Here is a 60,783-nt window from a genome sequence, read left to right on the forward strand (position 1 = left end):
ACAACACCATGAAATTTCAGATTTAAATAGCTGAAATCATGAAATTTACTATTTTAAAAATCCTATGACCGGGAAATTTGGTAAGGCCCTACGCATGACTGGTCAGTCCCTGAAGGGTTAACTGACCCCAAAATATGAATGAAATCCTATGTGCACTGAGCTCAGCTGTTAGCGCTATGAATCTGCTGGTCCTGACCCTTAATGTGTCACCCCAGCAGGGATCCCCTGAACATGTGTGCTAACCCCACCTAGCAGTGCCCTTGGTGTGTTAATCCTCTATCACAGCCAGGCCAGGGTTATATGAGGATTTCTGGGAGCTAAGACCATGCTGGCCAGGGAGACCCTGTACATCCTGCTTCACAACACCTTGGAGATCATAGCGTTAACACTAGAGAGACCCAGATCATCAGCTCTATCCAGTCAGCTCTGCTGTAAGTTCCCAGCACTGAAAATTCAGGATTCTTTCCCTGCTGCATTCCCCACGCATGCTGGGACATCTCCATTCTGACGGTGTCCTATTCCCTTTTGGAGATCCTGTAGTGTACACGGGAGATGGTAGGGGCTATGTGGGGAAAGGAAACTCTGCAGGGAATTCAGGGTCACCTGTTCGCCACTTGTTTCCTTTCCATCCCCTGTTCCCAGACAATGTACCTATCAAGGGCCCAGCAAGAGCTGGCTAGTGACTTCAGCCCCTGCAAGTCACTAGTGGAGATGGATGGTGTGACATGTCATTCCATATTCTTTATGAAAATATGCTTATGATATGAATCTGACATAACCGAGATATACTTTATGCGGGATGACTCATGTGAGATATCACTGGAAAGATTATGATTTACTGAATGTGATTTCCAATTTGTATGCCTGTATCATTTCTGTATCTGAAGTTAGGAATTTTGACGATGTATCTGTATTTCAACTATGCTACTTTGGGTGATGCCCACTGCTAACACTTCAGGTACAACAATGGAAAAGCCAGACATGGTGGATGGCCCATCAGCAAGGACAATGAGCTGTGAAAAGCTTGGCCTTCCTGTGGACCCTCCACAGGGCCACTGACTCAGGGACGCTATGATACTACAGCGTCAGGTGGTCTTGTCACCTGATACTAAAACATTACCTGGAACTTCTTGTAATTTTCCACTGTAAGGGAAGGGGGGTCAAGTTTGGGAAACAAAGGATTCCCACCTTATGTAAATCCTATTTAAGGGTGGGGAAGAAGGCAAACAGGACTCCTCCTCTCCATGGCCTGTCTGCCCAAGAAGAAAGACTGCAAAAGGGAAGGCAAGGGGAGAGTCCAGACAGAGATAGGGGTATCATCTGAAAAGGAATATAACTGGAAATCTGAAGCACAGAAACTTTGCAAACTGCCTGCAACAATATCTAGGGTGAGAAATACTATTTGTAACCAGTTTCTTTAATGAAACTAGCTTGGTTTGCGTGTTTGATTTCATTTGCTTAGTAATCTGCTTTGTTCTGTTTGTTACCCCTTCTACCACTTAAAATCTGCCCTTTATAGTTAATAGCATTTGTTTTTTTTATTATTAAACCCAGTTTCTGTAATTTCTAATGGGGGTGGGGGGCAAGAAGTGTGCACACCTCTCTCCACATTGAGGGAGGGGGTGAATTTCATAATATATCTTTGGGTCTGCAATCCAAGGGAGGTGGACATCTGAGGGCTGGAGCAAGTCCCTTAAACTGAGTCTTCCTACAGCTAATCTGCAGCTGGGTGTGGCCCTGCCTGCCTGTGTGTTAAAGGAGGTTTTAAGAGCCTGGCTCAGCAAGATAGGTTAAAGGGAGCCCATGCTGGCAGAACAGGTAGACTAAATGGTATCTCAGCACATCAGGTGGCTTCCCAAGGGGTCCAACCTGTCATAGATGGAGCCAACCCCTCACACAGTGTCTGTATCAGCCCTTAGAAAGTACTGAATTCCCATTAGGATCCTCCTTATCTGGGGGGGCTCAGGGATACTGAAAGGTTTTGGAAAACTGAGAGTTTGGATCATAGGGGCCTTTGAGCTTGGCAGAGTTATGAGTGGGCAGAGTTGCCCCCCGGCTATTCAGAAAGCCAGAAGGCTTCCCCAGAGGGGCCAGCTCAGCAGTGTGAAGATGAAGCAGAGTGGTGTCTGAAGCAGTTTGGGCTGGGGAGCAGAGCATTGCTGGCTGCTCTTAGTCATCAGAAAAGGGAAGCCAATTCCTGTTGGGGCCCAAGGATCTCACCTAGCCTATCCCTTTGTCTTTAGATAACCCTGCTGTGATGCTGGGAGCACATTCCCCTGCACAGAGAGCAGGTAGTATATTCCGCCTTTTCTACCCAGCATTGCCATCCAGTCCCTGGAGAGGGTGCTGTACCTGGAGGGAGTCACTGAGTTGTGGAGCTGATGGATGACTGGAGAGCATGGCAACTGGTGGAGGAGACCCTGTCCGAGGGATCTGCTGTCCTTACCAGGTGAGGACAGAGACTGTCAGATTCAGGCTTCCATTCTGGAGACCTGTAGGATCACACCAGGGGAGGATGTTAAGGGACCGAACAGAATCGACTGAGTGCAGATTTGTTGAGCATACTTCAATCTGAGCTATTATTCTATGGCTGTAGTGAAGTACCCACACCTTCTCCCTGAACAGCCAAGACTCCACCTTCCCAGCCTCCATGCCAGGGAGAGTGCTGTCCATTTCCATAAATCTGCCTCTGTACAGCTAATGTACCAACATGCCTAACTTCCTGTTGGACAGGGAGAGTTGCTGTCATTTAAAAGAACCTATGCGCAGGCTCCAAACCTTCCCTGAAACCTCCCACCCTGCCCAAGTCACCTTCCTACCAGTAGCCATCTCTGTGCTTGACTGTTGCTAAATGGGGCAAGAATTTGCTTTACGTTGACGAAAGGAGATTGTTTCCATTTGCTGAGTCTCAAAAATGACTGACCCTTTTTGGGTCAAATGTCACAGAAAAACTTCCCCTTGACAAAAACCTGGCCCAAGACACTCAGCCTGGAGGGGAGCACATTCAAAAGGTCTGATCCCCTGTGATTACTACTAGTCAGTTCAGGGTATTCCATCAGACAGTGTTACAGTCCAATCCAGTCTCCCTGTTTCTTGTACTTCCTCCTTCCCCCTCTCATGGCACTGAACACTGCTCTCCTTGCAGGGGGAAAATGTTGCTGTGTCTGGACCATGCTCACAAAACTGAAGAGGCCAGAGAGACAGTCCAGGGTAAATTGTGCTCTTTGTCTTGAACATTAATGGCTGGGTTTGGCACATTGGCTAGCCACAGGACAACACAGAAAATATTATTAATGGGGAACAGATACACACTCCCCTCACCATCCATCCCCCACAGCGGAGGGCTCCAGCTTCCCCACCCCTTAGTGTTGATTGGTGCCACTTCACAGAATGTGCTTATTATAACCATGAGGCTTCTGTACCTGCACACCGCCCCCCCCACCCCACCAACTAATTCACTCAATTACACAACACCCCCAATCAGGGTAGGGCCTTGTCAAGGTTCCTTCCCCACTCTGAACTCTAGGGTACAGATGTGGGGACCTGCATGAAAACCTCCTAAGCTTACTTTTACCAGCTTAGGTTAAAACTTCCCCAAGGTACAAATTAATTTTACCCTTTGCCCTTGGAATTTCCACTGCCACCACCAAACTTTAACTGGGTTTACTGGGAAATGTAGTTTGGACACGTCTTCCCCCCCAAAATCCTCCCAACCCTTGCACCCCACTTCCTGGGGAAGGTTTGGTAAAAATCCTCACCAATTTGCATAGGTGACCACAGACCCAGACCCTTGGATCTTAGAACAATGAAAAAGCATTCAGTTTTTTTACAAGAAGACTTTTAATAGAAGTAAAGGAATCACTTCTGTAAAATCAGGATGGTAGATACCTTACAGGGTAATTAGATTCAAAACATAGAGAATCCCTCTAGGCAAAACCTTAAGTTACAAAAAAGACACACAGACAGGGATAGTCATTCTATTCAGCACAGTTCTTTTCTCAGCCATTTAAAGAAATCCTAATCTAACACATACCTAGCTAGATTGCTTACTAAAAGTTCTAAGACTCCATTCCTGTTCTGTCCCTGGCAAAAGCAGCATACAGATAGATCCAGACCCTTTGTTTTTCTCCCTCCCCCCAGCTTTTGAAAGTATCTTGTCTCCTCACTGGTCATTTTGATCAGGTGCCAGCGAGGTTACCTTTAGCTTCTTAACACTTTACAGGTGAGAGGATTTTTCCTCTGGCCAGGAGGGATTTTAAAAGGGTTTACCCTTCCCTTTATATTTATGACAGGCCTGACATACACAATCTGGATCAAGACTGGGAACCCGCCCCCCAGAGAGGCCATGATACTAACATGGGACCATTGGGAAATCCAGGTGACAATATCACTTTGGATTCCAAAGTCAACCCACCATGTTGGGCATGAATGGATATTGCAGAGTCAACAGGTGCCAGGCCAGATCTTACTCCCCAATATCCACTGGGACACTCTGTCTCTCTCTCTCTTTCCTGTGAGGGTGGGTGGAGGAGGAGGTCTAGCATGTTTCCAGTGTTAGGAATGGGAGAACAGTCACTTATAGGTTAAGGCCAACATTTTCAAAAAGTTCAGTATCCACAACAGGGACCAGCGCGCTATTCCTATCTCAGCACTTCAAAAAGCACCTAGTGTGATGAGATCTCTTGAAAAATAGAGACACAGGTATCACAGTGGGAGCTGGTGGGAGCTGAATGTGTTTGAAAATCGGGCCTCACTTGTGGGTGTGGCAAATCAGGCTCTGAGCTCTTTTAAAAATCTTGGCCAAGGTCACACAGGAAGTTTGTGGCAGAGCTGGGAGTTTAGCCCAGATTTCTTAAGTGCCTTAACAACAAGATCGTCCTTCTGCTTTGAAGTCTTTTATTATGGACAAAAAAGACAGAAGTAGGAGTGACATATGTAAGAATGTATGATTATACATCTTGTACCTAGAATCATAGAAGGTTAGGGTTGGAAGGGACCTCAGGAGGTCATCTAGTCCAACCCCCTGCTCAAAGCAGGACCAATCCCCAGTTTTTGCCCCAGACCCCTAAATGGTCCCCTCAAGGATTGAACTCACAACCCTGGGTTTAGCAGGCCAATGCTCAAACCACTGAGCTATCCCTCCCCCGATTCTCCTTTCCCTTTACACTGGTGAAAGTCTGTTCCAGGGAGTTACTCCTAATCTCCATCAGTATAAGTAGGAGATTCAGATCTGCTGTCTTCATGTTCTTCTTAGTGATATATTACTTTCTGAAATAAAATTATAATTGTAACCCTTCTGCCAGGCCAAGTTGATAGCAGCAAGGGCTGGGTTCAGTACACAGGGGTTCCCTCTCATTAAAGCAAATGCAAAACTGGCTCGAGCCCCCACCCAGTGACCTGGGAAAATCTTACACACCCCCTGGGCGCCTCAAGGAGGCAATACTTCCCCTCTCGCAAGCACAGAGTCTTGGTGTAGTAGAGAATCTTTAATAACATGAGGCAAACAACATCAGCATTAAATTGGGGAAACACCACAACTAGTGTTCATTAACCAAACCATGAACACCGACCCACCCCAGAAAAATTGGGCCACATCCTTTCCCTCAGGCTCTTGAGTCCCAGAACCCAAACGTCTCTTGAGTCCAGCAATCCACAAATCACCCAAAGTCCAAAAAAAGTCCAGCCCCGGAGTTCAAAAGTTCACCTGCAGAGTGTTACTCCCCAATCTGGCTAAAATGTGCCTGGGTGTGGGGGAAAGAGGTAAGGGGCACCTTACGTGTCCTGAAGCTGACTGCCCCACAGGGCTCTGCTCCGCTCCACCACGACCGGCTCCGCTCTGCACAGCTCGCCATCTCACAAATAGTTCCGCTGCACACTAGATCTTCCGGCTCCCCACTACTTGACACAGTGCTCAGTGATTTTAGCTCTCAGTGATTTCAGCTCATAGTAGTGGGAGCCTTAGTGCTGGTGCACCACAAGGCTGAAGTGAATTCAGCACAGTACCTGTAACAAAACTCTTAATAGACCCAAAATTAGCTCTGACATTCCACAGTGGAGAGAGACAGAGGTGCAATTGGTGCTTCAGGCCCTCACAAAGGGGCCTACACCACCAGGCACTAATACCTGTCTCAAGTCTCTCTCAATTCACAGAGTTTTGGAACCCATGTCCCTTGCCTAGTGAGTGCTACTCAGTTGATGGTGAGTCCTCCATCATAACAAAAAGGCCAAGTACAGTTCCAAGCACAGTTCCCCTAATCAGGGTACTAACAATTTATTCTTCCCGCCCCAATAACAGAGACACTGGGGATCCCACAGCAGCCAAAGTGACCATTTGGGCAGTTATGGCCTCATTCTAGGCGGGGTGGGTGTGCCTATGCAAATGAGATCAGCCCCTGAAGTTCTTTTCTACAACTTGCCACACCTCACCACCAGATGTCAGGGTGGAGCCCACCCTGTCTCTGCTTACATCCTCCCCCCAGCCGAGAATTTGGCGTCCCGACAAATCATACTCCCTTTATACCAACTCATTGGTTTCCTCCAAAGGGCCTCAGAAAGCCCACTTTGGCTTCCACAATCCTGTGTGCTAAATGTATTGGCTCCTCACTAGTCACCCCAGGTGCATCATAAGTTAACTGTTTTACTGGTCTTATCACCCTGTCTCGTCTATTGAGAATCTCTGTTGCCGAGGTAAGGGGAACGTCCTCTTGATTGACGGATGGAGAGGCGTCCTTTGAGGGTCTCTTGGCTACTGGCGTAGGCCCCTGCACTCCTAGTTCTAACGCGGGAGGGTCCAAGGTGCCCAGGACATCCTCTACCTGTGTGTCTCCACTGGCCAATAACCTGTGTGTGTCATCACACGGGGGTCTCATCAGTGGCACAGGGGTGTCAGAAAGGGGCCTAAATAATTCCGCCATAGGGTTTAGGGTGGAAAAGGGAGAACTCTCATTTGGTTCAGCTGGTCGAGACTGAAATCTTGTCTCCATCCCAGGATACACCAGGGTTGTGTCTTCCTCCTCAGACTCACTCTCAGATGTGCAGAATAGGGGTAAGTTAGCTGCAGGGGGCTCACTGTCTGTGTTGGATGGCAGCTTTGGTCTAGCACTTCTGTTCTGCCCGGCTGCCCTGTCATGGCCAATCTCATAAGGGGTGCTTACCAATTCCCCCACAGGGAGCAAAAGGTTTCTATGCACCGTCTTTATTTGCCCTGGACTGTCTTCAGGTTTGATCTTGTAGACCGGCAGATCTCCCAGCTTTTCCATCACCAGGTAAGGTATTGCCTTCCATCTGTCAGCTATCTTGTGTTTGCCAGCAATACCCAAATTTCACAGCAGGACTCTGTCCCCCGGCTGGAGCTCCTGCGATCGCACTCTAGCATCATATCGATGTTTGTTGCGGTCTGCGTTCTTCCGAGCCGCAGCGGTAGCTAAGCGATAAGCATCCCGCAGCCTTTCTCTTAGTCGGGATACGTATTGCTGATGAGTTTCATAGCTATCTCCATCCTCTGATACACCAAAGCACAAGTCTATGGGTAATCTTGGTTCTCGCCCAAACATCAAGAGATATGGGGTGACTCCCGTAGCATCGTTCTTTGTGGCATTGTAGGCATGCACCAGAAATGCGACATGCTGGCTCCAGGTTGCCTTCTGCTCTGGTCGCAAAGTTCCCAACATATCTAATAGGGTTCGGTTGAACCTCTCTGGCTGGGGATCACCTTGGGGGTGATAAGGCGTTGTCCTAGACTTTTTAATTCCTGCTATCTTCAGCACCTCCTTCAGAAGGTGACTCTCAAAATCCCGCCCCTGATCAGAGTGAATCCGAGCCGGGAATCCATAGACTGAGAAATATTTGTCCCACAATACTCGAGCGACGGTGGTGGCCCTCTGATCACGTGTGGGATATGCCTGTGCATACCGTGTAAAATGGTCAGTCACTACTAGAATGTTCCCAACATTCCTCTTGTCTACCTCTACAGACAAGAAATCAATGCATACCAATTCCAAAGGTTTGTTGCTGGTGATGTTCTTGAGATATGCAGCCCTCGTGGGCAGAGTTTTCCTTTGAACACATCGAGCACAAGTCTCACATTTCCTGCGAACATCTTCAGCCATTCGGGGCCAATAGAACCTACTACGAATAAGTTCCAGGGTCCTCTCCATCCCTAAATGCCCAACGTCATCATGCAGGGCCCTCATGGCCAGGGCTCTGTACTTTTTTGGCAGTACTAGTTGTGCTCGTTGCTTTTGTAAAGAGTCGGTGGTCATTCGGTGTAGCACTCCCTGAATCAGTTTTAATTTGGTCCATTCTCTCAATAGTAGTTTACCCTCCGGGTTAGGTGGGACAACCGCAGCTGGGCTTCGCCCCTCCCTTTTGGCAAGTAGTGTATCACGAATGTCAATATCTTGCCACTGGGCTTCTTGCCAGGCAGCCGCATTGAGCATGGGCAAAGGAGATTGGTCCAATGCAATATAGTTCACTGAGGCAGAAGGCATGCATTCAGGGGGCAGGCCCAAAGCTTCTGCAATACATCCCTGAAGGCTCTCACAGGCCTCTGGCTCTCGACGACTCACACTGCAAATAGCTCTCACTCCATCTGTGGGTATCACAGCAACTTCTGGAGCCTGCGGACGCCTGGACAATGCATCTGCATCTACATTGCTTCTCCCTGATCGGTACTGAATGCTAAACTCATAGCTAGCCAAGGCGGCCACCCATCTCTGCCCTGTAGCATCCAGCTTAGCACTTGTTAACACATAAGTCAGTGGATTGTTGTCTGTCCACACCTGGAACTGAGCACCATACAAGTAGTCTCGAAATTTCTCAGTGATGGCCCATTTCAAGGCCAAGAATTCCAGCTTGTGGGTGGGATAACGAGTTTCACTATCAGACAATCCTCGGCTGGCAAAGGCTACAGGTTTATGTTTGCCTTCCACTTCCTGGTACAGGACTGCTCCCAGACCCTCCAAACTGGCATCAGTATGCAGGATAAATGGTTTGCTTGGGTCAGCAAAAACTAGGACTGGAGCATGAGTTAGGCAAGTAATGATTTCTCGAAAAGCCCTTTCACATCTCTCATCCCACCGTGGCCCAAATGGTGCAAAGGGGCCATAGTTTCTCTGCACAGGAGGCTTTGGGAACCTCCCCTTATTCCTGGTCTTAGATTTGTTCTTGCTGGACTGATGTCCCCTGGTAAGATCATTCAGAGGCTTTACAATCGTAGCATAGTTTTTCACAAACCTGTGGTAGTAGCCACTAAATCCAAGAAAGGTCTTGAGTTCTCTATAGTTACTTGGACGTGGCCATGTAGTGAGTGCTTCTATTTTATCAGGATCAGTACTCACACCCTCTTGGGATACGATGTGACCCACATACTTCACTGAGGTTCTGCAGAACTGGCATTTGTCAATTGAAAGCTTCAGACCATAATCCTCCAACCTATCAAGCACTTTAAGAAGTCTTTCTTCATGCTCCTCTAAGGTTCTTCCAAACACAATCAGGTCATCCAAATAAACTAACACTTGCAGTAAATTCATGTCTCCCACAACTCTCTCCATGAGACGTTGAAAGGTGGCAGGTGCTCCAGAAATCCCTTGGGGCATGCGTTCGAACTGATAAAACCCTAATGGGCAGATGAAGGCGGTCTTCTCCTTATCTTCTTCTCCCAGAGGGATCTGGTAGTACCCACTTCGAAGATCCAACACAGAGAACCACTGGCTTCCCAGCAAACAGTCTAAGGCATCTTGCACTCGAGGCATAGTGTACTGGTCGACCACAGTACGGCTGTTTAGGGTGCGGTAGTCAATACACATCCGGATTTTCCCATTCTTTTTACGGACTACCACAATGGGTGAGGCGTATGGGCTGCGGGACTCTGTAATGATGCCATTCGCAGCCAGCTCCTGAAGATGATGTCGCACGTCTTCCATCTCAGAGAGAGCAATCTTCTAGATCTCTCCCTAAAAGGTCGAGAGTCATGTAGTCTAATATTGTGTTCTACTCCTTTTGCACATCCCACATCCCACTCATGCAGTGAGAACACCTGGGATCTTTCACAAAGTTTCTTCCTCAGGCGATCTTTCCACTCCTCGGACACTGGTGAATCTCCAAAGTCAATCTTTGCTGGGTCTATCGTCGGAACTTGTGTTTCACACTCGGGGGTTACAATTGACTCGGGCTCAAAGAGGTCTGCTATCTTTTGTCCTCGCCTCACAAAAATATCACGACTTGTTCCATTAGCAATCAGTATAGTCACCTCTTCCTGGGCTTCAGCAGGTAGGGTTATGACTCCACTAAGAAACAGCACTCCTTCAGGGAGCCCTCCCTCAGTCGGCTGCTCTACCACTGCTAATGTTCTCTTATTGCCTTTCAGGCAGGTACTCATGACAATCACCTCCTTTTCTGTCATTGCAGGCACCACTAAGGGGACCGGGCCTGCGTACCTCAGTGCTCCCACCGGCAAATCAGGCATCACTCTTTTTGCGTCCTCAATTTTTCTGTAGGCTGCGGCACAATGTGTGTGTATCACTAAGGTATTCAGGTATTGGTCCCCTGCTCGCTGTCTGCAGTAATCTGCAAGTACCTTAAAGAGGCTGGAGTTGGTCCCTATCAGCACGGACACATCAGAGACACCTTTAGGGTCAGGGCATATTAAAGCTGCAGTGTCCACCTCCTGTCTTACCCCAGCGATCTCTTCTGGGAATTCCAGGTGTACAATGACATACCCCTGATACGGGTATTCATCCATGCTGAGACCACACAGGCCAAGCCCTGTCAAGGGCTGTATAGGCAGATGCATAAGCATCTGCTGGTAGAAAGACTGAAATATGATAGTCACTTGGGATCCCGTGTCAAGCACTGCTCTACATTCTGTCCCTTCAACCTTTACAGTGACCTCAGCTCGAGGTCCTATCAATCCTGGTGGGATTCGGGTGGCATGGTTCTTCGCAGGGGAGCCTCCAAACCCTGCAGGCCTAGGCGGCTCCCTTCCCAGGCCCTGGGGCCGTTTCCCGACTTTCCCCAGGTGGTCCTCAGCTTTTGGTATACTAGCGGGGGATTCTCTGCATTCTGACACCTGGCAGCAATGTGCCCATCCTGGCCACACCGGTAGCAGAAGAAGGATTGCCCTTTCCCGTGTTGCCGGGGTGGGGCAGAGGTTCTAAATGTAGTCTTCTGGACCGTGGTAACAGGGGGTTCCTTGTACGCTGAAGTCTTTGCTGAATCGATAGTATTCTCTAGTTCAGCCACTTTCTGTGTCAGGACCTGCACTCGTTGGGTAAGTTCCTCTTGAGGATTCACCATCAGCGCCTTGGGCGCTCGTATGGATGTTGTGGCAGTTGCCTGGGGTGGCTGAACCTCCCAAACCTCACCAGCTGCCTGCCTCTCTTCCTCCTCTCGGACCTCTTTTATCAGTCGAGAGTAACCCGGTGGATTGTCTTGGTGCTCCCTTAATCGAAGGTGGAGAAGGATTGGGTTCTGATATTGAATTCCCCTCACAATCTGAGCCAATCTTGTCTGGTCCATTTGCTCAACCGCTACTGCTCCCCTCATGATGGCTCTCTGTAATAATTTCTCCAACCTCTGTATGTAGGCAGAAACTTTCTCTCCCTTTTGTTGCCTGGCATTGAGGAACTTGCAATAAACATCCTCTGAGCCCTCGGTTCTCCCAAAGGCATGATCAAGGGCCTCTAGGCAGTCCTTTACCTTGACCCCAGGGTTACTGAGCTTCAGGGTGCGAATCACATCTAGGGCTGGCCCCCTGAGGCACTCTACTAGTCGCCTTCTCTTTTCAGCATCAGGTACTGCCCACTCCTGCAGCATTTCAGTGGTGTGTTCCAGCCAGGGTTCAAATGCTTCCTCCCCGGGTATTGGGGTGGGACCCCCAGAAAACAGCCTCAGTTTACGATAGGGGCTTGACTCAGGGTGGGGTGGCACAACCTTCTCTAATGCTTGCCCCAAAGCCTTCACCCACTCATCAGGTGATGGAGCAGCCTCCCGGGTTGGGACTCCTGGGTCAAGGCCCAACAGACCCGGCATATCAGCCAAGGTCTTCCCCTCTTTCCCCAAAAAGGCTGACATTTTCTTTAAAAACTCCACTTCAGATGCAGGAGCCAGTGAGGGCTGGCTCCCAGTAGTTATTACCTTCCACTCACCATCTTCCACTGCTATCGTGCCTGGAACCTGTAGAGGGTCCACAGCCGACGGCAGCTCACACAGTACAGCAAAATCTCCGTCCTCCCTCACAAATATGCGCCCACGCATTTTACACTTACTCAGGTACCCAGTGGATGCCCTTAAGGTAGGCTCTATTGAGCCTTCATCGAATGCCTCCAGCCTCCCAGCCTCCGGCAGGGACTGAGTGAGTCTCAAAAAAAAAAAAAGCCTTAGGGTTAGGCATGGGCGGAAGTTCTGGGCTATCAGCAGCAGCACAGCCAGCCCCTGCTCACCTAGGGTCGCCCCACACTTCTTGGGCTGATGGCCATGGCATCCACCTGTATGGTTGCTCTCTGGTCACCAGGACACAGTTCCTAGGGTTAATATTCATCCCCTTGCACCAATCCTCTAGCAAATGTAGGGCCATTATACAAACTGTAATTTCTTTCCCAAATATAACAGATCAAAACAACAACAACCAGATTCTGGGTTTTCCCAATTTAATGACTCACCTAAGATGTGCTTGCGAGGGGTACTGACCCAGTCTCGATCCCGGACGAGCCCCCAAAAATGTAACCCTTCTGCCAGGCCAAGTTGATAGCAGCAAGGGCCGGGTTCAGTACACAGGGGTTCCCTCTCATTAAAGCAAATGCAAAACTGGCTCGAGCCCCCACCCAGTGACCTGGGAAAATCTTACACACCCCCTGGGCGCCTCAAGGAGGCAATACTTCCCCTCTCGCAAGCACAGAGTCTTGGTGTAGTAGAGAATCTTTAATAACATGAGACAAACAACATCAGCATTAAATTGGGGAAACACCACAACTAGTGTTCATTAACCAAACCATGAACACCGACCCACCCCAGAAAAATTGGGCCACATTCTTTCCCTCAGGCTCTTGAGTCCCAGAACCCAAACGTCTCTTGAGTCCAGCAATCCACAAATCACCCAAAGTCCAAAAAAAGTCCAGCCCCGGAGTTCAAAAGTTCACCTGCAGAGTGTTACTCCCCAATCTGGCTAAAATGTGCCTGGGTGTGGGGGAAAGAGGTAAGGGGCACCTTACGTGTCCTGAAGCTGACTGCCCCACAGGGCTCTGCTTCGCTTCACCACGACCGGCTCCGCTCTGCATAATGAAAGAATAAAGAACAGAATTCTGTGTGCTCAGTGGAGCCAAAGACTCCCCTTACTCTACTACAGTCCTGAATAGATTATCACAGCACAAAAACTAAGCCTTGGAGCTCTGGAATTCCTCAAGCAGCTCCCAACTAAGCCCTCATGATGAAAAACTATCAGAAGAATTATTCAGATCTTCAATTCCCCCTCCACTCACTCCCTTGACTCCCTGCATCTCCCTCTTCAAAGCCAAACTCCACGCAAACTTACTGATTCTAGCACCCACAGCAGCATCTCCAACAAGATGTCAAGCCCCGGAAAGGATTCCAATAGCTCCTTTTTTTCTTATTTACCATCCTAGAACAAACCTCTTCAGTATTTGGGGCTAAGTCACCACTCATCCTGTGAACAGGCTGAGGGCTAGTCTACACTAGAAGTGCTACAGTTGGGCAGCCGCACTAATGCAGCTGCGCTAGTGTGTCTGGTGAAGACTGCCGATTGGAGAGAATTCTCCCGTCCGGATAAAAATATCACCTCTGCAAGAGGCGGTAGCTAAATTGGCGGGAGAAGCTTTCCTGTGGACACAGCGCTGTCCACACCAGTGCTTAGGTTGGTGTAATTTATGTAGCTCAGGGGGATGGATTATTCACATGCCTGAGCAACATATATTATGCCGACATAAGTGGTAATGTGTAAAAGCCCTGAGAGCAGCTGAAGCCAGGCTCTGGGTAAGCACTGTACCGGGTTTATGGCGCCGGGCCCAGAATCAGAAGGGGTCCCGGCCAGCCCGACTGTTTTGCGGGTGCCTCGGCAGATGAGCTGTTTCATATGGGTAGCCTGCGCGCAGCTGCGATTAGCTGTTTGGCGGGCAGGCCCAGATCAACTGTTTTGTGCCTCCCTGCTCCGGCAGGGACTGAGTGAGTCTCAAAAAAAAAAAAAGCCTTAGGGTTAGGCATGGGCGGAAGTTCTGGGCTATCAGCAGCAGCACAGCCAGCCCCTGCTCACCTAGGGTCGCCTCACACTTCTTGGGCTGATGGCCATGGCATCCACCTGTATGGTTGCTCTCTGCCAGCCAGGCTCAACTCTGGCCACAGCAGGCATCACGTGACCCAAAGGAGCCCAGCTAGGCTAGGGCTGGGTGCAGTCATGGATTAGGGGGAGGAGAAGCCGTGGACCCTGGCAGGAGCCATGCTGGGGGTGGGATGGGGGGAAGGCGAAGCCCCAGACCCTGGCAGGAGTCACACTGGTGGTGGGAGGGAGGCGGATGGTGGAGAAGCCCTGGACCCTGGCAGAAGATGTGGGGCTGAAGTCCCAGGCTCAGGATCCCCAGCCACCCTAGTGGCAGAAGCTGCAGGGCTGAAGCCCCAAGCCCACTCTGTGCGGAGCTGGTCTGAGCCCCACTTTCCCCCGTCCCCTCTGCAGAGCTGGCTCTCACTCTCGGGCTGTGGAGAAATTCAGCCCAAATCTACCCACATTGGTATCTCCATTTCCCCCATCATCACACAACCATGAATGGATTTAGCCTGGGAGGCAGGGTCAGCATTAGCCCCAGTTGGCAGGTGGGATCTAGGGCACACAGAGGTGAAGTGACTTTCCCCAGGCTAAGCAGGGAGTCTGTGGCAGAGCAGAGAATCAAATCAAGAACACCTGAGCCCGAGGCCTGTACCTTAACCACTAGGCAACCTTCCCACCCAAGGAGGGGGAACCTCCTCTGCCACTCTGAGTGTGTGGGTGGGAGCAGGCACTAGACAGATCAAGAAGGGAGAAACATTAGAAAGGGGAGCAAGGACTTAGAGAAGAAATAAGAGAAAGGGAAAGGGGCAGGGAGAGCGAAAGGAAGAGAGAGGGGAAAGACTCTCCACTGCTTGTCCCTCCCATCCACCTTCTTCCCACAGCCATCAGTGGCCCTCCCTCAGCTCCCAAACAGGCCCTAAGCAGGTGTGAAGCCCAGAGCGAACATAATGTCTTTAAACTGGGATGTTAGTGAAGACAGCTTGTAGTTGAGTGTACTGATTTTAATATACTGTAATTCATGCTAATATAATGATATAGTTCATTACTATTTTAATAATGATTACATTGTTAAGATGCCAATGATAGACACACATTCAATAACAGAATATGAAAGAAGTGTATAAATATGCTGAAAATTGCCAGTTTTGTGGGGAGACTAAGTCCCCCCAAACACACACACCTTGCCTTCACAGCAGGAGGGGGCAGAAAGGAGTGAGCAGTGGGCAGGAGATGCTCAGGGGAGAGGACCTAAGGGGAGGGGGCAGAGCGGGGGCAGGAAGAGGTGGAGTGGGACAGAGTGAGTGTGGGGCCTTGGGGAAGGGGGCGGAGCCGGGATGGGGCACCCACCAGCAAAACCAGAAGTCAGCACCTATGCCTGCATCTGTACCACCCTGATGAGCTGCCCCAGACACCCTCCCCGCTGAGCCCCAACCACCTACACCTGGACCCCCACCCAAATGAACCCCACCTCCCCTGCACCAGACACCCCTCTTCCCGCTGAGCTCCAACCACTTTCACTTGGTCCCCCCTACAGCCTCCCATTGCCCCTGTACCTGGAACCTCCCTGTGCATCCAGATCCCGCACTGAGCTGCCTGTACCCAGACTGCCCCCCACACAACCCTCTTACCCCCATCTGGATCCCCCCACACTAAGTCCCTCTGCACTTGGATCCTGCTGCCAGGCTGAGCCTCCCTGCCCACATCTGGTGTGCCTGGCGCAAAAGGGGCAGGGCCCCAGGGTATTTCTATGGCAGGCATGGCCCTTGTGCTGTGTCAGAGTCAGGTTCAGCCTCACTGCCAAGTCCCTGTCCCAGGGAGGCTGCAAGGTATTCTCCCACCTCAGTGGCCTGTGCTCCCCACTGCCTTGGTGGAGTTTCCACATTTATTTATTGTAAAAAAAAATGCAGAATTTTAAAATATTATGCACAGAATTTGCTGCAGAATTCCCTCAGGAATATGGGGTGCTGTACAGCTATGATGGTGGGACTGTGAAGGGAGTACTGGACAGTAGGGGATCTGTGGGTAGGGGAGCTGGTCAAGGGGTATGGTGTGCAGGGTGCTGTGCGGTTGTGATGGGATGTCAGCAGGGGGGGTCTTTGGGAAGTTAACCCATTCCCTTCTCCTTTCCTCCCTCTACGGCCTCCCGTAACCTGCAAAGGAACCTTTCACTCCGCACTCACACCTGCAACCTTTCCCACAATACATTTTACCACATATACAAGCGCTAGCAACATGCAATGCTAAATTGCTTACCCAGGGGTCCCCATGGGGGGGGCAGTTATATTGTGACATTCCCCCCCTTGATCCTGAATCAACCTTTTGTTGTGAGGGGTCACCACTTAGGTTGTTTTTTTTTTATTTTGTTTTTTTGACACGGTGGCTCGTGTTACCGTTGGCCTCTTACACAAACAGCAATATAGCACAAAAAATGGTTAGGGCGGCAACAATTGCATGCACCAGCCAGTACTGGGTTTTGGCTTCATTAGTAACATAGCATAGCACATTTCTTTGTTGGCATAGATGCCCCATACGGATGGCTGTCGCAAAGGCAGCCTTTTTTAGATTAAATGTGTGCTGCACCACAGTAAAGGAGGAGGCATTTTTGTGGAACACGGTTAGTTGGTTGTGGGTGTGCGTTAATGGAAGAAACACAATGGGCGTAATTTATGAAAAATTAAACACAATATAGTTAGAAATATTAACCATACTTTGCATAACTGCGGGTTAATGCACCGAAAAGTTTTGCGCCTGAGAGTGCAACAGCAACTTAAGGGGCACCCTAGGATAGGTGGTTTTTTAAACACACGCGGAGCTGTTGGTGAACATGTGTGCTTTAGTGGGGGCGTATTTTGATGCCTCCCCTTTCCAGCAGATGTGTTGACCCACCTTATAAAAGCGGCCTGGCATTGCCTTTTTTTTTTTTTACACATTATTTGGGGGGGCTTTCTCAGCACAGTTGCCAGGTGTTGCCCTTTGCAATTTATATCTGCTGATAGTTAGAGGATGTAGTCAGCACATACCACTTAGCCGTGTCATTGGGGGAGCCACCTTTTATACGTTGCGATGGACCACCCAGTTCCAGAGGCAGCCTTTTTAAAGGCCTGGCTGGATTTTTATAGCTGGGGCCCACACTTTTTTTATGGGGCCAAATGCTGTAAAGGAGCAGGCAGTGCTTGTGCAAGTTTAGTTTGTGTGCCTTCAGGAGTAGTGAAAAGGCCATTGCTTTTGGGGCATTTTTGAGTGGAAATAAATTTTTTTAGGCCAGGCTTTATAGAGCACATTTTTTTGGATGCTGTGGACTTGCTGGGTTAAATATTGTTGGAGCTGGGAGCACACTGAATTCCACACTAGTTGGTCCCCGGCTTCAGTTATGGTTCTAATTAGTTCCCGCAAGGTGTTCCATGTGTGGAGGGCCAATTTGGCAGTGTGTTTGAGGGCAGAGGTGGCCAATGTAAGGTGCATGAGATTTGCACTTGTGACCAGCCCATGGCCTTTTTTAACTGTTTTAACTGTTTGTCTTTTATGGCCCCTTGCTGAATGTTTTAAATATTAGCTGCCGTATTGGCCCCATTTTACAAGGAGCTTACTAAGGTTTGCCTTTTTTGAGGGGGACAAGGACAATGTTTGTCTAAGGAGGGCAAGTTGGAGGGCGGCCCCCTTTGTACAATTGGGAAGGAAGGCGGGGACCTGAAAGCGTGTTAGGGGCAGGTAAATATTTAAAGCTTTTAAGGTGGCATTAAGGAGGATTTAGCGTTGAGTGGCCGCTTCCCATTTGGTGGCTGGTAACATTTGCCACCACCGTTGGTGGGGGGAGATATGGAGGTGCATTTTTAGAATTACTTTTTGAAGACTAGGGACTATGCGGAGGAGGCTGCAATTTATAAGGGATGCTGGAAATTGTTTGGGGCATGTAATATTTACCTATCCACACTGGCGAGACGTGTGTGTGGATGAGTGGGTGATATACGTGATATACCAACATTTGGAACTGTGGGGGTTAGGTTGAACCCAACACCATCTGGGGACTAATATGGTGACCACCTTTTTATGCCAGATGTTAATGTGGAGTGTTGACTTGGACAGCATATTAAACTTTTTTGTGATATTGAAAACCTTTTTATGTACCTTTTTATTGGTGGTTTACTTGAGCGATTGCTTTAAAAAAAATTTTTTTAAGTGGAACCATGAGTGCTGGCAGTATGGATAGAGATTTTTTTTTTCAAGGGAGGGGCCATTGTTTCCAGGTGGAAATAAACTTTTTGGGAGGGGGGTTTAGGTGTCGATGGGATGTAACGTTGTCCCCTGTGGTGCTACTTGGTGGGGTACGCGGGTTTTTTGGTTTAATTTTGTTTGGGATTTAATTGGGGAGGGATATGCAGGGCCGGGGACCTGGCGATTTTGGCAGGGGGCCGCCCTTGGAAAAATACCCAGATAATATGTGATGCCACATTTTTAGGATGCTAAGCCACAATTGCCCCCCTGCCAATGGATAATTGACTTTTTTTTTTTACCACAGCCAATTTTGAACAGTGGTAAAATTAACAAAGGATGACAAAAGTGTTGGACACCTGAGGATTTTTACAGGAATGGACCACCATAGATACATTGTGTTACACTGGCGAATTTTGCAGGCCTGAAGCAGCAAGAGTGGTTTATCACTTTTGTTTAGGGTGTTTTGGGGCTTTTGCTATTACTGCCCTGTTTTGTTAACAGAGCAAAAGGGAAAAGAAAAAGAACAATGTAAATGCATTTATCTGAGAAACTGAGGTAGGTTTAAAAATTTTTAAGGCATTAGTTGTTTTGTTACAGCCTTTTTTGGCTTTTGTTATGGATGCTGTTTGCCTGGTTTAGGAGGTTACAACAACATTTTGTTTAGGGATTAGGGACTGCTATTGTTTGCCAAAGGGCTTTTTGTTTTGCTTTAGGCCACCACATGAGGTACAGGGTTTGTTTTTTGGGGATTTATGGAAGGTCCAGGGCCACCCACCAGGTATTTTGCTGTGGCCCTATGGTGTTTATTTGAACTATGCATTGCCCCCAAGGCTTCTCCCCTTCAGCCTTGCGCCACCCTGTGGCTCGGGCCCCATTGTTAGCTTGAACCATGGAGAGTTTTTGGAGGTATTTTTCCTCCTTATAATTATAATTATTTAAATAATTTTATGGACAGATGGAGACCCGGATGGTCTAGGCAGGTGGCTGGTCCACAACTGAGGCCCACAACGCCATGACTAGAAACATATGTTTTGAGCTGATTGGCATGCACCCATTTTAGTTTACTGGGTAGCTGACGTTGGTACACTACCGGGGAGATGTGATTTACAATGGAGTACAGACCCACCCACTTGGCGTTTAGAGTGTGGGTCACTTTTTTTAGCTTTTGCAACATTACCTTGTTTTTAATTTGCCATTTTGGGATGTTTTTAATGACGATTTTTTTACGCTTGGCCTTTTTTTTATTTAAAGCGGCCTTTACGGCTTTGCGGGTATTTACATAGCTTTTTTTTTTCCCCTGGGCAAAGCTGAGACTTTTTTGGTTGTGGCAAACAGTAAATGTGATTATTGCTAAACACAGTACTTACATTACATTTACATTTGTTTATTAGAAGGTTGCTAACATTTTAATTTTTTTAAACACTTTTTTTTTAGGAATTAACACATACACATTGCCCATTATACAGTACTTTGGTTTTATTATTTAATTTATTTTACATACAGGATTTTAGTGAAATGTTTTTACTACAGGGCTTTGGAGTAACAAGCAAGGACAAGCACACCCACTTTTGGGGAGTCCACTCGGTACAACCTGTGGTGTTTAATAGCTTTTTTTCCTCCCAGCCCACTGGCTCAAGGTTTGGGGTAGCCGGAAGGATTTTATGTGCCATATGCGGAGTGGGCTAACTTTTTATATTTTTGCTTTTAGAGCTTGTTGGTGTGCATTTTTAACAACAATTTTTTTAATTAAAAGGCCTGGCCTTACTATGCTAGAAACACACTGCATTTATTTGTATTGATAAGTATTAAACAGTGTTTTTTTTTGCTTTGCTTTAGCAAGTGTATTAAAACCTTAGTGTTTTTTGATATTACCCAAAACATTTTTTTTTTAAGGTGGACAAAGCAAGTATTTGCATTTTAATACATCCCATAGCTATAGCAGTATGGTTTTTTATTTTTATTTGTTTTTGTATTAGGCTGTTTTGTAGCTGGAACAAAGAGCTTAAGTTATTTTTAATTACCCTTAGGTTTACCGTATTTATAATTTTTGCTTTAAAACCAATTTTTTTAAATATGGTGCCTACTACCTGAGGATGTTTTTTTTGCAGTATTTTTTTTAATACACAACAGTGCTAGCAACAAGACAAACAACACACGAGAAAACATAGAACACAGAACACAATTTTTATTGTGACAGTAGATTTATGGAATTTTGGGTTGCTTTTTAGCTGGTGTCAGCTTTTTTTGATTTTTTTGAAAGACAAAAATAACATGTTTTCCCCCTTTGGGGGTGGCAGATTATTGCTTAAAAGAAAAAAAAATATATATATATATATATTTACAAATACCCTTGCTGATTGCAGGCAAAACAGAGGAATTACCCCCATATTTTTTTGTGTTTGTTTTATAGGCAGGCCAGGTTTTAATGGCTTTTCCTTTTATTAGTTAGATAATTTGCATTAACACAGACGCTTTTTGGTTTGCCTTTGAATTTAAAGCCATTAGCAGCTTAGAGACTTTGTTTTAAAAGAGACACAATTAACTTTTACAGAGTTTTGATTATTTTTTATTTTTAACTTTTGCTTTAAAACATACAAAAATTTGAAAAAGAAGACACAACCTATTGCGGCTTTTTTTGGAGCCCTAATAGGATTTTAATTAAGTAGTATGGTATGTTTCCATTTTTTTTACCCCTTTTACAATATACACTGCACATTTTTTTACACTGCTTTGTTTTTACATAGCTGTATATAGATTACATTTTTTTTAACATTTGGGGCAGTTAGATTTTAATAGAACCCCCTTATATATTTTTTTAGCAAATTTGAGTAAATTGTACATAGTTAAATTATTTTAATTAGATAATTTTTTTGCCTGGACTATTTACAGACATTTTTTTGGAAAAGGGCCCATATTTTTTTTTTACAATGGTTGCAAAGAAACCAAGAATTTTTTTTATAACACTTTTTTTTTTAACAGTGTTATGATGTTTACCCGCTTAATTCCCTCCAGCCTTTGCAGAGTTAACTTTTTACTTTTTTTTTTTTAATTACTTGCTTATTTTTTAAAATGACACGTTTATGAACTTAGATTTTACCATTTTAAGTACTATTTTAGGGATTTGATTTTTTTATGTTTGCACTTACTTTTTTTTTTTACTTTTGCCACTATGCCCTTAGGACTTTTAACCTGTTTTTTAACTTTTTATTTGTTGCCTGGCTGCTTGTTTGGGCCCAGTTTTGCTGTACCGTCCCTTTCCATGGGCACTGGCTTTGTTTTACTACCAGTTTAGCAAGGAGGGTGGGCTCCTTAATTAGCCCCCACCACTCCTGGTCCCTTTTCTGAAACATTTTTTTTTTAATTGTGAAATTACCACAATATCACTTACAAGAAATACTACACTGCCCAAACTTTTATATTCTTTAGAGTTTGGTATAACAGAGCAAGATTTGTTTAAAATGAGTAATTTTTTAAACAAAGTATTATTTTTGGATTGCTTTTTTTTAAACATTTTTTACACTGGTGCTACCACTATTTGCCCACACTTCTATATCCTTCAGAGTTGGGTCTTATATAGAAAATACTGCTTGAACATATTTTTTTCTGAATTTTTTTTACCTTTATAACTTTTTTGTTACACTTTGTTAGTACAACTTTTAAGGGTTTTTTAGTTACTTGAAATTTTACGTTGCCCACGCCTGCACCAGGGCTTACAATGTTTATTCCCCTGGGCTGGAAGGAGAGATGCTAAGCCTCCCTCTGTATTACTTGGTCCTTTACCACTGAGGGTTTATACACCAAATTTAAAACCCTTTTCATGCAGAGCGAGAAACCCTTTTTTTTTTAATGCTTAGTTATGCTACGACTGAGGGTGTATGCACCAAGGATTTTTTTTTTTTTGCACTTGGAGTGAGGGTTTTTAAGCCCTCCTCCTATTGCCTGGCACTTTTACGGCCGGCGGTAGATCCACCTACACCTTTCCCCCACCGACCAGGGTGGAGAGAGGAACGCTAAACCTTCCTTTGTTTTTTAGTTATGCTACGACTGAGGGTGGGGCATATCTTTAATCCTAAAATCCTTAACATGAAATACCAACCATGCCGGGCAGAGCAAACATGAAACGCCAAGGGCAGACCAGTTGGTGTGCTCCGCAGGGCCACCCCCCTCTGCAGTTCTCCACCAAAACTGTGACAGATTTATGTTACCAACCTGCCTGAGGCGTCAGGTGATCAGGCTGAGGCCGCAGGTTTGTTAGGGGAGGAGATGAAGGAGCACACCAACTGACTAAGTTTTAAAGTTTTATTAATAAAATAACAGCGGTTAGTGCTGGGGCTTCCCATGTTACTCAGGGGAAGAAAAAAAGCGTTAGTTTCCGTGCCCTAACCCACTTTTATACTTACACACGCACAACCCGAGGCTGGCCAAGCCTGGGTGTAACATCAGAAGTAGAGGGGGGAAGGGTGTACAAGAGTTCTGTTCTGTGCACAGGCCGTCAGAGTCCACTGTTGATCTTCGATTTACTTGAGCTCTTGGGAGGGTTTTAAGTCCTGGGGTCTTTTGGGGGCATTCTGTTCAGGGACCTCTGTCCCCCATACTCTTTGTACCAGTCCAAACCGGCCTTCCATGGCTTCCTCAGCTTTCCCAAAACACACCAGCTTCAGGGACGCAACACTGTGGTTTTCCCCCTCGCTGACCTTCACTGTCTCACTAGTTTTTGCAGCCCCTGCAGTTCTGTTCAGCTGAATCCTCCTTTCTCACAGCTGGTCGGAGTTGGAATCCAGGCCCCCGTCTTTTTTGGCAGGCAGCCAAGAGTTGGTTGTGTGTCGTGGCTTTGGGCTAGAGTTAACGTCTTATCTTCAGACCTAGCTGGAGTGTCGAGTTAACCCATTCCCTTCTGCTTTCCTCCCTCTACAGCCTCTTGTAACCTGCAAAGGAACCTTTCACTCCATACTCACACCTGCAACCCTTCCCACAATACATTTTACCACATATACAAGTGATAGCAACATGCAATGCTAACTGCTTACCCAGGGGTCCCCATGGGGGAGGGGGGCAGTCATATTGTGACAGGAGCATTGGGCATAGGGATCTGTGGGGGAGGTCTCTGGGCATAGGGATCTGTAGGGAAAGTCTCTGGGTGAAGGGATGCTGGGCACAAGGACAAGCGAGCAGTGTGGAAGGGGCACACTGGCAGTGCAGGGCTGGGCAGGCCAGTGTGTATCTAGCAGTTGTGGATTTGTAAACAGTGCCCTGTTCTGGGCTGAGTGGGGCCACTTCCGCTGCGCTGCGCCTTATTGCCCCCAAACAGCCCCTCATTCCACAGACTGCCCCCCATTACATGCCCTATTTCCCCAATGGAGGCCCACAAATATGTTTGGCACCGGGCCCACAAAAAGTTAATCCGGCCCCGAGTATGCATAAATGATGCTTGCACCCACAATGGCCTATCATTTGCACAGGCAGAGCCTGTGAAACCATTGATTTAATTCACAGTAAATGGAAAGGGAATGGGGAAAGGGTAACTTATTGAAGCTGGCACATGTGCTGGGCTTCCTATTTCTCTGTAAATGTTCCTCCTTTTCTAAGGGACATGCACTGACCACATCTTGGACTCAAGAGTTATTCAGCTAAAACTCCCATCTTCTTCAGGGAGCGCTTTGCATGATCAAGTTTGGAGGAAAAAGCAAAGAATTTGGCACTATTAGTAGCAGTCAAATAGGTGGAGCTAGCAGCCCTGACTATTATTAAAATTTCCCTTGCTTTTCATAATAAGACACTTTTCAGAGTAACAGCCGTGTTAGTCTGTATTCGCAAAAAGAAAAGGAGTACTTGTGGCACCTTAGGGACTAACCAATTTATTTGAGCATGAGCTTTCGTGAGCTACAGCTCACTTCATCGGATGCATACCGTGGAAACTGCAGCAGATATTATATACACACAGAGATCATGAAACAATACCTCCTCCCACCCCACTGTCCTGCTGGTAATAGCTTATCTAAAGTGATCATCAAGTTGGGCCATTTCCAGCACAAATCCAGGTTTTCTCACCCTCCACCCCCCTACACACAAACTCACTCTCCTGCTGGTAATAGCCCATCCAAAGTGACAACTCTCTTCACAATGTGCATGATAATCAAGGTGGGCCATTTCCTGCACAAATCCAGGTTCTCTCACCCCCTCACCCCCCTCCAAAAACCACACACACAAACTCACTCTCCTGCTGGTAATAGCTCATCCAAAGTGACCACTCTCCCTACAATGTGCATGATAATCAAGGTGGGCCATTTCCAGCACAAATCCAGGTTTTCTCATCCCCCCACCCCCATACACACACAAACTCACTCTCCTGCTGGTAATAGCTCATCCAAAATGACCACTCTCCCTACAATGTGCATGGTAATCAAGGTGGGCCATGTCCAGCACAAATCCAGGCTCACTCACCCCCCCCTTTCCCCCCCCCCGGGACACACACACACACACACACACAAACTCACTCTCCTGTTTTCAGTAGCTTATAACTTTGCCAAACTTAAACCTTTTGGACTGAAATTCTACTGGCCTCAGACTGAATATTTTTGGAAAGTTTCTGTCAAACTTTCAGCCATTTCCAAGAATGAGGCGAGGGAAAAAATACATTGTTGTGCCACATTAAAAAAAAATTCTTACAGTTTTTTTTTTTTAAAAGCTTTCACACCTTCATGCTTTTGGTGCAAGGACTTGAAACTTGGCATGGGGTGGCCGTTGTGTCCGGAATGTGCATTTTGCCATCCCCTATGAAAATCCACCCAAGTGTGAACAAATCTTTGAAAAGTGAGTTTGCTTGTGTTCAGAGACTTTGTAGACTGTAGCTAAACTCTCTGAAGATACTGTCTCTTTCAGTTCCTGCTGTTGACTAGCCTGCACATGCATACCCAGAAAGTGACTGAGCATGCTAAAGCCCAGGGATACAAGCATCAAGCAGAACTTTCCCTGCAATTGTTGCTCCCAGCTGCTGCAGACTGGTGTAGGGCAGGGCACCAGAACTGAGAGCATGGAAACTTTCCCCTTGTGCTCTCAGTGACCTGGTCACCACCCTCTGCTGACAACCAAGCAGTGTAGAAAAGGAAGGTGCCTGACAGAGGTGACAAAGAGTCTGTGGGGGAAAGGGAGTGGAGTGGGATTGATTAGGAGAGGAGACTGGGCCTGAGAGCTGGAGAGGGAAATGGGGTGTGGGGACTGGGAGCCAGTGAGGGAGGAAAGACTCATATTTATGAAAGAGCGGAGGGAGGTGAGGACACTGTGACTAACTCAGAGGGGGAAAAAAGACTGGGCCTTGGGAACCCATAGTGGGAGAATGGAGATGGTGAGGCGGAGGAGACAGATCTGATGAAAAGCCACGGTGCATGGGGAAAATTGGAACTGTTCTGAGCAAAGAGACTGGGACAAGGTAACAGGTAGAAGGTGATGGGGATGGAAGGGAGACTGAAATTGAATAACATACTATTCACTCCATCATAGGATTGGCATGAATGGTGCTGTTCAGCCCTTATAGATTCATAGATGTGAAGGCCAGAAGGACCATTATGATCATCTGGTCAGACCTCCTGCATAACACAGGCTAGACAACCTCACTCTGATGACTACAGCAGTGGTTTTCAACCTGTGGTCCACGGACCTGTGGGTGTCTGCAGACGATATCTAAGGGGTTATAAATTAATAGTTCCATTAGTTAATTATCCTTACAGTTTAAAAAGTGTGCCTTATTTCTAGTCTGAATTTGTCTAGCTTCAGCTTCCAATCACTGGATCTTGCTATGCCTTTTTTCTGTTAGTAAACACCTTTTTAATTTATCAGAACTCTTGTTCCCATGTACATATGCATTATGATACAGTGTTTTCACATACTGTTTTCCCACAGGCTGTCTCTGCTTGCTTCAGTACCCAAAAGATCACAACTGGTGAAAAGAAGAGCATTGTGCCTGCTACAAACGAAAATCATTGGTGCCTCCTTCAGAGAGTGCAATCCACCAGAAACCACGATCAGATGTTATGATCTTGCAAACCAGTATCTTACATCCAACCTTTCTTTGTAGAACAACTTGAAAACGTGGCAACTAGTTGATTCCCACAGCACTTAATCGCTGCTCTTCACATTCCCCGACTCCTGATACAGAACGTAGGGGGGTGATTTTCAGGGGGCTGCAGCAGAGTCTCACCGTCACTGCTCAGCAGCGTCCCAGGGGGTCAGTGAGGAGGTTCTGCTCCCCTCCAGCTCCTGGGTTACAGTGAATAGGAAGTTTGGGGAATTAAACTAGTTCCTGTTTGATGTGTGTGCGAGGTGTCTCTGCATGTCAATTGCCAGTGCAATCACAGCACACTGCAAACAGCCCTCAGCTCAGCTCTGGGGGAGGTTAGAGAGCGGGCGGGAGGCGATCGGGCCGGGGAGGGGTGGGGAGGAATTGGGCTTGGGGACTATGGGCGAGGGGGTTTCAGGGGCGGGTGGCAGGCAGCGGGTGCTGAGGCCTGTGGCGGGATTATTCCACGTATCGAGCCCGAGGGGTCGGGAGGTGGCGGGGTGTGGGGAAGGGGCGTTGGGGTGGTGCTGGGGGGGGTTGGGAGTGCAGGACCTGAGAGTGGGGGAACAATTGGAGGTGGTGGAGTCTGGAGGGAGGTTGGGGGCGGGACCCGAGACGGGGGGGGGGTGGCTGAGAGTGGTGCGAGGACGGGGCCGCGGTTGGGGGGCGGAGCCCGAGGCGGGTCGCTCCCCTCAGACATGGTCGGGCCGCGCGGGCCCTGTTGCCCGGCAGGGGGCGAGCGTGGCCGGCTCTCGAAGTGCGGCCGCGCGCGCCCCCGCGAGCAAATAGCAGGTCTCGCGGCGCTGTTGCGGAAGGTCGCGGGGCGGGGGCCGGACGAGATAGCTGCGAGCGCTGGGCTGTGCGGCTGCGAGACCCGCGATGGCTCTGGGCAGCGGGCTCCTTCTCTGCGCCCCGCTGGCGCTACTGCTGCTGGCAATGGCCCCGGACAGTGCCTCCCCGGCTGCTGCGTCGGAGGGAGGTAAGAGAGCCCGGCCCCCCACGCAGAGCCTGCCCCACACAGCTCCCGGTCTCCTGCCCCGCACCTCCCCTGACCCACACAGCCCCCGGTGTCCTGCCCCCCCAAGCCGGACCCCCCCCGTCTCCTGCCCCGCACCTCCCCCCACCCGTCACAGCCTGACCCACACAGCCCCTGGTGTCCTGCCCCCCCAAGCCGGACCCCCCCCGTCTCCTGCCCCGCACCTCCCCCCACCCATCACAGCCTGACCCACACAGCCCCCGGTGTCCTGCCCCCCCAAGCCGGACCCCCCCCGTCTCCTGCCCCGCACCTCCCCCCACCCGTCACAGCCTGACCCACACAGCCCCCGGTGTCCTGCCCCCCCAAGCCGGACCCCCCCGGTCTCCTGCCCCGCACCTCCCCCCACACGCCACAGCCTGCCCCACACAGCCCCCAGTGTCATGCCCCCCCAAGCCCGACCCGCCGGTCTCCTGCCCCGCACCTCCCACCCCCACACGCCATAGCCTGCCCCACACAGTCCCCGGTGTCCTGTCCTGCCCCCCCCCCCGATCTCCTGCCCCGCACCTGCCCCCCCACACGCCACAGCCTACCCCACACAGCCCCCGGTCCCCTGCCCCGCACCTCCCTCCACACGCCACAGCCTGCCCTACACAGCCCGTGGTGTCCTGGCCCCATCTCTTCTGTCCCTGGCGCCTTGCCAACCCCCCCCCGTACCGGACCCCCTGCCTCGCACTTCCTCCCCGATCCCCCCAGGTGTCTTGCCCCGCACTTCCTGCCTCTGGTGTCTCTTCTTCCTCCCCCCATATCCGACACATCCCCCAAGTGTCCAGTCCCCTACAATCATCTGAGACTCTAATTCCCCTCCACCCCTGCCCTGCGACTGCTGCTGTTGACAACTCGCGTTAGCTTCTAGCGGAGAGAAGGCCATTGGTAGTTTCCCCTGGAGCTGGTGGAGTTGCGATCCTGGGTTTTACCGCTACTTGCTTGTTTGAACATAGCAACTTCACTAGTGTCTGGTCTTCGTTAGGATTTTCCCCACTGCCAGCTAACAGAGGAAGAACGCACCCCTTTCTCACTGTGAAGACAAGACCTTGCAATAGTTGGTCTCAGTATTTAGCCTTCTAAGCACAGTGGGCTATTTGTTACAGCCTTGCCTTATCAAAGAGTGGAGTGTGCTAATCAGGGAAGTCATTAAAATGTGGTTAGACAGCATGTAAGCTTAAAACTAGAACTGTGCTAACTGTGTCGGATGACATCTGTTTTGGAAGTCTGTCCCCATTGTGGTAGTGGCTTTAATGTCAGTCTCAACTTCTGGAAGATGTGCATTGAATTTGTAAGTTGCTGTGGTGAATCAAAAATAACTGAAGAAAGTTAGTAGCTATACATAGACTAAATTTCCTGATAGTACTTGCCTTGTTTGTAGCCCCTCTTGTAAGACTCTCTGAAGTGATTTAACAGATTTTCTGATGAAATAGGTTTCATTTTGTGATACTTACTTGTGACTATAAAACTAACATTGAAAACTTAGCTTTTTTGTATATTTAAAGACTTAATAATGCTACAACAAAACATCTGTGCTGTCGTCTTATTGCAATAGAAGGCTTTTGAGTCTGTCAGCTTAAAATTTTAAGCTTCATTAGTTGTCTTGGCTCTTGTCTTTTTTCCTGTTCTGCAAACTCTTGTTAGCAATAAGAAAAGGAGTGCTTGTGGCACCTTAGAGACTAACCAATTTATTGGTTAGTCTCTAAGGTGCCACAAGCACTCCTTTTCTTTTTGCAAATACAGACTAACACAGCTGCTACTCTGAAACCTATCTTGTTAGCAGAACACCAATTTATAATCACACCTTTGTGTGAAAACTTGTTCACCTGTTAGTGTTACAAGTAACGCCTAACATGACTAAGGAGAGAGATTAGTGAAGACAGCATTGTGAAACCAACCATACACACTATTCCCTCTGTGCCTTGCATAATGACAGGTTTCAGAGTAGCAGCTGTGTTAGTCTGTATTCGCAAAAAGAAAAGGAGTACTTGTGGCACCTTAGAGACTAACCAATTTATTTGAGCATAAGCTTTCGTGAGCTACAGCTCCCTTCATTGGAAGTTCATATTGAAGTTCTCTTATAGTTGTTACGAATTTTCAGTGCAGGGATGTCAGTTACTGAATTATGTGAATTGGTGGGTAAGCGAACAAACAAAGCAAGGACAGTATTGCTATGTATTTTATTAGTTTTGATAACTAAGTTTTTAACTTTTTCACTGTATTGATAAGATTGTATCTCTGAAACACTATGAAGTAATAGCTTACTGCTTAGTAATAGCTGACTGCTATAAAGGGGGCTTCTGTTTCAGGCTTTGAGAGGTGCCCTTCCACACATGAACAAGCTCCAGTTCTATTTTAACCTCCTGAAGGTCCAGAGAAGTCTGAGCAGGCTACCTGATTTCTCTGCCAGAGTGTGGTATTACAAATGTATGGAATGCATCTCACATGATGGATGGTGAGAAATACTTTGAGTTGAAAGCATTATTTTTCACTTGATGTAACTGCCTTCATCCCAGTGCACTGTTTCCACCGTCTTCCTGCTAGTTAACAAATTTCAAAATCTTAGGGTGGAGGTTTTGGGTCTTGTGATCAGATTTTCACAAACTCTAAAACGTTTCCAAAATGCTATGTATTCCTTGTACATACTTTACAGTTACAGACCAACAAGGTGGCTTCCCCAAACCAGACAAGAGGAGAAGCTTGCGAGAAGATTGGTTTTGAAGTGTGCCCTGATGTCATGTGACTTTTGACTAAAGTTAGGAATGAATTTAAAGATTACAGCCCATCACAGAAAACACCCTGACACTGCCCAACAGCTCCCTCTTTTCTTGAGGGGACTCCAACTTGAGTGCTTTGACTGACTGACTGCAGCTGCATTAACATGGCACCAGGGGAAAGGCATCTCAAATACGAAGGTTGCAAGCCATTTAAGATTCTTGGTCAAAACCATCCCCTTCCATTCACTCAAGCCAGCGTGCAGGCAGTGCAGGTCATGAAGCACTGGTGTCATGTGTTGACTGTGAGAAACTTCTCCAATAAGCAAGCTGCCACCTTTGCTGCAGGTTTCCGTTTGTGAGTTGATTTAAAGTGCATCCCTCTCACGCATTTCAGAAGTCTAATCCTCAGGTTATAAAGGCATAGGCTGTGGCAGAAAGATTGAATTGAAAAGAAAAAGTTTCAACTTCTTGGCTAGTGCCTGGCTAACCACCTCCACCCCTGTTTGCACCTGTTCAGGTGACTGCTGCTATATGATCATCAAAGAGTAAGTGGGGATCTAGCAATACTACCAGATGCCTAGATTCTAAGGCCAGAAGGGACCACTGTGATCCACCAATCTGACCTCCTGCATAGCACAGGCCATAGGACTTCCCTGAACTAAAGCATGTCTTTTAAAAAAAAAAATCGAGTCTTGATTTAAAAATCTCCATTGATGGAGAATCCACCACATCCTTTGGTAAATTTTCCAATGTTTATTTACCTTCACTGTTAGTTTTTTTTTTTTTTATGCCTCATGTCCGGTCTGACTGTCCGTTTTCAACTTCTAGCCATTGGATCTTGTTATACCTTTGTCTGCTAGACTGAAGAGCCTATTAGATATGTTCCCTGTGTAGGTACTTACAAACTGTGATCAAGTCGCCCCTTAACCATCTCTTTTTTTAAACTAAATAGACTCAAGAGCTCAATCTGTCACTAGAAGTCAGGTTTGCCAATACTTTAATTTCTTGTGCCTCTTCTCTGAACCTTCTCCAATATATCAGCATCCTTCTTTAATTGTTGGCACCAGAACTGGACACAATATTCCAGCAGCAATCGCACCAGTGCCAAATACAGAGGTAAAATAACCTCTTTTCACACAAAATTCACGTTTGTTACATCCAAGGATCTCATTAGCTGTTTTGGTCAGTGTCGCACTGGGTGCTCATGTTCAGTTGATTATTTACTAGGACCCCCAAAGTCCTTTTCAGAGTAACTGCTTCCCAGAGTTTCTTCTGAAGGCGAAGAGAGCAGGGTGGCAGCAAGCATCCTAAAAGCAAACTACCCTACTTTGTCACACTGGCTTTTCTTCATTCTTCAACAAGTGAAATAACAACCTGGCCCTACACCCTGCATTTTAACAGCTGCACAAGTTGGAAGAACAGAAGCAGAAGATGGGTGGGGGACAGTATGAGGAGGTAGCACCAGAAGTAAACATTCTAGGCCTGTCTCAAGGTTTCAGTGAATGCTCGGCCAAGGATTGAGGTGGCTCTTCCCGATTAGCTTGTGAAGAATGTCACTTTCACAGGCCCTCTACTTAGCACTCATAAAGGTCTACTTAGATTAGGGGTGAAAGTAGGTGCTTTTCAAAATAAAATGAAAAACTGAACTGGATAATAGAACTGCAAAAGTATTAAATTGTCTACACTACGGGCTTGTCTACACTGGCAGTTTACAGTGCTGCAACTGTCTCGGTCAGGAGTGTGAAAAAACACCCCCCTGACCGCAGCAAATTTCAGCGCTGTGAAGAGCCAGTGTAGACAGTGCACCAGTGCTGGGAGCCACGCCTGTCGTGGAGGTGGGTTCTTTTAGAGCATTGGGAGAGCTCTCCCAGTGCTGCGCCGTGACCACACAAGGCACGTTAAAACAGTCCTGCGGCAGCGCTTTAGTGTTGCCAGTGTAGTCTAGCCCTAAGAGTCTGTCCACACTAGGACATGCACATTATTAGTCAAGATGAACCCTAGGCTCCCCTCTAGGGTTCACATTGACAGTCTAACATTAAAAACTACAACTTGCCATCACTACACTAAAATTTTAAGATGTTTAAGCTGGTATGTTTTAAGAGTGTACCTCTCTATCCTACCCAGGTGGATTGATTTAAATAATGGTGATTTAATTCATCAAGTGGAAAGTCTAGATTTAAATAATCAATTTCAATCAGTTTTTCCATTTGTACTTCAGTTCTTTCGTATAAAGAAAGATGCATTCTCACTGGTGTAGTCATTAAAATATGTAGACTTAGAACTAAATAGAGCCTTTATGCTATATTTGGTATACCTTTTTGCTACCTAAGAGGGTACACTATAATGATATACATTTATTTAAAGAGTATTATAGTTTAATATTTTCAGCTTCTTAATTGTACGTTTTAGTAGGTTAGAAAATGGTGAATGAGGGGTGGAGTCATACATATTCATAATTTGAGAACTGAGCCAATCAGAGTTCAGGGAGAGGGAAGCTATAAAATAGGAGTATGAGACTATCCCGGTGGGCTCAGTGGATGATCCTGGTGAGATATGAATTTCAGTCTGTTACCCCCAGTAGCACAGCCCCTGGAAACCCCACAGGATCAAACACTTAATACAGAACATGACCTGTTGTGCCGTCTTATAAAGCTTGCCCTTCAAATTGAAATGTTTTTCTCCGGATTCTTTACAAAGAAAAGTAATCTTTAACTCAGTGTTTGGTAGTGGCTCATGGATTCAGGGTATTTATTTTTATTTAAAGGTTTTAATGATTATAATTTTAGGCCTTAGCATATTTTCCATTAAATTCAGATTTAATTTTAAACAGATTTATTTTTAACAAGAAAAACTTACTAAAATTTAACTAAAATCAAAAATCTTATTTAAAGGTGGAAAAATCCAATTCTTTGATTTCCCCCCCCCCCCAACATCATCAGTTTTTATCCACCTTGTATCCTAGTGAGAGAGGTCATAGGTGTTAAGATGCACTTTAAAAAGAAATTGAGGTAGCCAACATGATTTGAAGGACCTCTTTCCTAGTCGTCTTGTTGTTTTTACTGATACAGACTAACACGGCTACCACTCTGAAACCTGTCACCGTGCAAGGCATTGAGTTTAGCTGTATGAAGTGGATAGTCTCGAAGTGCCACAAGGACTCCTCGTTGTTTTTTCATAATGTAGAAGGGTCTTTATCTTGTATTAGGGCTCTCCCAGTAGTGTGGATTTGTGAGATTCTGCTACAGTTGTTAGCAGTATCTTTGTTTGTTCAATGAGACGTATCACGCAAAGTATCTGACAAGCTGGTAGAAAGCAGCAGAAGAGCAAATGTAGCTTAATTCAGACTTTAAACTTCACCAATTGCATATTTGCTGCCCATCAGCTTGTTGCTTGAATTAACTGTTCTAAAGCTGCATTCTTGTTGAATCAAAATTGAACAACTCAAGGACTGGAAAGTCAGAAGGTCTTAGAAATTGGGGCTTGCTAAACAGCAGTAACATAGTGCTGGCTTGAATTAACTGATCTTGGACTGAATCACAAGTTTACTGTACTTTTTTAACTATATAATTAGTGTTAACATAAAAGTCCCATGATTTCTCTTCTGTCCCCAACATTTGTAACTGTGTTTAGGGGTGTGGAGTGGCTGTTCCACGACTCCCTTCAACTTGGTAGTAATGACAGTGAATATTAGTACTTTATAAAGTCTCTGCTTCAGATCTAGTTTAGGAGTGCAGAGTCTGACTTCTAAAATGTAGAGCGGTGTGTAAACATCTCTATCTTACCTATGTTCATAGAATGCTGACTCACTTCAAGGGCTGTACCCTGAGGATATAAACCTAAAAGAAACCACAGCTCTGCTCCCTAATCACATGACTGATCTCCGCTGTAAATGAAAACACAAAACTGACCAGCTGCATTGTAGCTAATGGAAAATCATTACTACAAATGTTCTTATGAACATTTCTTTTCTTTCTTTTCTGGTTTACAAAAGATATTTTAAAGATATTTTAATGTGTAGTACATCATCTTCCACAGACCATCGATTGAATGCTCAATAATTTCACTAAAATCTTGTCAGAAAAGTTGTCTCCCCGCAAAATAGGGTACTGCTGATATTTTAAAATTCTCAACTACTCCTCAAACATTCAGTAATTAAAAGTGCTCTTCAAATGCTATGTTTGAAAAGGAAATAATCTTTCTGAAGTTTACTAGATGGAGGAAGCATTCTAATGAAGTGGGTTCTTAGAGGTCTTGTCTCCTGTACTTCTAACACTCTGTTTTGGTTGAAGGGAGGAAACGTGGCGCTATAGCACACTAGGGTAACCAAGAGACTATCGAATGTTAATAGGGACTATTGGGGAGACCTGTGATTTAGAAGATTTTTTATTTCATAGAATATCAGGGTTGGAAGGGACCTCAGGAGGTCATCTAGTCCAAACCCCTATTCAAAGCAGGACCAATCCCCAACTAAATCATCCCAGCCAGGGCTTTGTCAAGCCTGACCTTAAAAACTTCAAAGGAAGGAGATTCTACCACCTCCCTAAGTAGCATGCATTTTGTAAATTAAAATCTGCGGACATAGCATGTTTAAGCTTCTAAACGATGACAAAAACACAGAAACCTTTTTACAACTACCTAAAACCAGTGAGGTATTGTACCAATAAAGTATGCAAGCCCTTCAGTTCAGGGACAATATACCTTGAGTACTTGTGGCACCTTAGAGACTAACCAATTTATTTGAGCATAAGCTTTCGTGAGCTACAGCTCACTTCATCGGATGCATACTGTGGAAAGTACAGAAGATCTTTTTATACACACAAAGCATGAAAAAATGGGTGTTTACCACTACAAAAGGTTTTCTCTCCCCCCACCCACTCTCCTGCTGGTAATAGCTTATCTAAAGTGATCACTCTCCTTACAATGTAAACACCCATTTTTTTCATGCTTTGTGTGTATAAAAAGATCTTCTGTACTTTCCACAGTATGCATCCGATGAAGTGAGCTGTAGCTCACGAAAGCTCATGCTGAAATAAATTGGTTAGTCTCTAAGGTGCCACAAGTACTCCTTTTCTTTTTGCGAATACAGACTAACACGGCTGTTACACTCAGGGTATAGGTTTCAGAGTATACTAGCCAGGAAACTATTCATGCTCTCTCCACATTTTCACCTCAGTTATATTTGGTTTTGTTCTTTATAGATAACAGAACGTGATTACAGTGAACAGGGCATAATATTAACAGAAGAGTGTAGTGAAGAGTTTGTCAGAAACCATGATCTGTTGCAGTTTGAAGGATTTTGTGTGCTTGGATTTGAAGAAAACTAAACTGCAACTAACGTTTCTGAGCCTCCTGCTTGGGGTAACTCACATACCAAGAGGAAGACGAGCTCAATTGTTTTTTTCATCAAGAGGGTCATTGCAAATAGGAGGCTGAGCAACATTGGTGGAGTTCTTTTTAAAACTTTTATTTAATTGCAAATCTGATAATTGGGACCTGGCATAACCTGCTTCCCCAACAATTAAGTAATAAAACATTGGACTAAATCTATGATAGCTCGCATGTTTTCATAGTTAAACGTTAAACAGCCTAGAATGAGCCTGCGTGGAAGAGACTTTTCATAATAAGCTTGCAGTAATGCTATCTAGTCTCAAGACTGTGTGTCTCCCGAAACTGTTTAAATTGTGTTACACTAATGGCACGAGAATTGCAACAATAGATGATAATTATGTGGAAAGGAGCCTCTACAAATAGATGTTATATGTGCAAATAGAGTGGGAATATCTTGATGGTATGGTGCTGCTTCTCCAGTTCTCTGAGACAAAGCACTAGTGCACAGGAATAAGGTAAGAAGTTGCTGTACTTTACAGTAGAGTAATTAGTCAAGGAAAAATGTCTGGCAATGCTGCTTTGTTTTTTTAGAAACTATATGTAGTACGGCCTGGCTGCGAGGATACAGCAAAGTTAAATGTTCAGGCATTATTTATTTTCAAAATGTTGCTTGTATGGGCCTAGCTAAATACTAATATGGCTCTTTCCTCTCCACAGCTTGTCCTCAATACACAAACAAAACTTGTGAAGAGTGTCTGAAAAAAGTCTCAGTAAGTAGTAGAAAAACAAATCTATTTCCTTTATTTAAGTGAACTTGCTGTGTCAACCTGCCAAAGGTTCATAGTTTTGCGAAGCAGCTGAAAAGATCTGTCTTGGCATTTTGAAGTGGGGAGCAGCCACTATGCCAGCTGACTTCAAAGGGAGCTGCAAGTGCTAAGCACCTGTGGTGGGGTGGTTTTGTTTTTAAATGTTTAATCCAAACCCTTGGAAAGGGTTCCTGAAGAACCTTGCCTTTCCCTCCAGGTTCTGATGATCTCTGCCACATTCTTTGTTTGGATGACCTACTGTTCCCCACCAGTATTTTAGGGGACTGTTTGGAGTCCTGCTTTTCCTTTTTGTCACTGTGTGGGTGCTGGCTAAACTGCCTCACTTCTCCAGTGGGCTGAGTGGATTGAGAGAACAGATCACAATCTGAGGATATGCTGGAAATAGCGTGTCTCCTCTAGCACTCCTAGACCCAAGTGGAATTCAGATGGGGGTAGGGGAAGTTATCAAACACCTCAGTTTTGGAGGTTTGGCTTTACAGGTAGGAAGAATCCAAAGTTTTGGCTCTTGAATTCAGGTATAGAAGTAGTCTTACTGAAACAAACCTTACAAGATTGTGGAAGGCTTAAAAGTGACACTGGGCCTTGACCTCCACCTCAAATGTCTTCTAATGACGTGTGTGTTTTTCTAACTGCCTAGTGTCAGGACTCTGATTTTAAATTGGCTTGCTGAGAAACTCCGAATGCCTCTGAATTTGTACCTGCTCATCATATGAAGGTGAATGTTGGTGCAGATAGGTGAAACTTAGTGGTACTAAGGCTAGGGGAAACCATACATTCATAGGTATGAAGTTGTCCCTTATATCAGTCAGTTCTGAGCTGCAAATTCAGAGTTGTAACGTTCCCTAACTGTGGGAAAGTGAGAAATTGAGAGAGACTCCAGTGTTCTATGAAACGAAACAGTGAACACAAAAACAAGTTTATTTCTCATGCCTGGAAATGCACATTGTCCTTGCATTTCTGAGTAGAACACTGTTGAGTCTCTTGTATCTTCTCTTGAAACTCTAACACTTAACTGCTTTTTTTAAGCATCTAGTCAATTACAAAGTTCCAACCAAGCCAAACCTACCTATTCAAAATATGTGGAACTGATGCTGAGCTGGCTATGCAGGAATTGTAGGTCTTATAAAAAGGATAGCTTTGAATTCAAAGCTATCATGTCTTCCACTACTTACACAATCTTCTCTCTTTTTCTGATCCAGTAAACTGACATAACCTTTTTTTACAAACTTGTAGTAGAAATCTGGATCTGTTAATCCTTTTGAAAAGGAGTTCAGGATTACAATCCATCAGCCCTGTTTCTGCTTCTTCCACAATATAGATTTAGCCTAGAACTTTGTGGCATCAGTGGGGATAATGGAAAAGTACCATGGCTTCTCTGCACTGTCTTGGCTTTGTTTTTGTGTGGCTTTGTTTATTTAGTTAGATCAAGCCAGACTCCTATAGAGACTACAACAGTAATGTCCTTAGCCTGTGAAGTCCCTCCAACATCTTCAGTTGTTGTTGGAAGCTTGTCACACCTCTGAAGAGTCCTTGTTGTGCACATGTAGCATGTTTTGCCCAGTATGAATTCTAGTTGACTTACAGTAACTTGATGGAAAGCAAAAGGGGAAAGTCCCCCACCAGAAGAGAACACTGTTGATAAAGGGTGACGGAGTGATGGGAAGAAACTCAATTCTATTTCCAGGCCCCAGCCACCTGACCTCCACGTGACAAAGGTTAATACCCCTAGCACATGACTGGGTCAGCATGCACAGGCTCCACTGGCTACGGTTCCACTCAGCTGTGCTCTGGGAGACAATTACGTTGAATTTCTTTTAAGAAAAATGTCTAGTTGCTTCTGGGGTTCTGCCCCTGGCTTTCATGAATGGCAGATTATTTTAAACCCCACCTCTGGATTACAGAGATTTACCAAAACTACTCTACCATCCTGTGGCTTCCATGTTCTGTAGAATATAATGTCGTATGGTAACTTTAAATCCTTTACCACCTCCTGGAAGGAGTTGTGCTTCCTTTGTGAACAGCTAAGGATCTGGCTACACTGCAGTCAGGAGATATGATGAGAGCACCCGTAGGTGTACCCATCCTAGCTTTCATCAGGCTAGTTCACTAAAAAATAGCAGTGAGGCACAATGGTTTAGACTAGCTACCCAAATATATAATCAGGGTCACAGGCAGGCTTGTGGTTAGGTGACTAGCCCACACCACCATCTGTTCTGCTGTGACTTCACTGCTATTTTTAGCAAGATAGCTCAATCGAAGCTAGGGTAGGTATCCCTACATGTGCTGCCATCATGCCTCCCAGTTGCAGTGTAAACAGACCCTAAGAGGTCACTGAAACAGCAATGAAGAGACTCTTCCCCCAGTAATGTTATGGGTCAGTTGTTCCTCACGCTCTGCCTAATAAACTGCATCTCTGATGTAACCCAGCTCCTGAGCTGAGGATATTGTGGGAAATCAACCTCAAAATACTATATCCCAAGAGGCTTAGAATAACACTGGGCATAACAATGTGGACACTTGCATTGCATAAAAGAACAATAAAAATCAGCTCATCTAGATTACACTGGAAACTGGCTTTAGAGCTTCTTTACAATACAGTTAACTGCTGGAAAAATTCACTCTGCTGCCACAGTCCAGCCCTGATCCAGCTCTACGATCAGTTACCATCACTAATTACATCTGTGGTAGAGCAAGAAAGCTTTGTTTTATTTGGAGTATAACACTGCTGCTACTCTGAAACGTGTTAGAGGTCAGTATTTCTAACCTGCATCACTATGCCTGAGTATTTCCTGATATTAGTAATCAAATCTTTGATAAGCTTCTCCTTAAACTCCTCATGTGATACACTTCTCATAGCGGCCTCAAATCAGACGAATGTCTTGTGAGTGCTCAAGTCTTTAACTGTATTGCCCATTGTTCTAGGATTGTAAGGCTGAACATAAACACATGTTAATTATCTTGAACACAGTATCTTTTCTCTATTTGGGAATTATGAAAGCATTGTACAACTGGCTAGCTCCTATATGAGGAGATACCAGTTGGTGCCCAGAATTTACTAACTGGGTGTTTTGGAATTGGCGGCTGTGATTGCAGAGCCATTGGCCATTCTTTGAAAACTCGTGGCAAACGGGGGAAGTCCCAGATGACTGGAAAAAGGCTAATGTAGTGCCAATCTTTAAAAAAGGGAAGGAGGATGATCCTGGGAACTACAGGCCAGTCAGCCTCACCTCAGTCCCCGGAAAAATCATGGAGCAGGTCCTCAAGGAATCAATCCTGAAGCACTTAGATGACAGGAAAGTGATCAGGAACAGTCAGCATGGATTCACCAAGGGAAGGTCATGCCTGACTAATCTAATCACCTTCTATGATGAAATTACTGGTTCTGTGGATAAAGGGAAAGCAGTGGATGTATTGTTTCTTGACTTTAGCAAAGCTTTTGACACGGTCTCCCACAGTATTCTTGTCAGCAAGTTAAGGAAGTATGGGCTGGATGAATGCACTATAAGGTGGGTAGAAAGTTGGCTAGATTGTCCGGCTCAACGGGTAGTGATCAATGGCTCCATATCTAGTTGGCAGCCAGTGTCAAGTGGAGTGCCCCAGGGGTCGGTCCCGGGGCCGGTTTTGTTCAGTATCTTCATAAATGATCTGGAGGATGGTGTGGATTGCACTCTCAGCAAATTTGCGGATGATACTAAACTGGGAGGAGTGGTAGATACGCTCGAGGGCAGGGATAGGATACAGAGGGACCTAGACAAATTGGAGGATTGGGCCAAAAGAAATCTGATGAGGTTCAATAAGTATAAGTGCAGGGTCCTGCACTTAGGAGGGAAGAACCCAATGCACAGCTACAGACTAGGGACCGAATGGCTAGGCAGCAGTTCTGCGGAAAAGGACCTAGGGGTGACAGTGGAAGAGAAGCTGGATATGAGTCAGCAGTGTGCCCTTGTTGCCAAGAAGGCCAATGGCATTTTGGGATGTATAAGTAGGGGCATAGTGAGCAGATTGAGGGATGTGATTGTTCCCCTCTATTCGACATTGGTGAGGCCTCATCTGGAGTACTGTGTCCAGTTTTGGGCCCCATGCTACAAGAAGGATGTGGATAAATTGGAGAGAGTCCAGCGAAGGGCAACAAAAATGATTAGGGGTCTGGAACACATGACTTATGAGGAGAGGCTGAGGGAACTGGGATTGTTTCTTCTGCAGAAGAGAAGAATGAGGGGGGATTTGATAGCTGCTTCCAACTACCTGAGAGGTGGTTCCAGAGAGGATGGTTCTAGACTATTCTCAGTGGTAGAAGAGGACAGGACAAGGAGTAATGGTCTCAAGTTGCAGTGGGGGAGGTTTAGGTTGGATATTAGGAAAAACTTTTTCACTATGAGGGTGGTGAAACACTGGAATGCGTTACCTAGGGAGGTGGTAGAATCTCCTTCCTTAGACGTTTTTAAGGTCAGGCTTGACAAAGCCCTGGCTGGGATGATTTAATTGGGGATTGGTCCTGCTTTGAGCATGGGGTTGGACTAGATGACCTCCTGAGGTCCCTTCCAACCCTGATATTCTATGATTCTATGAATGACAGCTGGGTTAGATTTGATAGGTGGATGGCAGGACAGACTTGATTCCCATAATCTTCTGTTCCTGCCATCAAACAGTATAAATAGGTGTAGTCTTGGGTGGAGGTGGTTGAGGTACTTGTGTGAATGGTAGCTGAGGAAACTTTTCAAACCTTGATCTTAATGTCAACAAACTTGTTCAAGTTCCAGTTGTAGGGCTAAATTCTACCTTCAGTTAAAGGTTTAACTGAACTGGTTCTATAAAAGGTTCTGTCAGACAAGGATTCTGGCAATGCTACAGCTCCAGATGTCTTTTAAACTGTCATCTTAGGCCTTGTCTACACTGCAGAAAACATGGAACTCCATGCCACTTCTAGTCACTCTTCAGAGCAGTGCTTCCCATTGGGGCCAGGGGAAAAGAGGACAGTCATACATTCCCTTCCCTCCCCAAAGCACCTGTCAAACACTGTCCACTCACATGCTTCCTGTTTCACAAGAGTTCAAACTACCAGCATAACCACATGAGCTCAGACAAAGTCCTATAGTTGTTTTTGCTGGTATACTAGTGCTACCATAGGCCAGAAGCATAGGTGGCACAGCTGCATTGGCTCATTTGGTCTGTCCTGCACTATAAATGTTAAGAACCCAGCACACTTAGGTCTTCACGTCAACAAACAAAAAGACAAGATGCAACAGTGGTGGGTAAAGGATGCAGGGGAAGGGAGGATGTATGTTATACTAAGATCAGAGTTACTCTAGGTGTGTGCACATCTTACTTAACAGAATCCCCCAAAGCTGTAGATAGATAAGGAGCACTTAGTCATTGAGTTTAAGGCCAGAAAGGACCATCAGATCATTTAGTCTGACCTCATGTATAGCACAAACCACCAGCACCCACATACTAAACCCAACAAATTACAGCCCATTACTTAATCTACAGGTTTCTGAATGCATTGCTGCGTGCTCTTTCTGTTTGCTATACCATGATTGCTCTGTCCTGTAGTCCTGATTCCTTCTTGTCTGGAGCTACTGCGGCTGCTGTAATCCCATTTTATGAGATAGTGTGAGCAACCCTGAGGCCTCCTTTTTGTCCTTTTAAAAAAACAACTTGTAAATCTTCCACTTTGCTCCAGCATCTCCAACAGAAACTCCCATAAACTTCTGCTTCAAAGAGCTGTGCCAGGACCTGCAGGGAAACTTCAAAAACTGTGTCCCCCTACTCCTGTGATAGTTGGGGGGGAGTGCTGTATGTGAAGACAGTGAATCAGGTCAAAGAAAAATTAGCTAGGGTGGATACTAACCTTTCACATTTCCCTGGTTCTGTAACAGTTATTGAATGCTTTGCTCATGCAACTATTTAAAGTCTTGTAGTCCAGAAAGCCTTTGCATTACCTGTCTACTGTTGACTGTGATTATTTGCATTTTAAGGGCTCTAATGATAACATTCTCCCTAGGCTCCAGGGAAAATTCTTTGTAACACCCTTATGTTTGATATGAAAATCAGTGGCTCTTTTTCACTTGTATTTGCTTTGGGGTGAAAAGTACAAATGTTACATATTAAAAGTTGACTTGCCAAACTAAGTCTAAGTCCTGACTTAGAGTGACATTTCCATTTGTTTAGAAAGTTTCCTCCCTTATTTATTCAACAACCTTCATATAGGAAGCATATTTGAGCCTTTTTATTTTACAAAAATGTACTGTAACTATTATAAACCCATAGCTATTTACAAAGCTTGTTTCCGGACAGCCTTAGTTGAGGCACACTTTCATACCAACAAACATCAGCAGCAAAGCATGACATTCATGACTTGCAAACTTTTTTCAAAAGTGCAGATACTGAGCTTTCATCATGCCTCAGGAATCTGCTGTTCTATATATCCACAGCACCACATAACCTAACACTTAACCATAGCAGTTCTCAGCAATCGCCTTAACTATCTGTAGTCAAATACAGATTACTCTCATCAGCCCTGTGCCCTTGAATATTGGAATATAGTAAGTCATGTCATACATTGTAGTTTGTAAACTTGTCTGGCTCGTTACAATGCTCTTAGCTTGAATAGCCTTTGTTACCTAGTAGTATCATTGCACTCTCACAATCTTGCACTTGCATCTCGCTTTGCTTCTCTTTCAGTGTCTGTGGTGCAGCAGCAACAAGAAATGCATGGATTATCCTGTTAAAAACCTTCTCCCTCCTCACTCTCTCTGTGAGTTGAGTTCTGCACGCTGGGGAGTCTGCTGGGGTAAGTGGATTTTATGTCAGTGATTTTGTGGAAAATGTACAGTAATTAAAAATTGGTGGCACCTTATCAATTCTACAGCCTTTGTTACATCCAGTGTAACAAGCAAGAGAAGAAACTTTTCCCCAGGTTTCTCTAATGTGATGCCACTATGTTTTATCAGAGATCCTAGCTATATCAAGAGTTCTCAAAGACCACATCTTAATGCAGTGTCTTCTGGACCGCCTCCTTTTCTGCTGGCAATAGAATAACTCCTATAACTACCTACCTACATAGAAAAATAGTATTTGGAAAGTATTTAATGTGATAGTAGCTTCTTCATGTGGTTTAGGGGCCGGAAATAAGAGCCACCAGGTCTCTGTAGATTAGAACATTGGCAAATGCTTGATATACTACTGATGGTACACAGGCTAGAATCTGGGAACTAGGGGCCACATTGTCCTCTTGCATGGTGAAAAGCAGAAGAGTTATGTCCAGCTAATATAGCAAGATGAATGTTGACATACCATCTATACTTACTTTTCTGGCCTTTACCAAAAAAAAACCCTTTACTAGTATCTGGTTTGACCTCCTGTATAGTACTAGTCATAGAACTTCACTTTGTGATTGCCCATTTAGCCCAGTAACTTGTGGCCAAACAAGACCATATTCTAGAACAAGTTCTCTTTAACCAACAGAAGTTGATCCAATAAAAGATATTACCTGAACCAGTATACATGTCTGATATGGGATCCACAGTATTTCAGCCTCCTGCATCCACAGGAATGGGCCCCTCTTCCTGCCCTTTATGCACTGGGCTGCCCTGTTTAACCAAGGAAATGATGTGGTACACCTGCAGGCATTTGGAGCTGTTCACGCTTTAAGAATGGCTTTTCCTCCCTTTTGTGTCATTGTATATGGTAGGGATTTCTTCATTAAAGGTCATAGCAGAATTCATTCTTTAAAATGAGCCTGGATAGCTGTCTAAAAGATGCTCTAGTTCAACTATCGATTGAGTTAGATGGAGAAATTATGGGGTGAAATTCTCTGGCCTGTGCTATGCTGGGCAGACTAGATGATCATAATAGTCCTTTCTGGCCTTGAGTCTATAAGTGAAGTTACACACATGCAGCAGTCTTGAGGAGAAAGACAAAGATGCGTTGCCTCTGCATTGCCCAGTGAACCCAAACATGGCTGATCTAGGTTTGCTCTCTGAGTCTCTTGTCTTATAATCCTTTGTTTAATGTTTTAGTAGTGGTTACGTAAAGAGCTATTCGCTGTTACATTGCATTTCCTTGAAAGAACTGTAGTGCCTTGTTAGACGTTTTTTGCTCCTTTAGAACATAGTGCTCATTTGTTGTGTAATGGTTTCTGTTGTCACCTGCCTCATGGGAGGGGTCTGTCTTGGCCATGACTAAAATGCTAAGCATACGGGCAATCCTAATAAAAAATATTTACGCTCAATATTCCTAAATTCTAACGGGTGTTCTTCAAGGACTGTTCCCGACCTTCTAATTACTTGCATTAGGGGACAAAACGTTGTGTTCCTTCCTGAGTCTTTGTACAGCTGATCTTCGGCAGTTTAGTAGTAGGTGTGGTACATCCAATTCCATTTGCTCCTGATGGATGGGGATAGTTAAACAGTAAAACCTCACGGCATAGAGTGGAAAAACGAAGGCAAATTGACTCCTTTCCTGCCTGATACAGATATGGAATCACAACCATAATATCTCGAGCACTGGCGTACAGACTTTGCTATCCCCATGGGGCATGCAGTTGCAGCCTTTGAAGGTATAATAAAAGGCAATGAGGGCAGAGCCTGGTAAACAGTGACTGATACTAACTTTTGATGAGTTCTGAGCAGGGATGCATTTCATGCAGGTGTGTGTTTCAGCTAGGTCCAAAAGCTCTGCCACTGAAGTCTACTCCTGTTTTAGGTAATACACTTAAAGGTGAGAGAGTGGACCTCCAATCTGGGCTTGCATGTTGAAGCTCAGTGCCATCTTGTGGTACGCTGTCTCCTTGGCCCACCTCTGAAATGGCATTGTCCACAGTGCTTGGGAAGACTATCAGTAAGAAATTAGCCTGAAGAAAAAATAAGAAGGGTATTTCTGCTCAGTTAATCTTGAGGGATATTTAGTTGAAACACATTAAATCAACCAGGGGTCTGGGGACCCCTGGGGGGGGGGGGCCTCGAACAGGTTTCAGGCAGTCCACCAAGCAGGGCCAGTGTTAGACTCACTGGGCCCCAGGGCAGAAAGCTGAAGCCCTGCTGCATGAAGCTGAAGCCCAGGGCCCTGAGCCCCACCACCGGGGCTGAAGCCAAAATCTGAGCAACTTAGCTTTGTGGGGGGGCCCTGTGGCAATTGCGCTGCTTGCCCTTAATGCCAGCCCTGGCTTTTATAAGCAGAAAACCAGTTGTGGCACAGGTGGGCCATGGAGGTTTTTTAGCATGTTTGGGGAACCTCAGAAAGAAAAAGGTTGAGAACCCCTGCATTAAATGATTTAGTCTGCTGATGAAATTCCAGTTTCTGAAAACTGTCTGAACAATTGGTCTGAGCTTTCCAACTAGGTATATTTGCCTTGAGCAGCTGACAGGATAATAGAGATCTAGAAAATCTTTCTTGCAACCAGAACTAGGGAATTCCTCGAGACCTGCCTCTTCCATTTGTGGAAGACCCCTCTGCCCAAATGCAAATGTTCAAGCAGATCTGACTAGCAACTATCTCAAAAGGACTCTGTAGGCTGACTAAAGGAGTGCCATGCAAATCAAGACTGGAAGGGGGGGAAAAAAATCTTGCTTTGCTGCTAGAAAGTTTGGAAACTGGAAAGTTTGTTGCTATGACAGTTCATTTAGCCTGGAAGGTAGCCGATGTGAATCGATAAATGCTCCATGTGGAAGTGAGGAGGGTCTTCCCGTTTCCTGGCCAACTGCAGGATTAACATTGACTGACAAAGGAGAGGAGTCTTCCACAGCCAGTATGCTACTATGTGATGACTGTAGTAGGAAAAGGGTGAGAAAATGAGGGATTAGAGGCCCTTGTCAAAAAAAAAAAAAATATGGGCAGAGACTAGACGGGGCGGGGGGGGGGGGAAGGATGGCAGAAATAGGGGTACAGAGGAGATGAGAAATCCAAATTGGGAGCAGGACAAAATGACTTCCTTGGTTTTTGAAGGGGTTGGTTAAATTCCTGTGATTTCCAGCCCTGTTAGGTGGTGGCGATTGGTGGGCAAAACTTGAAATCTGTGCTTTTCTTTTCTTTTTAACTGTCCCCTCTCCCTTCCTCCTTGCCTCTCCAAGAATAGGAATCTATATAGCGATGATTGCCTTCAGGAAAAAGGAGAGTGGCCATATTAATTGTAGTTCTGAGAAATTAAATCTGTAAGTGGGGGGTTTCTGTCTATCTCCGCTCAAGAGATGGTAACGGTACCAGACACACAGGGTGGTGGTTTGCACCAACAGAGGAATCAACACTTGCTCTTGAATTAGTCCAGGAAGTTATTCTGCAAGCAGGTTTCTACCTGCAGTAACTGATCTGCGAGTCAAGGTTCTTCCATTTCTAGTCATATTCTCACTGAAGTGGTAATGGTCTATAGTGAGTTATCAGGCCATTTTGGATTTGTAAGAGGGTATGAATAAAACAGTTTCAATGTTGATGTTTTGTCTGCGTACAGAATTTCTTAAGATCTCCTACCAGTAGTATGACTGAAATAAGACTGCTTAAAACTGCTTTTATAATTTAGCTATAAATTGTAACTTTCAAATTTGTGCTATTGCAATTTTTCAAGTAGGTTATAGCAACATCAATGACTTTGATATCAAGTTATATTCAAATTTCCTCACCCTGCAAGCATACCAACTAGCTGGTAATTATTTCCACAGGAACCATTGTCTGACATCTCAGAACACATTGGTGTCCTTGCAAGTTCTTGATAGGTGCAGTAATAGCCAGTAACTAAAGTGTACAGTTATGCTAGGGTTGCCAGTTTTGGTTGGCCGTATTCCTGGAGGTTTCGTTGGATGATTTAATCTTAAAGATTTAATCTTTTAATTCCTGGAGATGCCAGGACAATCCTGGAGGATTGGCAACCCTAAGTTATGCATCAGTTAGTTGTATAACACCCCTGTACTGTGGTAGCCTTCCTGCTTGGGATGATTGTAGTTGACTGTAATACCTGTACTGCTTTCTATAGGAGAAAAGAACAAAAAAATTTGAAACAAATGAGTCAAGCTAATATTTCTGACTTTTAAATGCAACTAAGCTTCCAGAAAACAATGGCTTCTGTGTCATAACGCAAAGGCCTCAAGGTTGTAATTCTCACTTTCTTAACATCTTCATACGCTTTTATACTTATAAATGTTTTGACTCTTTCAGTGAACTTTGAAGCCTTGATCATCGCAATGTCTGTGGTAGGAGGAGTGATCCTTGTTGCTCTCTGCATCTGCTGCTTCTGCTGTTGCAGGAAAAAGAAGAGCAAAAAGCAAGTATCTGAAAATCTAATTCCTACTTTACAGCACTTTTAGAAAGTTACAAAACTTAACTAGATGCCCAAACCCTGGTGAATGCCAAACACAGCCAGTTGATGGTTGTTTATGACAATCTCTATTATTCCTGTCAGGCCAGACAAAGACGATGAAAAAGCTGCCAGAGAAAGGGAACAGAGGAGAGTACGGCAAGAAGAGAGGTGAGTACCCAGTGTGAGGTAATGGGATGGGCAAGGCAGAAATGGATCATCTTCTGCTTAAAATAACTTTCTGTAAACAGATCAACACACCTGTCTTGATATTGGAGAAATGGAATGCTATATATGTTCAGTCTTGCTCAAATTGTAAAATATTAATCATCTGTATATTTACCGGTCTCCTAATAACATGAGGTAGTTGGTAATTTAAATGTACCATCAAGTACACAGTCCTAGGTATCTGCATCCAGACTCAATCTCAACACCCCCATGGCCCAAGATGAGGGGCTCCTTTGGTGACAGCAGTGGAAGTACTTAGCCATTGGAGAACCTAAAATTGCTTCCCAGTGCCAGATCTCAAAGGGACATATGACTTTACCTCCAACCAGCAATCTGTGCAACTGGATTAAAAAATGTCTATGTATTTGTGTAAATTTCATTAGTGAGGCCCTGTTCTTTTGGCTAATGCTTAATCTTAATGTAATATTATCAAGCATCTCTGGAGACTGTTTCCATAGGTGACTGGTTGAACTTGTTAAATTAAAAGAATGTTGTCAAGATACATAAACTTGAGGAGATTTGAAAACCTTGACTTGACATACTAACTCATTAGAATGTGAAACTGTTAACACCTCACCTACCTTGTCTCTCTAAAAGGAACTATCTTTTATTGGACCAACTTTTGTTGGTGAGAAAGATAAGCTTTTGAGCTTACACTGGACCAACTTTTGTTGGTGAGAAAGATAAGCTTTTGAGCTTACACAGATCTGTGTAAGCTCAAAAGCTTATCTTTCTCACCAACAAAAGTTGGTCCAGTAAAAGATACTACCTCACCCACCTTGTCTTTCTAATTCCTGGGACCAACTGCTACGACATTCTGGGACCAATGGCTGCAACAACACTGCACACTTAGTTCTTTTAACAGTTTTTTTTATAATCTGTTTGTACTGTAACTATTTCTGATGGGTTTCCTCTTGAGTCCCGGGTTGTTTAATGCTTTTTTTTTTTTTTTCTCCTCATGAAGGCCTTTTGGGGGCAGGGAAACACAATCTGTATGCAGACTGGTAACTGTCTAACCCTATGTATATTGGCTCCAGAAACTGGTACTTTGGAGGAAAAAGTATAGGAAGAGACAGATAACTTCATTAGCTTATACTTTTTTAAAAGTCTCTAATTTGTTTTTGCAGGAGAGCTGAGATGAAATCTCGACATGATGAAATCCGGAAAAAATATGGTAAAATTCATAAGTTCACAAGTGACTTTCTTTTTCAAGTGATTCTTCAAATCCATATATTGCACTAAAGTATTTGATACCTTGCTATAAACAAAACATTGACTGCATGCATCACCAAATGATCAGTTGCACTTCGGGGAGGAATACAAGAATTGCTATTGTCTGTTTGTATTTGGTCTGACACCCAGTACCACCTGTTTGAGTGATCTAGGAGTGAGTAGGAGCGGGGCAGAAACTGCATAATAAGTCATGCAGCTTAATAGTTCATTACATTAAACCAAAAGTTTTTTTTTCATGAGATTACAGTTAAACTTAATAAAGGCAGAAGAAAGCCACAAATAGACACTGAAAACAATGCAGTTACAGTGAACATTCAGAGACAGCCCTTCCACAGCGCCAGATGGGAATGCTGGTCAGCTTGTTCTATATGTTGCTTTTCCTGCTTTCCTGGGGTTTAATTGAAATCTGCCAAAACAAAGGTGAGGAGGAAGCTCTGAGATTCCGGGTAGGAGGCAATGAGATTTTTTCCCCTCAAGTGATTAAAAATAACAAAAGCCAAAGGATACAACCTGTCCAGCCAATGGGCCAGATACTCAAGAAGTGGCACCTTACTCTACAATAATCCTGTAGGATCAGATTCTTCACCTCAGGTGCAATGAGGTTGGGGGCTGTCAGGGAACTGGCTGCATGTGGAGGAAGTTTTTCAGTGGTCATCTCTGGCCACTGTGAGGTGTGCAGTGGCTTTAGCAGAGACTGGAGATTGCAGCTGATTGACTCCAGGCGGAATGCTCATGTGAGTAATGGTTCACCAGTGAGAGTACATGGCTCGCAGCCTGGCCCAAAGGGAGCAGGTGACATCAGGCTCTCATCCCTTTCATCCTCTTGTGCAGCGTCTGTAAACCCTTATTCCTTCTTCGGAGGGGCTCCTTGGGACTGAAGTGAGGGAAGAGGTCCTGGAGTGGGTGAAAGGAGGTGAGAGGAGAGTGAGGCACTTGAGGGAGCAACAGCCAGTGGCAGCAGAGTAAACAAATAGAAGCAGTGAGAGATAAAAAGGCATCTTTTAAAAAGTGGAAGTCAAATCCCAGTGACATAAATAGAAAGGAGCATAAACACTGCCAAATGAAGTGTAAAAATGTAATAAGAAAAGCCAAAAAGGAGTTTGAAAAACAGCTAGCCAAAAACTCAAAAGATGAAAAAGCATTTTTATTAAGTGCATCAGAAGCAGGAAGCCTGCTAAACAACCAGTGGGGCCCCTGGACGATCGAGATACAAAAAGAGCATTTAAAGACGACAAAGTCATTGCAGAGAAACTAAATGAATTCTTTGCTTCAGTCTTCACGACTGCGGATGTTAGGGAGATTTCCAAACCTGAGCTGTCCTTTGTAGGTGACAAATCTGAGGAATTGTCACAGATTGAAGTGTCATTAGAGGAGGTTTTGGAATTAATTGAGAAACTTAGCAGTAACAAGTCACCGGGACCAGATGGCATTCACCCAAGAGTTCTGAAAGAACTCAAATATGAAATTGCGGAACTATTAACTATGATTTGTAACCTGTCCTTTAGATCAGCTTCTGTACCCAATGACTGGAAGATAGTTAATGTAACCCCAATATTTAAAAAGGGCTCTAGAGGTGATCCTGGCAATTACAGACTGGTAAGTCTAATATCAGTACCGGGCAAATTAGTTGAAACAATAGTAAAGAATAAAATTGTCAGACACCTAGAAGAACATAAATTGTTGGGCAAAAGTCAACATGGTTTCTGTAAAGGGAAATCATGTTTTACTAATCTATTAGAGTTCTTTGAAGGGGTCAACTAACATGTTGCAGTGGGTTGGACTAGATGACCTCTTAAGGTCCCTTCCACCCTTATATTCTATGATTCTGTGTGGACAAGGGGAATCCAGTGGACATAGTGTACTTAGATTTCCAGAAAGCCTTTGACAAGGTTCCTCACCAAAGGCTCTTAAGTAAATTAAGTTGTCATGGGATAAGGGGGAAGATCCTTTCATGGATTGAGAACTGGTTAAAAGACAGGAACAAAGGGTAGGAAAAAATGGTAAATTTTCAGAATGGAGAGGGGTAACTAGTGGTGGTCCCCAAGGGTCAGTCCTAGGCATAAGTGATCTGGAGAAAGGGGTAAACAGTGAGGTGGCAAAGTTTGCAGATGATACTAAACTTCTCAAGATAGTTAAGACCAAAGCCGACTGTGAAGAACTTCAAAAAGATCTCACAAAACTAAGTGATTAGGCAACAAAATGGCAAATGAAATTTAATGTGGATAAATGTAAAGTAATGCACATTGGAAAAAATAACCTCAACTATATATACAATATGATGGGGGACTAATTTAGCTACAGCTAATCAGGAAAGAGATCTTGGAGTCATCGTGGATAGTTCTGAAGATGTCCACGCAGTGTGCAGCGGCAGTTAAAAAAGTGAACAGGATGTTAGGAATCATTAAAGGATAGAGAATAAGACTGAGAATATCTTATTGCCCGTATAAATCCATGGTACACCCACATCTTGAATACTGCGTACAGACGTGATCTCCTCATCACAAAAAAGATATACTGGTGTTAGAAAAGGTTCAGAGAAGGGCAACTAAAATGATTAGGGGTTTGGAACAGGTCCCATATGAGGAGAGATTAGAGGCTAGGACTTTTCTGCTTGGAAAAGAGGAGACTAAGGGGGAATATGATAGAGGTATATAAAATCATGAGTGGTGTGGAGAAAGTGAATGAGGAAAAGTTATTTACTTGTTCCTATAAGAACTAGGGGCCACCAAATGAAACTAATGGGCAGCAGGTTCAAAACAAATAAGGAGGTTCTTTTTCACACAGTGCACAGTCAACCTGTGGAACTCCTTGCCTGAGGAGGTTGTGATGGCTAAGCCTATAATAGGGTTTAAAAGAAAACTAGATAAATTCATGGAGGTTAAGTCCATTAATGGGTATTAGCCAGGATGGGTAAGGAATGGTGTCCCTAGCCTCTGTTTGTCAGAGGGTGGAGATGGACGGCAGGAGAGAGATCACTAGATCATTACCTGTTAGGTTCACTCCCTCTGGGGCACCTGGCATTGGCCACTGTCAGAAGACAGGATACTGAGCTGGATGGACCTTTGGTCTGACCCAGTATGGCCATTCTTTTGTTCTTACCTTGAGTCCAGGTTTCAGAGTTGCCTTCACAGCCTGATGTTGAAGCTGCTGCCCTACTGGGGTGGGATGGGCAGGGAAAGCCACTGGGCCCTGGGTGGGTCCCTCTTAGTGCAGCCACAGAGAGAAGGCTGGAGGGCCTTGACTTGCCCTTACTTGTAGCTGATGTTGGCTGCTGTAGAGGATGAACTCTGTGGATCTGAGGACTTAAACTGTCTCCTACAAAGTCCTCTTGCCTGCTGTCCCCATTCCTCTTGTGGAATGGGGGAAGAGTAGATGAGGCTGCTGGGCCTGGTGCCTTTGGGGAAGGAGAGGAACCAGAAGGCTCTGCTTAGCCAGTAGCTATTGCCATAGGAAGTCTGTGTTGTCTTAATGCTCTGGCCTGGTCCAAAGCCCTACTGCACAGCTTCCAGAGTGTGAGAAGCTCTCTCCTGTTTCACTCAGTGGTCCGTGTGCTCCATCTTTCTACGAGTAGGGATGGTGGGAGAGCTGGTGCTGGCTGCTTTGGAGAAAGGAGCCGTGGGGCACAGCAGCCTGACCTCAACCTTTGGGAAGGGGCTGTGGTAGAGCTGGTGACTACCTTTCATAGACAGCTGGAAGGAAACTTTTTTTTCTTTTACATCTTTCAGGAAAGTGGGATGAGGGGAATTACTGCAGCTTTCATTTAGCCAGACCCCTCATTCGGAACACACTTCTTTCTTAAAGTCCAACCTTTACCAAAAAACACTTTGATCAGCCCTATGCTTGGACTTCCAGTTGTTTTCTTAAACATCCTTCAAAGAGGAAAGAGCCTATACACTACTGACCTTTCTCTTTTTTTTTTTTATTTTGTTTAAGGAGAAACTTGCCACTACTTTACACAAACATCTTAGTGTGGAATTTGGTTTTGTTAGACTTGCAGGGCAGAAATACTTAAATGCAGCGTCCATTGTTTTGGGTGTAAGTGCTACCATTTCAATGTTTACCTGATTTGTGAGCACAATTGTATATACTGCAAATGCTATCAGTTAGTTAAATAATTGAGTCAAGCCTGTACAGTTATGCTAATAGCCTGAGGTATCTACACACCCAATTTTCATTGAAATCCGTGTGCGTTAGGCTTCTAAATACCTTTGAGGCTCTAAGCCAGGAGTGGGCAAAGTTTTTGGCCCGAGGGCCACATCTGGGTATGGAAATTTTATGGCGGGCCATGAATGCTCACAAAATTGGGGCTTGGGGTGCAGGCTCTGGAGTGTAGCCAGAATGAGGAGTTCAGGGTGTGGGAGGGGGCTCTGGACTGAGGTAGGGGGTTGGGATGCGGGGGAGGGAGGGGATGAGGGCTCCAGCTGGAGGTGCGGGCTCTGGGGTGGGGCTGGGGATGAGGGAGCAGGAGGGTGCTCTGGGCTGGGACTGAGGGGTGTGGAGGATGGGAGGGGGAGCAGGGCTGGGGCAGGGAGCTTGGGTGCCAGAGGGGGTCAAAGGCACAGGCTCTAGGCAGTGCTTACCTCAAGTAGCTCCAGAAGCAGCGGCATGTCCCCCCTCCGGCTCCTATGTGGAGACATGGCCAGGCAGCTCTGCGCACTGCCCTGTGCGCAAGCACCGCCCTTGCAGCTCCCATTGGCTATGGTTCCCCCTGGCTGCCCCTATGTGTAGGAGCCAGAGGGGGGACTTGCTGCTGCTTCCGGGAGCCGTGTGGAGTGGGGTAAGCCCCTGACCCCGCTCCCCAGCTGGAGCGCCAGAGCGGGGCAAGTCCTGGATCCTGCTCCCCAGCGGGAGCTCGAGGGCCAGCTGTGCCCCCCCATAGTTTGCCCACCTCTGCTCCAAGTCTTTAAAGATGGGAGGAAAACGGTGTACTGTGTCATAACACTTGCTTTCGGTCACTTATGCAGACTTGGTACTGAGTGAAGAAATGTTTGATTTATTTCTACGATCAGAGTGCACTCAACTTGTCTATTCTTCTTCTCCCACCCCCACCTCCCTTTCAATCCTGAAATGTATTAGTCTGACTGGAGCTTTTTTCTTTTCAGGCTTGTTTAAGGAAGAGAACCCTTATGCCAAATTTGAAAACAACTAACTGGTCTCCCTAGAAGTACCACGCAACACCAAAGCTCCTCTACCTTTGCCGACTGGAGCTTTACAGTATAGGCTTAGAGACTTTGCATTCCAAACACCAAAAAAATCAAATTAATGAGATGCTGCAACAGCCTTAAATTGCCAAAAAGATTGTCATGAGCTTCAGTAGAAAGCTTTGTGCTAATTTGGGACAGAGCCTACTGTAATCCCAATGAGCTGTTACAAGCAGCGAGACTGAACCAGAAAGAACCTGACTTTACCTCAAGACATTCTAACATAGCTCAACAGACTGTGCAGCATTGTCTGGGAGTCGATTTTAAGTCTTTGCTATTTCTGTTGTCTGACTTGCCAGACGCTTTGTAATACAATGGTTTCAAAGAACAGCTTATTGAACCAGTCTTGCCCTTCTGCCCTACTACTTCTTTATTCACCAAATAAAGCTTTAAATCTGAGGGCAGGGCAGGACTGGGGTGGGGGTGGGGGCTAGTTTGGTCCTACATAAGGTATAGCAGCAATTCAGAGTATCGGTAGATGAATAAAAGAAGACTTCTTAGATCATCAAGGCCTTAACTGTCACTTGAAGTGCCTATGCAGTTCTGTGTGTGTTACTCAGCAATTCTTTCAACTTTTGTAAGGGTTTTTTTTAATTATTCTGAGGGAGGGAAGGGAGTTTAGTCTTATTTGCACTTAATGAGTAGATGCTCGTTCTCCTTTCAGAATTAATTTTGTTTAAAAGTCTGTCCTACCTCTGCTCTGTGCCTTTTTGTAACTTCTCCTATAATAGTAAAAGTAATTCAAGACTGATATTTTGTAACAATATAAGATTTAGATGTAATACTAGGATTTTGATCCATTAGATAAAATTATAAAGACTGTAAAGCTTTAGCAATACTGATTTGATTCCTCTAAGCCTGATTGACTTTTGCTGTAACACAAAGTATAATTTGTGTTCAAGAATGTGTTGGCAAACCCATGCTGTAGCTGACGCAGCATATAATCTCTAAAAGAATGTTCTAATAACCAAACGGTCAGAAGTATGGAAAGGCTTTCATACAGCAGGAGCAACTGTGAAACCTTTTAGTTGAGCTGCAATGTGGCCTCTGCTTTGCATTTAATATAATCTGCTGTCCTTGCAAGTGTAAGTGCAGTAACCAGCTTTTCGGGTAGTTCTGCATTGTCCTAGGCACAGCAGCCTGGAATGTTGCCTGGTGCCTTAGGGCTTGAGCCAAGTAGCTAAGTATAGTTACTAATCTGTGTGTTTTAAAGTGCCGTAGAGAAGTGGAAAGATGGGATGAAAACATCTTATAGGAGATGGGTTTTAGTTTTCTATGAAACACTCAAAATATATCAAATAATTGACAACCTTGAGAGCAGACAGCTGGAAGCGGTTGCTGGTTTTTTCTGAGACACACTTCTGAACAGGTGAGGCAACTTGATTTTTGAAGTTTGAAAGTGTTTTGGGCACATGAAACCCAAACAAATGGTGGTAACGTTCCAGATCATCTCAGAACTTTCTCAAGTCAGTGGCCAAGTGCCCATTAATATACAGACCAGCCATAAATATTTTGATGAACGTTGAAGTATCAATTTTTTATTCCAAGGAAACAATTTTTGTGTAGAATACTGTGTAATCTTTTGAGTAAGACATGTCTGCTCTGAAAAGACTGCCTGTTAAAATGGTAACTTGGGATCCCTTTCCTTGCAGACTTCTAAAAACTAACCTGGAGGTGATATTTCAATACATCATCTGGGATCTTGTAATATTGCTGGGGAATTCTTAAAACACTTTGTTGTAATGTCACACTCTTATGGCTGTCCGGTCTCCTAGAACAGTGGTTCTCAAACTAGGGCTGCCGTTTGTTCAGGGAAAGCCCCTGGTGGGCTGGGCCGGTTTGTTTACCTGCTGCGTTGGCCGATCGCGGCTCCCACTGGCTGCGGTTCGCTGCTCCAGGCCAATGGGGGCTGCAGGAAGGGCGGTCAGCACATCCATCGGCCCGTGCCGCTTCTCGCAGCTCCCATTGACCTGGAGCAGCAAACTGCGGCCAGTGGGAGCCACGACTGGCCAAACCTGTGGACACAGCAGGTAAGAAAACCGGCCCAACCTGCCAGGGGCTTTCCCTGAACAAGTGGTGGCCCTTGTTTGAGAACCACTGTCCTAGAACATAATAAATGCCAAACCTTGGAGCTGAACTTTGAACGCTTTCAAAACTAATCCATCGTGTGTAAAACCTTATGGATGTTGATCGGCTTGAAGGGCACAGTAGCGTTGAGTGTGTAAAGCTCTTCCGCATACTAGTAAGATGTGATTTCACTTCCACTAACACTGGACATATGGGCACAAGAAACTTGCATATAGTCTTTAATCTCTATACTGTGGGGTGTGGGGTTCCCCCCCCCCCGCCTTCCTTTCAGCAGTTTGAAGACAACTTCAGGCAAGCAACCAATAGCTAAATATTTAAATGCATTACTTGGCTAATGCTCAATAAACAGATTTAGTAAGTATAAACAGTGTGCTGTGTGTTTCTTCTTTATGATAAACTACAGTACTCCTTTTGGTATTGCCCTCTTTAAAATGGCATATTAAAGAAAAGGTAGATGTTCTTTGGCTTATTTAGACGTATATATATTTGGTGAAAAGCAGCATTGCTCCTTGGATAGTCTAAAACGGGTGGGCAAACTATAGCCCGCAGGCTAGATCCGGACACTCAGGGCTTTGGATCCAGCCCACAGGATTGCCACCCCCATGGTGCTGCGGGCCCTGCTCAGGGAAGCAGCCAGCACCATGTCCTTGCGGCCCCTGGGGGGAGGGGGGAGGCAGAGGGCTCTGTATGCTGCTCTTGCCTGTGGGTACCTCCCCCAAAGCTCCCATTGGCCACAATTCCCTGTTCCCAGCCAATGGGACCTTCGGGGAAGGTACCCACAGGCAAGAGCAGTGCATGGAGCCCTCTGCCTGTCCCCCCTCCCCCTGAGGCTGCAGGGGTGTGGTGCTGGCCATTTCTTGGAGCAGCACAGGGACAGGGCAGGCACGTAGGAAGCCTGTCCTGGCCCAGGTGCGTGCTGCTGCCACCCCGGAGCCGCTCCAGGTAAGTGACACCGGGCCGGAGCCCACACCCCTTCTGCACCACATCCCAACTCCCTGCCACACATCTCCTGCACCCCGACCCCCCTGCCCTGAGCCGCCCCCTCCTGCACTCCACACCCCTCCAGGCACCACTGCCCTGAGCCCCCTCCTGCACACCGCGTCTCCCCAACTGTCTACCCCAAGTTCTTAACTACTAGCCACTTGGACTTTTCCCATCTAGTTTATTACCCCAAAGGCATGAAACCAGCCCATGTTCTCAGTTCACTTTAGTGCACACACTCCTTGCTGTCTGCACACTAGAGAACTGCTTGGGGGTAAAAACAAAAAGTTTGTTTACTAGAAAAGCCACAGCTTCAAAGACACGAGTAAGGGAAAGCAAACCTAGCCAAGTTACACAGAAAATGAACATAAAGATGCTACTTCAGGCTTTACACTTTCAAGTTTAAATAAAATCCCTTTTCTAATAAAAGGTTTCAGAGTAACAGCCATGTTAGTCTGTATTCGCAAAAAGAAAAGGAGTACTTGTGGCACCTTAGAGACTAACCAATTTATTTGAGCATAAGCTTTCGTGAGCTACAGCATCCGATGAAGTGAGCTGCAGCTCACGAAAGCTTATGCTCAAATAAATTGGTTAGTCTCTAAGGTGCCACAAGTACTCCTTTTATTTTTTCTAATAAAAGTTGCCCATTTCCTTAAAACTATTTCCTAGCATGCCCTCTACCCATAGGAGGAATCCAGTGGTCACTGGCAGCCTCCTACTTTAAGTTCTGGATAAAAAAAAACCTCAGATGCAAGCCTGCTTTTGAAAGGCCTTTTTTTTTCTTTTAGACCATGATGATCCATGTTCATTGAGTCAAGAGGAAGTTTCCACTCAAGAGCTGGGATAGCTCAATGCTTTTCCATTCACTCCTATGGCCCTTACTTATCTCTTCCTGTGCTGGAAAATGTTAGTTGGAACTAGTTTCATATAAATGCCCAGTTGCAAGGTGCCCCTTGCTGCTGTGAGGTGGTTGAAATGATGAGCATGATTTTCTAGATACACTAATACCTAGATCCATAACCACAGTCCGCATGCATATTTTGTAATGACCATTACAAGCTTTCATAAAAGACCTTCCTCAAAACACTTCGCACACTGTGTTATCGTACTATATCAGTTGGTTCAAATTGCTCATTTTGGGGGCTTAAATTTACTGTTCTTCCCTTGGGTGCCTAGAGCCTGATTGTCACAGAGGTGTGTGGGAAACAAGTTCTCTTCTGGGAGGTGTTGAGTGGTGCAGGGGAAGGGTAGCTGACCCGCGGGCCACTGTACCTTCATGTGTTGGTAAACTTAAGCTTTGTCTACACCCAGGAAACTGGCTGGTATAGATACTCAGTGTAATTTAGCAGCTTCCCAGGCAGCAGTATGTACCCAGAGCCCCAGGTGGGCAGGGCTAAACTGTGCTGCCATGGTGTCACTCTATTGTTACTCAAGCTAACTTTGATCTAGCTAGATTAAAATGTGGTTTGTAAATTGCTTGTCCCTAACACTGTTAGTGGAAAAGCTCTCCTTTGTCCATTGATCACTGGAGGGAAAGGACTACAGACTCTTCCATTTTATTTAAAAAAAAAAAAAAAAAAATCAACTAACCTTTGCTCCTCTTCATTAGATAGTGACAAAATCATTTACTGGATTCATTTCTTCCATTTGGTTTTTTGCTACAATGTAAAGCAAGGAAATTTCCAGATTGGGCTTTTTGTGTGTCATAATCCAGAAACCTAATTTACCTCAAATTTGATAGTCCATTTCTCCCCTCCATGCTTAATCTGGCAGCACTGGGGCCTGTGTTCCTTTGATGCTAGAGAAGCTGGGAATGGGCAGCATCAAGCTTATACTAGCAACTCTTGCCTCCTCACCTATGGTTGGGCACTATTGTTTTGTATCCAGCTATCCCACTATGTTATGGCACTTTACAGGCAGAATACAAAAGGCATGTCCTAAGGAGAGTTGATGCTAACATACAATTAATTACCTTGGTGTAGAAAGATTAGAGTGGCAGATATACAGGCTCAGGAGACAGACATGCACGACTCATGCCTTGGGCACCCCTCTCCAGATATCAGGCAATAAACAGGCATTTTTGGAGAGAGACACTTGCCCCCCTCACACTTTTTCCTAGGGGAGGGTGAACTGGCCTGGGAGCCAGAGGATTTCTGGTCTTACCTCTACTACTGAGCATTGGAAATGATTTTTTTTTTTTTGGGTGTCATTCATAACTCTTATGACTGACCCAGGCTGCATCTCCCCAGCCTGGGAGCTTGGTGAATCTTACAAATGAGGTGACCTTTGTCCAGCCTGTCACTTCAGACAGAGCTGCAAATAAAACCCAGGTCTCTTAACTTAGTGTGATGGGGTGTATTAACCCTGAACTGATGATGGAGGGGTTAAAGAAGTGCTTTGGGAAAGGCTGGCCCCACCTCTTCAGCCCTAGCAGTCAGGTTATGTTGAAATAAGGGCTTAAAAGCTCTGGGTGAGAGCAGACAGTAGCTGTACCACTCAAGTTTTTTCAGTGTGCAGACAGTACAAGGTGCCCATCAGCAGCCTGAGAATTGCGACACTAGCCACATAGCTTTTCAGACAACATGTACCTGGTGTGTGCTTGGCTGTCCGCTCTGGAAACGCTCAACCATGTTCTGCTCTAGAGCCTGGCCCTGCGATCTCCACCATTCCATTGCTGCCTCCTAAAGTGGTGTAAAACCACTAGAAAAGAATGGCTCGGGTCCCCCTCTAGGGGCTGGGGGACGGTGGATAATTGTTCTCTTTAGCTACAGTTGCTCCTTCAGCATTACGGGCAGATATCTGTGCTGTGGCTTGGAAGTGCCTGGGTGCAAAGCTTTCTGATCACCTATATGGGGAAGAGCCTATGATCATAGAATGCATATGCATGAGAGGGCAGAAGATGGCTGCATGGGAAAACTTTATTTTTAGCACTTTCTACCTCTGAAGGGCTTGACTTTGCAATTTTAAAACAAACCATGTTAAAAGAATGTAATAGGACCCTGAGATCATTGTAATTATTGAAAACTTTGCTCGTGCACCATGTCTTTAGAAGTGAAGCTGGATGTTGTGTTAACACTGGGCTCGTTTAAGGGAACTGTCCTATTAAGAACAGGGTGGAGCACTCGCTGGTAGGGTTTGCAGGAGCCAGAGCAGGGTGAGTTTGCCTGTGTGGCCAGAGTGTGGGAGACTCTGCCTGGGCATACTCCAAAAAGCGGAGAACTTGGCAGAAGTTAGAAAGCAAGTGTCATTCTTGAGGGCACCCTGGGAGCAGGAGCTGTTGTTCAGCATGTTACCAGTAAGCCACAAAGCCTGTCCCTTCTCCTGTTGCTATCAGAATACAG

The 60,783-nt window shown here is 45.4% G+C and overlaps 1 protein-coding gene across 1 annotated transcript; it reads left to right on the plus strand.

Moving 5' to 3' along the window:
- The first annotated feature begins 27,322 nt into the window (after window positions 1-27,322).
- PTTG1IP (PTTG1 interacting protein) lies at window positions 27,323-56,826 on the plus strand. The gene is made up of 7 exons (XM_084638205.1): window positions 27,323-27,516; window positions 36,318-36,370; window positions 43,112-43,220; window positions 47,573-47,678; window positions 47,817-47,882; window positions 49,067-49,113; window positions 54,275-56,826. The coding sequence occupies exons 1-7, from the start codon at window positions 27,417-27,419 to the stop codon at window positions 54,319-54,321; spliced, it is 528 nt and encodes a 175-aa protein (XP_084494331.1). The 5' UTR covers window positions 27,323-27,416; the 3' UTR covers window positions 54,322-56,826.
- The last annotated feature ends 3,957 nt before the right edge of the window (window positions 56,827-60,783 follow it).

This window comes from Lepidochelys olivacea, assembly GCF_965140295.1.
Source record: "Lepidochelys olivacea isolate rLepOli2 genome assembly, chromosome: 9".
NCBI classification, from domain to species: domain Eukaryota; kingdom Metazoa; phylum Chordata; order Testudines; family Cheloniidae; genus Lepidochelys; species Lepidochelys olivacea.

Excerpts from the sequence above, each read along its gene's own strand:
- PTTG1IP (XM_084638205.1), top strand. The coding sequence starts at position 27,417 with ATGGCTCTGGGCAGCGGGCTCCTTCTCTGCGCCCCGCTGGCGCTACTG. Across the intron at positions 47,679-47,816 it reads AGGAAAAAGAAGAGCAAAAA|GCCAGACAAAGACGATGAAA; the intron begins GCAAGTATCTGA and ends TATTCCTGTCAG. Across the intron at positions 47,883-49,066 it reads AGAGTACGGCAAGAAGAGAG|GAGAGCTGAGATGAAATCTC; the intron begins GTGAGTACCCAG and ends TTGTTTTTGCAG.